At 42.0% G+C, this 72,089-nt stretch overlaps 1 long non-coding RNA gene across 1 annotated transcript; it reads right to left on the bottom strand.

Annotated features, from left to right (window-relative positions):
- Positions 1 to 11,920: 11,920 nt before the first annotated feature.
- On the bottom strand, positions 11,921 to 64,072 carry LOC102463279 (ALK and LTK ligand 1). The gene is made up of 5 exons (XR_012901462.1): positions 63,359 to 64,072; positions 26,813 to 26,866; positions 18,342 to 18,422; positions 16,314 to 16,390; positions 11,921 to 12,559 (listed from the first exon to the last, which is right to left on the bottom strand). It is a non-coding gene; the product is annotated as an ALK and LTK ligand 1 (long non-coding RNA).
- Between the last annotated feature and the right edge of the window lie 8,017 nt (positions 64,073 to 72,089).

Below are 72,089 nucleotides of genomic sequence, written 5' to 3'. Positions count from 1 at the left end.
CTTTAAAATAAGCATTAAGTAATCTATTCTTTAGGGGCAGGGGGAGTATGCTACCCTGTCTGTTTTTGTCCTTTGTTTAATCTCCCCTCTCATCTGCTATGTCTGCAGTCAACAAGCAGGAAAGTCTGTACCACACCAGCAGCTATTAAGCACTGGAGTCATCACTTAAGGCTATGTCTATACCAGGGAGTTATCTCAAAATAAGTTATTTCAAAATAATAACTCCTGAAATAACTATTTCAGAACAAGTTCTTCTTCTTCACAAACAGGAGTTATTATTTCGAAATAACAAGCCCTTTTGGGTGTGTCTATACTGCACCGTAACTCAAAATAAGATATGCAATTTGAGCTACAAAAATTGAGTATATTATTTTGATTCTATTTCAAAATAGCTTATTTTGTCATTTGGCATTGTCTACACCCGTGGTCCACAACACGGTGCCCGCGGGCGCCATGTGCGCCCACCAAGTGCTCGGGGCTGGCCTGGCCCCGGGCACATGGCGCATGCACGGTGCCGAAGCCGGCCCCGGACACATGGCGCACGGTGAGCACCAGCCCCGGGAGTGCCGCGGATTGGCCGCCCGCGCTCTGAGCGCGCAGCGCTTGCAGAGGGGAGCGCCGGCCCCGGGCGCATGGCGCTTGGAGGGGGCTCTGGCCCTGGGCGCATGGCGCACGGCGCTTGAGGGGGGTGCCGGCCCCGGGCACGTGGCCCTTGGAGGGGGTACCGGCCCTGGGCGCGTGGCTATGGGGGGGCCCCGCCCCCGGGCATGTGGCTATGGGGGGGCTGCCCCCAGGCGCGCAAGTGTCCCAGCCCTCTGGCGCCCAACGGGCGAACGGCCATGCCCCCAGCAACCTCAAATGGTTGGGGACCACTGGTCTACACCATACCAAATTTTGAAATAAAGCGTTATTCTGAAACATCCCTTACTTCTCATAGAATGAGGTTTACAGGGATGTCAGAATAGTGAGCCGGAAATAAAATGCTTGCTGTGTAGACACAGGATAGCTATTTTGGGATACTTCAGTATCCTGAAATAGTGTTGCAGTGTAGACATACTCTTATTTTGAAATAACGGACTTGGTAGTATGGATACTCACCTTGTTTTTTTGAAATACCTCCCCAGTGTAGACATGTCCTTACTGAGTTGCATATATATTTCATGGGAGATGGCATTTTATGTCACTTAAGTGGATTGTCCTGTTTACCTTCTGTAGAAGTAGTTGTTGGCCTTGATGTAGGGGCAAATACCGATGGCATTAATCCATTTCAGATATAGTGGGTAAAAGCAGGCAAAAGTGGCAGTGCATTGGTGGGTTCATAGAGCTAGCAGCTCCAGTTAAAACGATGGTTGTATATTTGAATAGAAATAATCTAAAAACAATGTGGCAGCAGTGCAAGGTGCCAGGTGGGAGCTGGTCTGTGAAGAGAGCCAGTTTAACAACCAGCTTCCCTTGTGGAACAGCTGCCTGTCACACTGTGCTACTGCCTCTGATAAAGATGCAGCAGCATGGGGTGACAGCAGCCCCTGTCTGGGGTGGGTCTGAGGTCCCAGACCTGGTGTGAACCAGAACTGAGCTAGGCTGCCTGCCCACCTGGCTCCTAATACACTTTAAATGCAGAGCTGCAGCAGGGGTAGGTCCCGGACCCATTTCAAGCCAGGACTGAGATGGACTGCTGGCCAGCCTGCTAAAAAATTTACTGGCAAGTAGGGTGGGTTGGGGGGAGGGAGGAATGCATGTAAGCTATAGCATTAACCTATAAGCATTTGCTTATCGGTTAATTGGTTAATTGACTATAATATTACATCCCTAGACCAGTCTATTGTCTTGTAAGGAGCAAGGGAGTTTTGATTATATACATCAGTGTAATATTCATAGATTGTATTCTGATCTTAATTCATGAACAAGCTCTTGAAAGGCAGAGACCTGCTTTTTGTTCTTAGACCTAATGTATAGTGTGGATTTTGTCATAAGCATGATGTAAAATACTGACCTGTGTAAAAAAGGCTTCTGCATCCTTAAAGTGGAAAGGACCTATGTGTACAAAGCCTCTGGATTCCTCTGTGGAAACAGGGATCAACAATGGGATTCCAGGTGTAGATGGAGGAAAGGATGTGAGACAATGAGAGGATGTTGCAACTAATTATAGTAAAAATTTCCAGTAAACTTTGGGGTCTGCAGCTTCAGTAAACTTCAACAAACATTTGTGTATGCCAGAGAGATTTTTTGAGTCTGGCTCACGTTTGTGGTAAAATATTGAAGTGCTTCCCAGCCACGGAAGAGGACCAGGTGGAAGAATGCTTTGCTGAAAGCACCCACTAATCCACAAAAGAAGTCAGGGGCCTTCTGAAAAGCATGTGATTCTTCTCTTTCTGCCAGAAGAACTGAAGTGTTTTTTGAAATTTTCTTTGTATTTCCTGCCACTGTGGACCAGAAACACATTTTTGACGCTAAATAAATAAATGATGATGATATTCATGCTTTTTCCCTCTGCTGGGCAACATTAAGTTCAAAAGTGGAGGTGGGAGAGAGGGAGAAGAAAACAGCCTTGAATCTCAGAGAAAAAGCAGTCTCTTTTTCTTTTGGCCAAAGAAGAATTGTCAAAAATTCAAGATAAAGCAGTCAGTTGCTGGACCAAGAAGATTTCTTACAGCTTATGTGTTCACTAGCCTTCAATTTCTGGGGTGGAAATTACACTCTAAATATTTCACCCCTTATTAATAGATCTGCACTTTTCTTGGGTCCTTTCCTGGATCTGTTAACCAGGACATCAGGTTCCATCTGAGCCATTGGTCCCGCCCTTATTTTTTTAAATAGTTTTGTTAATGGTTTCCAGTCTCTTTTTGGCACTCCCTGCAGAGTTCTAGAATGGACTCCAGCTGAACCTGATGTCTGGCTAGTCTTCAGATTTTCAGTTCCCTTGTTCCCATCTTCTGGAAAAATGTGATTGTCTTCAGGTTTTCCCCATCCTTCACCTTTTTGAAATACATTTTTTCCCCTCTGGCATCTGCTTTTTGTCTTCCTTTATTAATGTAAAAGTAAAGAATTAAAAGTATTCTAGGAATAGCCAATGTTCTGCTTTAAAAACAACTAGCCTGAACTTCATCTTTTTTTTCTCTAAATACATATATATTTTTAAAATGCTAAAAAATATATATCTAATTTCAGTTTTCCCTTCCTGCAAAATGCATTTTCCTTTATTTGCCTGAACGGTCTGTGGTCTCTCTTGGCAAGCACCAATTCGGTACTCATTCAGAAAGCGTAGCAGTCCTGCATAAGCAACTGTCACGTCTCTTGCAAACAAAACAGTAACTTCATTGTGCCTTTGGCTGTATGTTTGTAGTGTGATCAACATAATGGTACCTTGTCCTTCTCACAATTCATAATTAAAATAAGGAGTTATAATAAAATATCAGTATGTCACAACCCTCAAGACTTACCGTAACTGTCAGGTTAACTATAGGTACCAGTCAACCATCCAGCCAATTCAATATTATTTTGAAATACATATAGATCAAAACCCGCTTCAGAAAGGTGCATGTCACTGAGATGAAACAGTCTGGGAATAGAACGTGATGTTTTCCTACAGGTAGGACCTCCCTAGTCCGGCATCGCTGGGACCTGACCTGACCCAAAGGAGAGAATTTTCCAGATCTGGGGAGGTCTCTTGCCACCAGCCCTCTTCTGGCAGGCTGTCCCAGTAGGCAACTCTGCCTCCGCTCCCTGCCTCCACCTGGCTTAGCTACTTGCCCAGCTACGGCTGGCTCCCTGGGCAACACAGGCTCCAGCTCCTGCTGCAGGGCTGCGGTCCTGCACAGTCAGGACCACCTGCTGGGCTGGGGCTCTGGTTCCACGCAGCCCCAGCCCTGTGCAACCTAGGGAAGTCGCGGGACTCCGACCCTACCCCCATGCTCCTGGGGGTTGCTGCAGGAAGTCTGCTGTTGTGGGGCTCTGGCCTTAGCCTTATGCTCCTGGGGCTGCTGGAGGCTTCTGTGGGGCTCTGGCCCTGGTCCCAGCTGCCCCTAGCTGTGATGCTGACCCTGATTTCCCCACCCAGCTGGCCCTCCTGCTCTTAGGCTCCCAAACTCTCTGGTTCATGAGCATCCATGGTCCAGAAAAGTGCCAGATTTTGGAGGTACAACCTGTACTAAGTGATCATAAGAAAATCTTCAATTCATTGCTTTACTGAATCCAGATCCTCTCCACTACTGCAGATTTGATTTCCCCAACACCAGTGTGACAAGCGTGCAGATGAGGGTGACCAGATAGCAAGTTAAAAATCAGAACAGACTGTATCTACACTACAAAGAAAAGTCGGGAAAAGATATGTAAATTGTGGTTTGCAATTTGCGTATCTTTTTCTGCTTTTCTTCCAAAAGAGGCTTTTCCGACATTTGGTCCATCTACATGGGGGCAAATGTAAGGAAAAAAACCCTCTTTCAGAATATCCTTCCTTCCTCATAGAATGAGGTTTACAGGGATGCCAAAAAACCGCGTCTGCTTTTCCAAAAAAAAAATTCGGAAAAGCAGATGCGTTCCTTGGACATGGCAGAGCTTTTCAGCCCGGAAAAGCTCTGTAGTCTAGAGGTACCCCTAGATAATAAAATATCAGGACTGTGCCTATAAACTGAGAACAGCTGGTCACTGTAGTACAGAATACTTTGAACTGGTGTCTAGAACTCAGGTCAGGCAAACTATGTCACCTGGGTAATCAGTCAGAATAATAACTTTAAGGTTGGAAGGGACAACTGTATAATCTAGACCAGGGCTACTCAACTTTGTAAGCCCTGGGTGCCGAGGGCTACAACTTAAGTGTGGTTGCATATACATGCAAATATATGCAAATAGCTCCTTTCACACTGATAGGCATGAATACAAAGCACTATCCACATTGCCCCAGTGCTCCCGGGACCTTCTCTCTGGGGGCTAGAAATGCCAACACCCTGTACCACTCTGTTCCAGCCAGGCCATACACTTGTGTCTTTCAATGCTCACCCCATCTGGGAGATGCCTCGCCATTGTGGGGTGTGTTTCCAGTGGAGGCCATGTTCAAAGGATCCCACCTAGGGGCCACGTGGTGGGTCCTGCGTAAACCCAAAACACACCGTGAACTGCAAACAAATGGGCTGCAGGCGAAATGCGGCCCATGGGCCATGTGTTGAGTAGCCCAGATCTATACAGATCTCCTGTGTAACAGAGAATTTTACCCAGTACTTCTGTATTAAGCCCATGAGTTTGTTTTTAGTTAAAACGGATGAGCTTATGTCCTAAAGAAGTATTTAGTTTAGAGAGAACTTGATCTGTGTATAAGCTAATGAGAAAGCAAATTAGTCCTCATGGAATGAGGTTTACCAAATTCGAAATAAGTGCTCCACTATTTAAAATTAATTTCGAAATATCAATTTGGCTGTGTAGATACCCTATGAGTGTTCAGAAATCAGGATTGAGTTGTGGAAATACTTACTCATACAAAAAGGTGAATTGATCACTTATGTGAAGTGAGTCCTATGCGAATAATGGATCACAAAATGAGACTCATAGATTGTCATAATAAGATACAACATTACAGTGGCTATATACTTACACTATGTGCATTACAATAATGTTGTTTTCCCCCATACGATGCAATGATTACACACAAGAGGTTGTCATAAGAACATTGTGGCATTTTTTTTTTCAGAATTCCCTTGCCTTTTTAGATTATTTCAGCCTTACTATTACTTTGCCATGTTTTTGAGGCCTTTGTAATTCATATATCATGGGGAATTCATTAACACTTCTGTGAAGTGAATATATATATTACTGTAACCTCTAGCTTATATTTCCTGCCATACTTGAACTACCAGCTGATTTTTTCTCCTTTCCTTCTGCATTCTAAAGAAACAAGAAAGCTGAAGAGACAAAAAAAAATCTTTATTGGTACCATCTGCCAACATGCTTATTCCCGGGCTTCAGCTCCTTAGCATGACATTTGCAGATCTCCTACTGCTCTTATAGAATGCTGACCTCTAGGGGCAAGGGCAGTGGAGGAAGAAGATTAGCTATGCCCACTAATGGATATTGAGACTATCCCCTGCAGGGTACAAATTCCGTCTTCTGAACATTCCACTGAGATCTTTCCCTGCCATACTTGGGGAAAGAGCTCCATGTGGCTATGAATCTGCACAGCATTAGCTTTTCTATATGATCTCCATGTGTTCCTACCTACTATGCCATATCATGGCTCACATTGTGTAGCCTCTGCCTCCAGCTACATATTACATTTATGTAGTCTTCCTATGCCCTCTTTCTGCCCCTGGCCTCTAGTGCTTTAAACTGTGATATTTTTTTCCTTACCGCGCACCATACTTCTCTGTTATTATTGACAGCTGCTTTGATCTTCCCTTAATACTTCATCACGAAGGTTGATTTCTTCATCTACATACAAGCACTCAACCAAAAGTTTTCCAATGCTTTTTTCAGCAATTCACTTGGCAAATAAATACCCAATCTCTGTTTTAGCCCTTGCTAACATTTGCTTGCTCTGCTTCGTAACAGTTAGCTCTGCCATTACTCTAAAAGCAAAACGCTCTAACAAATGTTGGCTCCTGAATACACTCAGAGCAGGCATCAGAGTGGGTGGTATCAAGCCATAGAAGAAGCCTTAATACAAAAGAATGACGCAAAAAAGGGAGTTAATGCCTGAATATCCCACTGTTGAAAGTCCAGGTAGTACCATGTTGATGGAACCATGTGAATCCCAGAATAATTGTAGCAATTAAGGGTCAAATTTTAAAAGGAATTTTGTCTAAATAATATTTATAAAGTGTATGCTGGCAGGCAGCTAATTGTACATGCAAGCACTACTGAGATGCTACTAGTCATGAAAGTGTAGTCCAGGAACAAATATTGCCATTACTGAGACTGAAAAATGCTGCCTAAATACTAAATACTTCTGGGTCGCCCTTCATAGAGTAGAATATGAGTTCAGATTTCTGCACTGATATGTTTAGGTTTGTATCAGACACTTGGGCTAAAGGAATAGGGTAAGAAAGTAGCCACATGGGGAAGACAAACAGTAGGGCTGTGTCTAGACTGGCAAGTTTTTTTCCGCAAAAGCAGCTTTATATCCCACCACAGATATAAAGGCTCTCTATACCAACATCCCACACATAGATGGAATAAAAGCTGTCAGGAACAGTATCCCTGATGATGCCATGGCACAACTGGTGGCCGAGCTCTGTGACTTTATCCTCACTCATAACTATTGCAGATTTGGGGACAATTTATACCTTCAAACCAGCGGCACCGCTATTGGAATCTGCATCAACCCACAATATGCCAACATTTTTATGGCTGACCTGGAACAACGCTTCCTCAGTTCTCATCCACTAGCGCCCCTCTTTACTTACACTACCTTGATGACATCTTCATCATCTGGACTCATGGGAAGGAGGAGCTGGAAGAATTCCACTGTGATTTCAACAGTTTCCACCCCAGCATCAACCTCAGCCTGGAGCAGTCTACACAAGAGATCTGTTTCCTGGACACTATAGTGCGAATAAGTGACGTTCACATAAATACCATCCTATACCGAAAACCTACCGACAGCTATGCTTACCTACATGCCTCCAGCTTCCATCCCAGACACACCATATGATCCATTGTCTACAGCCAAGCACTAAGGTATAACCTCAGGCCCTCAGACAGCCCCTCAGACAGGGTACGTCTAAACTACATGGCTCCGTTGACGGAGCCATGTAGATTTGTTTGTTTGGCAAAGTCAAATGAAGCCGCGATTTAAATGATCGCGGCTTCATTTACATTTACATGGCTGACGCGCTGAGCCGACAAACAGCTGATTAGCTGTTTGTCCACTCAGCGCGCTAGTCTGGACGCTCCCCTGCCAACATCAAAGCCCTTTGTCGGCAGCCCTGGTAAACCTCATCCCACGAGGAATAACGGGGTTTCCGACAAAGGGCTTTGATGTCGGCAGGGGAGCATCCAGACTAGCGTGCTGAGTGGACAAACAGCTGATCAGCTGTTTGTCGGCTCAGCGCGGCAGCCATGTAAATGTAAATGAAGCCGCGATCATTTAAATCGCGGCTTCATTTGCCTTTGCCTATGTGTCTAATCTACATGCCTCTGCCGACAGAGGCATGTAGTCTAGACACAGCCACAGAGACAAACACCTACAAGATCTTCACCAAGCATTCTTAAAACTATAATACCCACCCAAGGAAGTGAGGAAACAGACTGACGGAGCCAGACGTGTACCCAGAAGCCTCCTGCTACAAGACAGAAAAATAAAAGAACAAAGAAAATAACAAAGACCTCTGGCCATCACCTACAGTCCCCAGCTAAAACCTCTCCATCACATCATCAGTGATCTACAACCCATCTTGGACAATGATCTCTCACTTTCACAGATCTTGGGAGGCAGGAGAGTCCTTGCCTACAGACAGCCGCCAATCTGAAACAAATTCTCACCAGCAACTATACACCACACCACAGTAATTCTAACTCAGGGACCAATCGCTGCAACAAACCTCGGTGCCAACTCTGCCCACATATCTACACCAGCGACACCATCACAGGACCTAACCACATCAGCCACATCATCACAGGCTCATTCACTTGTACATCTACCAATGTAATATATGCCATCTTGTTCCAGCAATACCCCTCTGCCATATACATTGGCCAAATTGGACAGTCCTTATGTAAAAGAATAAATGGACACAAATCAGATATCAGGAATGGTATCATACAAAAACCTGTAGGAGAACACTTCAATATTCCTGGACACACAGAAGCAGATTTAAAAGTAGCCATCCTGCAACAAAAAAAACTTTCAAAAACAGACTCCACAAAGAAACTGAAGAGCTACAATTCATTTGCTTATATGCCAACAAATCTGTTAGTCTTTAAGCTGCCATAGGAGTTCTCATTGTGTATGCAGATTCAGACTAACACAGCTACATCTCTGATATTAAAATTGATTAGCCAAGAATTATACTAAATAGCCCAGCTCAGGCTTATTCAGCCTGAAAATAAAAACTAATACATGAGATTTTCTTTCAAATTTTGTGAAAATACTTGTCTGGAGTGACCTCAGATAGTACGCATTGACCTGGGCTTTTGCAAGTGACACTTCCTATTCACTGCTCTGATACAAAAACTCATTTCTGGGAGACAGTCTTTTTTCTTCTGCTCTCATTGCTTTCAGGTATATGGAGCCATTGTAAAGAAGAAAGAGGCAGCCTATGGCATGGAGGAAAACAGAACAGAATGGATAGACAGAAGTTCTGCAGGAACTGGCTGGAGTGGGGAAAGTATTTCCAAGAAGCCTCTGATACTCCCCTATTCTCTGACCTCAGAACTCTGGGAACACCCAATTTTCCTCTCTCGCCTCTCCTAGGAAAACTAGGAGATCACCATCCAATTTCAGTTTGGGGCAGTCTTTCTGCCTCTAGTGAAAGTGTGTGCAAAGAAGCAAGCTCATATGTGACACTGATATGTCTCAGGAGAAAGTGCCTAGAATTTAATGGTTCAATTTTTCTTTAATATAAATATTGCCTCCATTATATATGAAGTCAGGGTCAGAGCTCTTCTTTGCTTTGAGAAAAGTGGGATATCATGAGAGAAAGTTTGGGAAGCAATAATAATATGAATGTATAAAGAAAAAGCAAATGTTACCTTAATTGCTAGAGCAGCTCAATCATTAAAGAAAAATGCAGTAGAGAGTTTTTAAAAATATTTTGAACTTAGAATCATAGAATAATAGGACGGGAAGGGACCTCAAGAGGTCATGGAGTCCAGCCCCCTGCCCTCAAGGCAGGACCAAGCTACACCTACACCATCCCTGACAGATGTCTATCTAACCTGTTCTTAAATATCTCCAGAGAGGGAGATTCCACCACCTCCCTTGGCAATTTATTCCAATATTTGACCACCCTGACTGTTAGGAATTTTTTCCTAATGTCCAATCTAAACCTCCCCTGCTGCACTTTAAGCCCATTACTCCTTGTCCTGTCCTCAGAAACCAAGAGGAACAAATTTTCTCCTTCCTCCTTGTGACACCCTTTTAGATATTTGAAAACCGCTATCATGTCCCCACTTAATCTTCTTTTTTCCAAACTAAACAAGCCCAGTTCATGAAGCCTGGCTTCATAGGTCATGTTCTCTAGACCTTTAATCATTCTTGTCGCTCTTCTCTGTACCCTTTCCAATTTCTCCACATCTTTCTTGAAATGTGGCGCCCAGAACTGGACACAGTACTCCAGCTGAGGCCTAACTATTGCAGAGTAGAGCGGCAGAATGACTTCACGGGTTTTGCTTACAACACACCTGTTGATACAACCTAGAATCATATTTGCTGTTTTTGCAACAGCATCACACTGTTGATTCATATTCAACTTGTGGTCCACTATGACCCCTAGATCCCTTTCTGCCATGCTCCTTCCTAGACAGTCGCTTCCCATCTTGTATGTATGGAACTGATTGTTCCTTCCTAAGTGGAGCACTTTGCATTTCTCTTTATTAAACCTCATCCTGTTTACCTCTGACCATTTCTCTAACTTGCTAAGGTCATTTTGAATTATGTCCCTATCCTCCAAAGAAGTCGCAACCCCACCCAGTTTGGTGTCATCTGCAAACTTAATAAGCGTACTCTCTATCCCAATATCTACATCATTGATGAAGATATTGAACAGTACGGGTCCCAAAACAGACCCTTGAGGAACTCCACTTGTTATCCCGTTCCAGCAGGATTTAGAACCGTTAACAACAACTCTCTGACTACGGTTATCCAGCCAATTATGCACCCACCTTATCGTGGCCCTATCTAAATTATATTTGCCTAGTTTATCAATAAGAATATCATGCGAGACCGTATCAAATGCCTTACTAAAGTCTAGGTATATGACATCCACCGCTTCTCCCTTATCCACAAGGCTCGTTATCTTATCAAAGAAAGCTATCAGATTAGTTTGGCATGACTTGTTCTTCACAAACCCATGCTGGCTATTCCCTATCACTTTATTACCTTCCAAGTGTTTGCATAGGATTTCCTTAATTACCTGCTCCATTATCTTCCCTGGGACAGACGTTAAACTGACCGGTCTAAACTTGTCTTACTCTTATATTTGAACTTGTCTTACTCTTCAAAATCTTATGTCTAAGAGGCTTCAGAACAGCAGCAGAAGCATATATATGCCATACAGTACACAGTGTGAAATATAAATCTTGCTTTTCCAGTGCAGGATGGGATATTGAATTGGCCTAGTGCATAGTCCTTACTGCAGCTTGGTGGCCTGCTAGCTGGGTTTGTTCCTTCCAAGCATGCCCCTCGCAGTACAATCATTTTCATCTTTGGCATTACTTTTGTGAAAGTATTTCTACTATCATGGGCAGTGTCAGTCTTTAGCCTTATGCCTTGTTCATTGTGCATCATAGATGCATTCTGTACTCATATTTATGTCCTTAATCCATGGCAGACTAAACACATGGGCAAAATTTAGCTTTTAGGAAACAAATGTTGTAAAAATTATATCCAGTGTTCCCTGTAGGCTGTGCACTTGTGTGGCCACTTGGGAGAGATTCATATGCTGCCCAGCTGATTAGCAGAGTGCCCACTGTTAGGGTTTTTGTTTCTACTGGTGGTGCAAACATGCACATACTTCAGTGCACATCAAATATTTATTCTGAACATGGATGGAAAAAACATGCTCATAGATGGAAAAGATTAGAGGGAACATTGGTCGTATCCTAAGTATAATCAAGGGTTAGATATCTTAACAGGATGCTAGTTCATATTCTCCAGCATTACATTAGTGTTCTGTTACTACAGAGATAAAGTATTTCAGATGTAAGTCCCAACTCCATTAAATGAGTCAATAACAATAAATTAGAACAGGTTATTTTTATATTCTTTATTCCACCAAAACTGCATTGCAGTCTTCCAGTCGTTTATAGTATTTACATTATTTGCAACTCTTTCCATAAGTGCCAGTACAAATGTAACTGATGATAATCCAGAATAGCTATACAAATGTTCCTGAAAGCAAGGTGCATTTCTGGGCATTATTTTCTTATGCGCAATAATATATATATATATTAACAAAGCTTCATAATATACAGTATCTTCCATTGAAAGTAGAACTTCCCACTTACAGCTTATTCAGATTTCAGTTACATAGACTTGCATTTCAAGTTAGTGCAAATAATGAAAGTAAGAGCCTGAGCAAAATGGTGTAAATACATTGGAACAAGATAATCAACAGCAAAAACTAATCAACCTCTCTGCATATGATAATATTTAATTTGTATATTATTATTCTTTATATACAACAAATTTAAATAATTGGCTTATTTGAGCTATTGGCAACAAATTTACAAATTAAAATAAAATAATGTTTCCTTCACACAAATATGGAATGTCCAACATATGAAAATAAAATGCATCTAGTAACAAAACAATGCTGCAAATCAAAAAGATAAAAGATATCTTCTCTATTATCTTGAGGAAGATTTCAAGGCACTTTCTTGGCAAATCAGAGTTCTCTCAAAGTAGAAAGGTCTGCAAGAAGAACAAACATGCCATTATGCACCTATCTTCAGAACTGCACAACACTGATGTGATTGGCTTAATATAAATTGGTTTACAAATTACAATTTTGTGTGAATTGAAGTAACCTCTAGATTTGAAGAAACCTTTAGATTAACTCTGTGATGCTGGTGGGTCTTCCCCTCCTGCTGTGAGCACTAATGAGTTTTGAAACTGCAAATCCTGACTAATGGCGATACACGGTTTAAATGCATGCTATAACTTTCAGGAAAGTTTCTCATGCATACAGTACAAATGCATTTCTATACAGTAGGTGCCATTAAAATCTTTATTATTGCCACTTCCAAGTACAGTATTCCCTATTCTGCAACAGACCACAGTGACTTAAATTAGACAAAACTCTAAAGATTGTAATGGCAGCCACATGAGCATTCTTCATATAAACTATATCCCTAAATGCCTTCCTGTATTGTCATTTTGTGACCAAGCAAGCAGCTCACCTAAGCAATATACACACATTGTATCACATCAATAGACTTCTCCATGGTCCTGAAATGAAAGCAGAGGAAACCTTTGTACAACCCTTCCAGGAATGGTTGGGGTAATACACATTTAGAAGGAAAGGTTGGGATTTTCAAAAGAGAGCTTGAACCATAATGTATAAATACCATTCCACCCCTTTTTTTCTGGGGCGTATAAACTGGGGGGAAGAAGGGGAGAATAAGTTTATGCTCCTCTGTATTGCAGCTGCTGGTTTTCTTAAAATGATCATGATGGTCACTTACATCATAAAATTGGCCTATTTTTAATATTAGGAAGGGGGAAGTACTTAAATATTTGAGGCTAGGTTAGGGCCCTCTGGGTTCTGCATGAAGAGAACCCAAAGGGCTCTATCGGGTATAATAATAAGGAGGAAGCCCTACATAGGAGACAAGAATGATCCTGTCATCTGCTGCAGGAAGCATTGCCTGTGATCTTATGAGAGTCAGCAGGAGGGAGGAAAAATCACACCAATTAAATCCTCAACTAACGGGATAAGGAAGCATCAGTCCTGCCCACTGAGGCTTGGTGAGGGAGCAAGCAAAACACTCTACACTGCATGTTGGGTAGCAGAGGAAGTTAGGACAAACTTATCCTTTATCCTCCAAGAAAAAAGCCTCAGCTGCTATAAGATACTGAGATTGGAAAAGGGGAAGCATAGAGCACCCCTGCAGCAGAATAGAACCTGGAAGAAGAGAGGAAGGCATGGAAGACTCAGACCTCTGATTTTATCTTCCTGTTATACTTTTTTTCCCCTCTAACCTTTACTTAATGAGCCCAACTGCTCATTAAAGAGGACATAAGGAGTAGGAAACTGTTCACGTTGCCTCTCCTTCCAACTTCCAAATCAGCTCTTTGGATTCACTTTCTGTCCATTTGGCAAGTCAATTAGGATAGCTGGGTCATAAATCAGGAGCTACTTTGGATCTCCTTACTCTGTTTTCAAGAGTAAAGCAGAAGGTCATAAACTTCTGGAGAACAAGCCTGCACTGAGACTATAGCAAACGTCTTCATCTCTTCTACTTGGAAGAGCATAAGAAGAGAAGAATGAGAACACAGAACAATCAGTTGGATAGTCCTTCAGAGAGCTGGGGTGAGGGGAGTGGTAATAAAAAGATGTAGAGGAGGAAAGAAGAGCTAGAGAAGAGGAAGAAGAGACAGAGAGTGAGAGAGAGATTGAGAAAGAAGGGGTCAATAGACCAGTCAGATATAATGTAAGAGTCAGAAAAGAACAGAAAACAACAACAAAAATAGAATCAAGTAAGGTGGAAGATAAATATTAGAGAGACATACAGTAAGAAAATGAAAATAAAGATACAAAGAAAACAGATTTTAGAAAATATACTTTTTTCTAGTCAAAGCGAGGAGACAATGACTAGAAACACTGGTGTGCTGTCGCAATGGTGCAAAGCATCCTGAGTTAGCAATGATCTGGTTTAAACAAGGACAATAAAAAATACAGGGACAGAAGTAAGAGCTTCTCGTGTCTTCCAACACTAAGATATTGCCATATTTTTCTAAGCTTTTCTCCCTTGAACCCTTATATCTTCCCATCTTCACTTAGGAATGAGCAAAGGTAGCTCTTCTTTCCTTGTTTCCTTTCCATTTGCTTTCTAAATCTTAAGGCTATCACTGCATATTTAAAGGGAGATAGTTTTTTAAATCATTCTACCTTGTGGTAACTGCTTTGCAAGCATTGTTTGGGTATAATAAGAAGTGAACACCAGTAGACGATATTTAAACAAACATATATATCAGAGTTTGATATTTATTGAATATAATGAGTAGTTTTTAACAATCAGCATGAAAATGTGAACATTTTTAACATTCTTCTGAGAATCTAGGTACTCGAGTGACATTATTTCAAAAATCTGTGTTGTTTTCTTCCAATTTGTAACACTGTATTCCATAATTAGCCATAAAGATGGGAATGGATTGGTTCTCAGAAAGATTGCTGTCTAAGAGTTAATAAAACCTTAGGCTGTACCATGTTTTCAGTGTTCCCCCAACATCACCATGTCCATGAATTCAAACCCTCTTTCATGCTGACTCCTGGGGCAAGCTTTGGAGTTTTAAACAGCCCAGGATCTGGTGCAAAGGTGAAGAACATATTTCACTATGCCTCTAAGGGAGGGGTGGGCAAATACCGTCCCATGAGCTGGATCCAATCTGCCAGGATTAGCCCCTGTCATGCCACTACTGCTATATTTACCTGTGCCTCTGCAGGTATGGGCAATTGCAGCTCCTGTTGGCTTCACATTGCCATTCCTGGATGATGGGAACTGGAGTTGCTGGTAAATATAGCAACGATAGTCATCCAGGCAGGGGCAGGAGGTATAATAGGTTTGGGAAGGCAATGTCTTCCCTGCCATCAGCCTGGCTCCACCCATACTCTGCTCCCACAATGCCTATTGTAGACATACCTGGCCATGAGCACTCACCCTTCCCATGCTCTAGTGAAGGTGGGAAGCTATGGCCGCATGCCTTCCACTCTCCCCATGCTCTGGGGTGGCTAGCAGGCTGGGGCCATGCACTGCCTACCCTTCCCATGGTCCAGGACCAGAGCAGCTGGGGCTGTGTGCCATCCCACATGGTGCTATAGGGGCGTGGCTCCTGTGGGGGGTGAGGCTTGGGCAGAAGGGGCAGGGCTGGGGGCAGGGCAGAGGTTTTGCTTCCCCCAGCCTGACCTTCACCCACTACCCATGCCACCAGAGACTAACCCTGGCAAACATATGTCATTTAATAGCCCAGCCCTGTTCTAAGGGATTCTGCCCCCACCTGGGATCCATACAGATGCCAGGGGTGCCAGATGTGGATTTAGGAATCTGACTTCCTCTTTTGTTTTCCATGGAGGGGCAACTGCCATATGAAAGGAAGAATCTGGAGGAAATACTGTGAGTGAGTTTCAGATTCCCCACCCTCCTCAACTTTTTCAGGTTCTCTCTCAGATATTTCCATGTAAGTGGATCATCTCAGCTATAATTATTTTGTGCCAAAAACATCATACGGAACCATGAGGTAATGTAAGAATATTACATCGAAGCATGTATAAGAGATGCAGGACAGGTCTGTATGTTAATTTGCAATAGAGAACATTAATACCAAAGCAGTGGGTTATAAACACTACCACATTTGTTTGTTGTATAGATAACAAGTGAAAGGTATAGAGAAAAAAATTACTATGTCATAGAAAAATAAGGAGCAGGTGAAGAAAAAGGATACTTACACAGCAAACTTTTTATGGTTGTGTACACAAAGGGCTCATTGCCAACCTTGTTAGTAATCTTGCACACCTTTTGTAATCTATAAAGTAAAACCATTCAAAATAATAATGAATCATCAAATTACCATGTTTTTTGAGTGAATAACATTAATATTCTGAGTGGGAACTAGGCTTATGTGAACTGTACAATGACATTTTTTGTTGGAAATACAAGAAATTATTTATGCTGGTTGAAAAATGATAACATTGGCTTATTACAACTTTGTGGTTCATCACACATCTATGATACACCATTGTGTTAAACAATAGGGGACATTGTATGAGAACCAAAAAAGCAATCTATATAACATGAAGGAATCACATGGCTCTGTGGATCCAAATAATTGTATTTAACAAACATATAACACCCAAGGCCATATATAAATTCCTGTTCACAGAAAATATGAGGTCACAAACTAATTAAAAGGATATCACTCAAGTTCTATACACGACAGGAAAGAGGAAGTAGTTATATTACAATTAACACAATTATTTATTCTTTATGAGATCAGACCTGGATTTCTATATTCCTAATTCTACTCAGCATAAGGGTTGGAGACCTTGTATTACTCAATAAAGTTAAGAGTTGGCTGCTCTGATAGTGAGGTTCTGTGAAGTACTAATGGTTGATGATTTCCTAAGTCTGCAAGTATGAGGTTTTGCATGACTAATAGATTTACATGTTGTATATAAACAGTGCTATTCGTTGCCGGTCAGTTTCTCTTTTCCTTTGAGTTGTACTAGTGTAGGGGTGCGTAAATACGAGTCCACAAGCTGGATCTCGTCTGCCAATATTAGGCCCCCTCTACTATATTTACCTGCATCTCCACAGGTACAGGTGATTGCAGATCCTATTGTCCAAGGATCACCATTTCTGGCCAATGGGAGCTGCAGGACATAGTGTCTTGGTCTGCGCTGCTTCCCATAGCTCCCATCGGCCAGGAATGGTGATCCACATTCAATGGGAGCTGCAATCACCTGTACCTGTGGAGGCACAGATAAAAATAGTGGCAGCAGTCTTCCACGGGCTAGCCCTGGTGAACCACCACCATTTTATTGCCCCCACCCCCAAAATGGAACATCTAAAAAGGAAATTGTTCTAGTACACCTAATACAGGTGTACTAGAACAATTTCCTTTTTAGAGGTTCCATTTTTTTCTTTTAGTACATTATTTATATTTTTTTTCTTAAACAAAGCTCTGACATATTTAGATCTGGCCTTGAGTTCTTATTCAGGTAAAATGCCTGTTGACTCCCATTGGGAATTTTAGCTCAGTAAGGACAGTAGGACTGGGCATGTAGTGTAAGCAATGATTCTCTTCTTACTGGAATTATTTGGAAAAACCTAATGAAAATTGGTAGTTCATTGGCTTTCATTCTTTAAGGTGTGGATATAATTACAGCAAACTCTTCTCAAAATGTGGCACTTTATTGCTACAATGTATCCATCTCCAGAAGCCTGGTCTCCTCTCACTAGTAGCCCTATTCCTATTTAGGAGCAACTCTATTGAAGTTAATGGAATTACATTAGCACGAAAAAGATGAAGGTAATGAACTAATCAGACCCTGTATTTTTCCCATGGTATGACACTGGAATAACAACCAATTGCATAAGTAAAGTTTATGATTATTCCTAGAACGGCAGACATTTAGTGTTGATCTACACTGAAAAGCTACATCAGTCTAGTTATGTTAGTTTGGGATTTGGAAAAAGACACATCTCAACTGATGCAGATATGACAACATAACCCCCAGTGTAAACAACTATGTTCATGGAAGAGGCCTTCCATTAATACAGCTAACTTCATTTGGGCAGGTGGGTCCCGCAACAACAAAACAAATCTGTCCATTGGTGTCGGCTACATCCACATCACAGAAATATGCTGGCATAGTCTTCATAGTACAGACATACCCTCAGGAGTCAAAACAAGCATGTTCATAAATAGGCTAACACTGCTGTTAATGCTAAAAATTGTATAATCTGTTACTTACAAGCTGGTGTTGAACAATCCCTTGTGTTGTGATAGAGTCGATGGAAATGCTTGCTACACTCAGCTGAGAAGGAGACTGGCCCTGTTAGATAACAAACAGCAGTTAACAACCAAAGGAAATGCTTGAACATTTCAAAACCTGCATGATAGCTAGTTCACATTTATTTAAATCCTCCTGCTTCAACTTTCTTGCAGAAAAAACACACAATCTTCAGAAACAGATCTGTTTGCCTAAGACCGGGGTGGCCAATAAAATGATGGTGGTTTTCAAGGGTTAGCCTTTGGTGGGCCACCACCACTATATTTACCTGCGCCTCCACAGGTGCTGGCAATTGCAGTTGCTGTTGGCTGCGGATTGCTGTTCCCAGCCAATAGTAGCTGCAGAAAGCAGCACAAACCAGGACACCACTTCCTGCAGTTCCCAATGTCTGAAAATGGCAATCCACAGCCAATAGGAGTTGCAATCACCTGTACCTGTGAAGGCAAAGGTAAATATAGCAGTGGCAGTGGCACACAGGATCTGGCCCAAAGGCCCGGTATTTGCCTGCTCCTGCCTAAAACATTACTATTGAAAAAAACCAAGTCTGAGGCAACACAATTGCTACTGTTTTACAGCCTTAAAATAATTATGGTTAATCTGTTAATACAATTTAAACAATTACATTGTAATCTGATTATGATGCCATAAACTATCCGAAAGAGATTTACATATAAATTGTTGTGAAGGTGATGGGAAATTTTAAATTCCAAAGTCAATATATTTTTATCACTAAACTTTCTCCAATTTGCTTTTTTCTGTTTAACACGTTTCCTTTTTAATCACTGTTATGAAGTGCTATCATACATTCTTTCACTGAATATGATCATGGTTAGTGTGTCAGGAACACAGTTCTTTGAAAGTAAAACAGTTTTTTGTCTTGATGTCCCAGAAACAAGTCCAAAGCTAACAGTCAAATTTTGTACCACTACCACAAAGCCCACTTAGCTCAACATACAGTACATGGACTCAGAAGGAATAAATATGACATAATTCATTGGCTGCTGTAACTTATCTCTAAAGAAGCAGTATTTTAAACAAATAAAGTTTCTAAGCCCAGCAAAGCTAAAATAATTAGACTACAGCTTCAGATGGTTCTAGCTGGTATGTAAGACTTTGATTTTATTAAGGATTTGTTTTATTAAACTTTTTTAATAAGATGGGGCCCAATCCTGCGAAATGCCTCTGGCAAAGATCTATGCATCCTCAGCTACTCATTATGTTTCAGAGTTAGGCATAAAGAAAGGTAATTGCTTTGCCTTTGCTATTTTGGATTCATGACATGTTCCTAGCTGTGCTTCCTACTCTGCGCATATGATCAGTGTCTTCTATTTGCATGGCAGAAATATGCAGAAACTGAGGAGGACTTAAGTACCTAAAAAGATGTCACAAGGAGAAGGGAGAGAAAATATTCTCCTTAACTTCTGATGATAGGACAAGAAAGAATGGGCTTAAATTGCAGCAAAGGAGGTTTAGATTGGACCTTAAGAAAAAACTGTCAGGGTGGTTAAGCACAGGAATAAATTGTGTAGGAAGGTTGTGGAATTGCCATCATTGAAGATATTTAAGTACAGGTTAGACAAACATCTGTCAGGGATGATCTAGATGGTGCTTGGTCTTGCTGTGAAGACAGGTGATTGGACTTAATGATTTCTTGAGGTCCCTTCCAGTTCTAGTATTCTATGATTCTATTACTTCAGAATGTGTAAGAGTTAGAGGAAGAGAGTCAAAACAGCCCAAAAGGAGAGAGAAGCTAATAGGTCAGGAAGCCAGATGAAGATGATAGGAGTACCTGGAAAAATTATTATTTTTCTCCACATGTGAGATGAAATAAAAGGGAAAAAAATCTTTAACACTGATTGTTATATTAAAGGGAACACCTGGGGTTTTAAATGGAACCCTTATTTTGTTTAACAGGGAGAAGATAAGTGATTTATTTAGGCTCACAGCAGGAGAGAGGAGGTAGAAGAGATGCACTTTCTTACCCACTCCCTGAGACATACATTGACCTCCAGGCAGATGCTTTCAGAGAAATAGACAGTGAAACCTACATCTGTTCAACTTCTGCTGTATGGGACTCCAGTGTAGATCAAATTAGCTGATATACAGATGTGAACAATAAAATAGACACTATGAACCCCGACATCACCCAGAATGAACTTTTGCTATAATCTAACCTTTTTTAAAAAAAGATCTCAATTTTCCAGTTTTGCTACACACCAAATAAAAATGCAAGGCATGAGGCCATTGAGTGCAAAATGAACATAATCTGCTGAGAGCAGACAATGGATGTGCTGGGAAGCCAGCTAGAGAGCCAAGAAAATAAAACAAGTACACTTCATTACACAATGACTTCCAGAAGCTTTTGAACACAGTCAATAAGAATAATCTATCCTATAAAAAAAAAATGGGTATATGAGATACAACGAATAGTACTTAAGTTTGTAGGGTAAGGTACTGTATTAGTTTATGATGGGTATTTCACAGACCGGCTGGTTAGAATACATCAGGTGGAAAAAATTAAATATCTATACAGATTTTAAAAAACTCTACTTATAAGGCATCATGGTACCTGAATGCTACTTCCTACACCCCAATATCAGACCTACAGCCCTGGTGAAACACTAGGGCTATGTCTACACTACCCTCTCTTGCACAAGAAAATATGCAAATGAGGCAAAGCGGTGAATATTGCCTTGCCTCATTTGCATACTTAATAAGCCACCATTTTTTGCACAAGGGGCTTTAGTGCAAAAAGGAGTCATCTACACCGTTTTTTTGTGTTCAAAACCCTCTCTTGCGCAAGAGCCGTTCTGCCATTCTTTTTCAGGAAGAACGGCTCTTGAGCAAGAGGGAGGTTTTGCACAAAAGGGAGCCGGGTAGATGGTTCCTTTTTGAGCAAAAGCCCCTTGTGCAAAATGGTGGCTCATTAAGTATGCAAATGAAGTGCAGTGATATTCACCGCTTTGCCTCATTTGCATATTTTCTTGTGCAAGAGAGGGCAGTGTAGGCATAGCTTAGAAGCTGTTCATACTCAAGCATCCCGTTGCTGTGAAGGCATTACTGTAGCTGGCAATGCTGACCATTATGAAGGTGTGAAGCTGGAGGTGAATGTCATTTTTTTTATGTGAGCAAGTAACTAGTATCATCCAAGAATATATAATTTCAAGTGAGCATACACATCTGTAAGAGATGAAAGAAAGAGCACAAATGTTTTTCAATTAAAGAAGTTCTGTATTCCTACAGATAAGTTATATATATAGCTTTTCTTTGCCATCCATAAATGTGTTAATTTTATTTCCATTGTACAGTACAGTGTGCCAGTTTAGTTTGTCAGATTGAATAGCTTTATGACTCACAATATTATTCATTCTTATCAATCAGCATTTCTACTGAGCATAATCTCTTGACATATTTGATGTGTAAAATAATTGTTCTTAATTTGGAAGCATATGGATTTTGAAAAAAAATGTTCATTTCTCCCCGTCCTCCTCACCGTCCCCCTCCATCCTGACGCTTTCATAAATTCAGTATGACCTAAAACTAGCAATGAATACTTTCTTGTTACTTTCATCTCGTTACTCCTAAGTAAGGAAAAAATTAGTGATGGTGAGATTGACTAAAGTTATGGAATGGTATTTCAAGAAGGATCCCAATCCCTAGAGACCTTTAATATATACATGGAGGGTATTACAAAATATTGGAAAATGTGCCACGGGGAATTATCCTGGATTCACAAGAGGATAGTTTATGTGACCTACAAACTGATTCTGCTTTCTCTATTCATGCAAGGAAGTCTTACTGATTTCAGTGGGCCCACTCATATGAAAAAGGAGTCTTATGAGTGTTTTTAGTTGTTGTTTTAAAATAAATTAAAAAGGTGTGTTAGGAACTGCTACACAGAAAAGCATAGTTGAAAACTTGTTGGTAGTGTGTTTGGTTGTTTGTTCTGTTTAATTTGTACTTGACAGTGGTAAGGTTTGCAATCACTCTGAGTTCCTTCGAGAGTGAATTCTAAAATTATGAACCAGGCACTAGAATAGAATGGGCAAAAACTGGCCCACAGACTGGATTAGGTCCACCAGGATTAGCTTCTGATGGGAAGCCACTGCATCTCTAAAGGTATGGTAGATTGCAGCTCCTGTTAACTGCAGATCACTGTTTCCAGTCTGTGCCACTTCCCGCAGCTCCCATTGGCTCGGAACAGCGATCCATGGCCAATGGGAGCTGCAATAGTTGGTACATGGAGAGGTGCAGATAAATGTCATTGGCAGCTCACCAGGGGCTAAGCCTGGTGAACTGCCACCATTTTATTGCCTACCCCCACAATAGAAAATCCTTCTTTCTTCACACACATGCTTCAGTCAAAGTAGACAATGTTAGCACTCCTGAGAAGAATCAAAAGTGAAGGAAACTTTACAGGATGACACAATTCATGTGTTATCTAACCCCCATCATTTAGAGCCTTAAAAATGGACCAAGACCTTATATTTTGCCTATTCTATAAGGAACTAGTGAAGTACAGGATTATGTGCTAGCTACAATCTGTATTTCTGAGATGTGCTACTACATTCCACACCTCTTACAATTTTATCAAACCTCATGTTTTCCAGTTCAGGTAGACTATCTTGCAGTAAACCAGTTAGGAAGTAACAATGGAGTGAATAATCAAGGCTATGTCATTATTGGTTTCTAAGACCTCAGGTGGTAGAGCATTCTGTGCAGATACAACTTTGCAAAATGCCATCAAGTACTCCAGCATGACTCTTAAACTAAGCTTAGCTTGAAGATTTGTGACCTTTTGTCCTTGGGTAAAGGAAATAGCACCAATCTAGCAAGCTTTGTGAAACATTGCCTTTTGCCTCCAAGTATCTCTTTAGTTTTGAATATATTTTTACTGGATTTTTCAGTTTTGATTTTTAAAGAAATCTCACCGTAATCAGAAAAAAGTCAGGGGTGAATTTACAAAAGTATATGAAAAAAAACTTTAAAAACTACTAATAGTCCTGCAGCACTTTAGGGCAGCGGTTCCCAACTACCAGTTTGCAGACTAGCAGTGGGCCCTGAACCCTTATCTGCTGGGCTGTGGCACGCTGCCAGGCCATGCCCGAGTTGCTAATGAGCCCCGCCTGCTGGGGTTCCCCATGCAGCAGCAGTGAGTGGCCCGGTGGGCTCCCGGGTGTGCTGGGGCTGGAGCCGCAGTGAGACTGTCCCTACTGGGGCAGCCTCTCCATGGCCCTGGATCCAGTTCCAAATGTCCATTTCACAGCCTGGTGGTGGGGCATCTGCAGTGTTCAGCCACGGCCAAGCGCCACATGGAGCCCAGCTGCTGCGGTGCTCAGCAAGGGCCCAGCTGCCACAGCAGCCAGACTCCACACAGCACTTGGCTCCAGCTGAGTGCCGTGGCAGCCGGGCTCTATGCAGTGATTGGCCCTGGCTGAGCACTGCATCTACGCTCAGCAGAAGCCCAGCTGCCATGGCACTCAGCTAGGGCCCAGCACACTGCAGGCTCCGCGTAGCCCTCCCGCCACACAGGGAAGTGCACTGTGCTCAGCTGGCAGCTGGAATGCAGTGGCAGGGCAGTCACAGGGGCTCTAGGGACAGAGCTATGCTGGGGGGATCTTAGAGCCACCCACCCTCAGAGGAAGGTGACAATGAGGGGCACTCTGACATCCATCCAGGATGTGGAGATGGCGGGGGGGGGGCTCTGGAGGTTGTGCTATTAGTGAGGGGGCTGCGATGCAGGGCTGCCACTGGGCTAGGAGGGCAGGGCTTCTATTGGGGACTGGCACAGGAGACCTGGCAGGATTGGGTGTAGTGGAGCTCTGAAAACAGGGGCTGGCACTGAAGTGTTTGGAGCAGGGAGCTGGCACTTGGGAACTCTGAAGGCGAGTGGCTGGCACTGAGGAGGGCTGGATGCATGGGACTCTGTGGTCAGTGGCTGGTGCTGGAGGAGTAGTGGGGGGGTGAGCCGCTCTAGGGATTAGGGCTGGCACTGGGGGCTGGAGCTTTTTATACCACAGACTGGCAAACCCATTCACAAACATTTGACAGACCGGCAACATTTTATTTGCATATCTGAATATTTGTTTACATAAAGAATATACAAAGAAAATGTTACTGAACCACCAAAAGTTTGTGAATGGGTTTGCCGGTCCCCTGAAAAAAAGAAGGTTGGGAATTACTGCCTTAGGGTACATCTACATAGTGGTGCTATTTCAGGGTAACATCCTTTATCCCGAAATAGCATTCTGTACATCTTAATAGCATGTCCGTTATTTCAAAATAATGGGCTTTTTATTCCAGCTTCCTGTAAAACTAATTACACAAGGATTAACGAAGATGCCGGAATAGTGATTTATTTCAAAATTAGCACTGTGTAGACAGCACCAAATTTCAAAATAAACTACTTTGAAATATGCTATGCAATATGTGTAGCTCAAATTGAGTAGCTTATTTCAAGGTATGTGCTATTGCGTAGATGTACCCTTACAGATGGATGAAATATGTAGATGCTATCATGAGTTTTTATGGGCACAACCCACTTCTTCAGATGAAAGAGTTAAAAGGAAAGATTGAATGGCTAAGGAAGATTCTGCTGAATTTTCTTCTAGTCCATTGGTAGAAGAATTTCACAATCAGATGTTTTAACAGATGTAAATGGATTTCCACTGAAAAATGATAGACTTTGGCACAGAGAAACAGGATAAAATAAAACTAAATTGTTTTATTAAACTAATCACTGGTTAAGGAGGCTTGGAATGACTCAAAAATACTGGAGTTAAAGAGAAGAAGCGAGCAAAAGAGAAGGGGCTTTGTGCTTCTTAGAGTTAGAGCTTTATTTATAAACTAGAAGATTTACCTGGTGTTGTTCGAGTCCTTAACTCAATTAATTTTGTGTTTTTCTTCATTTAAATTATTGCTCTGGGGTGGGGCTAGGGATGAGGACAGCACAGCCCTCTCTCACCACAGCAGCAAGAGGTAAGAAGCTCCTCTCCATGGCTGCTGCAGCTTGTTACGTTATTGGGTTTTATAATGAGTAGACTGAACAATTCTGTACCCATGGGGGGGAGGGTGTTTGTCCCAAATTCTGTACAAAGTGGGCCATGTGAGGTGTCAAATGAACGCTTATGTCCCATTGATTCTATATATGCTATTCATGTACTTGTGTGATGTTTGTATGTGGATTTATGAATATGGACTCTGTTTTGGTACTGTGAATATTCTCTGTCTGAGACAGAGAAATGGCCTGGACTGCCTGTTGTAAGGAAGGAATGTCCAATTAATGACTCTGCTAACTAGCATGGCATCAGGAACAATCACCCTCAAAGAGCCCAATACAAACCTGAAGAATGCATCTGGAAACCTGCAACCAGCCGTAATGGAGGGCATAATGGAGGTGGGCATGTGGAACAGAGACAGATCACTCCAGCTTGGGAGGTACCAGGAATGGATATAAAACGCCATGAGGCAGTCTCCGTCTTGTCTTCAATCTTGCTACTGATCCCAGATGCAGCCTTACTAGGGACAGAGAGCTGGGAAGGATTGCTGACCCATCCCGAGATAGGATGTACACCAGAAACTTCTAAACTAGCCATTTGTTACATCTCTGCTAAGAGCCAGCATCAAGAACTTGGTGACTGATGTATGTAATGTATTCTTCTTAATCTTATTCTCAACTTTTTCTTTCTTTTATTAATAAACCTTTAGATTCTAAAGGATTGGCTCAGCGTGATCTAAAGCGTAAATTGACCAGGGACTGTGGCTGGTTCTTTCAGACTGGGAGGATCTGTTTGGAGTAGGTGAGATCGGGTTTTATAACCTTTCACCTGTGTGTAAGGTCCTGGGCTGATTGTGGCACAGGGAGAGCTGGGGTGTCCAAAGGCTTTTGCTCATGAAGCTTCCTGCTGGCTGGATTGGCAGCTGAAAAGCTCTATGTGACTGGTTTGTGACCTATTTTGGGAAAGGTCTCCAGTTGAGGGCTGTAAGTAGCCCTGGTTTTGAGCAATTCGCCCTGAGCCCTCAGGGGTGCCAGACCCAGCCTGGTCCATCATACAGCTCTAGTTGGCACAGGTGAGGGAGAGGTGAATGTCACCCAGCTGGGGCAGATCCAGGTTGGTTTGCCCTCTTCAGTCCCCATTTAGAGTTAGAAATGCAGCAAACTCTGCACTTTTCCCTTGCTGCCTGACAAAAGATCAGCCAGTAGTGTTCCTTATGATTTTTATTTGGCCACTTTTTCGAAAAGACCCTGTAGTCTAGACATAGCCATGGAGAACAAATTTCCTTAATCTCTTTTGAAATTTCCAGCCAAAATTTAATTTCACAAACATTATATTCAGAACAAAACATTAATTATATTAACTATACAACTAATTTTTCATGCCTGTTTAGGATATACTCATATAACATGAATTAAAGCAAACAGTTGTCCTTACCTGTAAAATGTTTTATGAACTTGTCTTTTAAATTGGAATCTCTTGGAAATATTTCTGAAGAAAAAAATATACAAATATTACTTTTATTACAATAAACTGAGAATAATATGCAAGTAAATATGCCATGCATGCATTCAAGAACCTCCCACATTAGTAAGCATTCCCAGTTTAATAGATATGGTAGTCTATATTCAATATTTTTTCCACATAATTTATAAGTTGATAGTTTAATGCCAGAAGGAACCATTACAATCTTCTAGAACAATATGCATAACAGTCCATAGAATTTCAACCAGTAATTCCTGCATTTATAAAATCGATAACTTTTGGTTGAGCCAGACCATATATTTTAGAAACACAACAATCTAAATATAGGAATGGCGAGCTAAACCATAAGTATTCAAGTACCCCAGTTATTGAGGACGCATAAAAAAGCTAGATAAATGCAAGACAAATAGAATATGTTATATACCTAAAACTTGTAGCTTCAGAGGAAGGGGAAAACACTCTATAATTCACCTAGGCCATGAATAAATTCCCATTAAATTAAAAGGAACTTTCCCACTGATGTCAGTGGAAATTAGAAGGGTGATTTTGTGGATAAAGTACCAGATGGGAGTTTCAGGAGAGCTAGGCTGTTTCCTCAGTTGTACCCCACAGAGGGTATGTCTACACCACAGCGTTAATTCGAGTTAACTTGATTCAAAATAGTTAATTTGAATAAAGCTAACTCAAAATAACGCATCTATACTCAAAAACTATTTCGAAATACCATTTTGCTATTTTGAAATAGCGCGTCGACACTGAGTGGACCCTGAACTGAAGTTAAGGCTGGCTAGAACCAGTGCTGGCAGAGCATCAGGTTACGAGTTAGCCTCAGGCAGCAGCCCCACACACTATCTAAGCTCCATGCTTAAAGGGACCCTATCCCCACCCCAGACAGACATTTCTCAGGGTTCCCCGCTTGCTTGTCTACCTTGATGAGGGACAGCAAAGCAATCCTGTCTTGGAGTACCCTGAGTGCCCGCACTCGGGACACCACAGCACTCGGCCACATGGAGCCAGAGCTGCCCCTGGTCATGCCAGTGCATCTCATGGGGTTGTTGCCATCAGCCCAGCTGCACTTGCTGCAGGCTGCCATCCGCAGGGATCCATCGGGGGGCTTTCAGGATCCAGGAGGCCCTACGGGAAAGCGTCCACCCCGAGGAGCCCAAGGAGCCACCACGGTCCTCCCCACTGAGGGCTTGTGCCGCATTCCTCCCTCACATCCTTCCACTTACCCCTCGTTAGCCCCCCTTCCTGATGAAAAACAAAAGACACATATGTTCAAAAAAAGAAACTGTGTTTATTGAACAAAACTGGTGGTGGGGAGAATGAATCTCTGGGAAGACCGAGAAAAGGAGGTGAGAGAGGGGAAGAGAAAGGGTGGGAGAGGGGAGGGGGAAACCTGGGAGGAGGGAGCTGGAAGGGGGAAGCAAGGGTAAGAAGGGGGAGGGGAAACTCAGGGCCCAGGGTTGGGGGCGTCTCGCGGAACCAACTTGATTTTCATGAAAACCTGCTTCTAGGTTTGCATCTGGACTTTGGTGGCCAGGCTGGCAGGCATCCACCTGTAGATGGCTGCATTCCTCCGTCTAGTGTGGACATCATGGACATTGGGGGCATCCCCCCCAACCTGAATAAGGTCTATGATCTCCACCCTGGACCGGGAAGGCGCCTGCCTTCTCCAGCCCCTGTCTAGCTCCCGGGAGTGGGCAGACTGCTCCTGGGGAGCGGTGGAGGGCTAGCTGCCAGTGGCTTGCTGGCTAATGAGCTGGGGACACTGGGTCAGGGGCTCTGGTGGCCACTTCTGGCTCTGGGCTGGCAGGCTTGGAGCTGGCACAGGCACTGTGGCCACGGTCTACCCCTTTAATGGCTCCGGGGCTGGGGGAGAGGAGAGTAAGTTTTCCTGGTTGTGCCCAGAGTGGCCACCAGGGCTCCCTGGGAAGGGCTGGAGGCCCTCTATTTCGAATTAAGTGTCTACACAGCATTTAATTCAAAATAGCTATTTTGAATTTGTCGTTACTCCTTGTAGAATGAGGTTTACCAAATTCGAATTAAGCGCTCCACTATTTCGAATTAATTTCAAAACAGCGGTTTGCATGTATAGATGCTATTAAAGTTAATTTAAAATAACAGCTGTTATTATGAATTAACTTTGCAGTATAGACATACCCTCTAAAGTGTAGACATGCCCAGATTATTTCAAATTAACTTTGCAGATTGACATTCCCTCTGTGTCCCACCTCTTTGTCTTGTCTAGATGCACTGTGAGCTCCGCAAATCAGGAATTGTTTTCTATTCTTTTTTAACTGTCCTTAGCATAATGGAGCCCTGGGCCTTGGTTGGGCTTTTCCAGGCTACTTTAATATAAATAATAAATATCAATAACTGGACTAAGATTCACACATTAGAGTCAAATTCCCAGCTCTACTACAGACTTCCTGTGTGATGTGGACAACTTATTATCTAGTGCCTCAGTTTCTCCATCTATAAAAATGAACAAAAATACTTTTCTTTTGTGAGAACAATTTTTTTAATGTGTTTGGTACCCAGAGGCTTACTATAGCAATGAGCCATATTAGCAACCAAATGAAGTTATTTTCCTCATACTTAAAAAAAGCCAAAGGAAAAAAAAATCAGCCTTCTATATTCAAGGAAAATTATATAAAGTGGCTAAATCCTCAGAAATATATAATGAACAGAGGCTTAGAATGGAAATGCTTTTGCCACTTCAACTATATTCAGCGTGTAGCTGATTTTTTTTAATTGGAGTTAAATTAATCGTATAATAACTTTCAGTATTTTAAAATATGTATATTGGACACAAGATTTTTTAAGATTTCCTTATGTATTATACTGAACTCCATTATTCTCTTCCTACAACAAAACAAGAGACTTCATGTTCACATTCTGCATTCCAAGTTCTGGATTATAGACCATTATATTGTGCAAGCCTCTAGTGATCATTGCATACAGTGTTTACTTTTGCAAATATTGTGCAAGTGGACTTAAATAAATTATTATTCAATCAGAAAGCAAGGGATATTTCACTCTATTATATGACCAAAAATTTTCATATACAGCTGTTTAGTTTCATCCTATTTCCTTTTTTCACAGGCAAAATGCCTGTGAAGGTGGTTTTGATTTTGTGGTTCTATTGAAGCCAAATTAATTCCATTACTAAGGAATAGTTTGGAATTATTGTGTTTTAGTGTATTAGTTGTATTTTTTATATTAGGCTAGTTTAGAGGCCCTCAGACTGCATAACTGAGAGCAGTAATGAAAATTTGTCAGAAGCTCAATGGATATGCCAATCTTGCCTATAAAGGAACATACTTTTTATGGCTTTTACACAAATTTCCAGAGTAATCACTTCTATTTTTGAATCCCTCTGTTGAAATACTTAGCATTTTCTTTGTTTACTCCTCTCTGAATGATAATCTTATGAAAATATAACTTTAAGAGTATCTACCCTAAAAAGAACCAAATATTTACAAGTCAGGTCTCTGGACTTATTTCCACATATATGGACTTTAATTTTTCACAACTATGAAATCTGAGGAACATTTTTCTTTAAAAGATTATTTCAATTCATAGTACTGTTTATTATATTACATTTGTTGATGTTATTATTTAACTAAAAAAGGCAATGTAAAAAAAGAATTTGCAGAAATCTTATGCTTAATTTGGATTGTGCTTGTTTGTGGTTTAGGAATAAAACTTGTAAATGGGCAAGAAAATATCCTGATTTGAAACATACTAGGACATGCTCAATAGAAAAATTCTGTAGCTCTCTCTGTCACAACAGAAATTCTGCCTTCATTTGGATGGGGCTTTTCTTCACCAAAAGCATCCCATAATGTTTAGAGAGCTCACAGATTAAGATAATATTAGAATCCCAAAATGAAACAAAATTAGTGTGAGACTGTGCAGATTTTGCTACACCAAGTTTAAAAAAAGTATGTAAATAGAAAGTGTTTCAATGCTAAAACTAATAACAATATATTTCCAATGTTAGCTAATTAATCATATCATTGACAGTGACAATTTAGAGGAATATTTCCTCAGCCACAATTTTGGAAATCCTGCAGAGTCTCTGGCTACGTCTAGACTGCAAGCCTCTTTCAAAAGAGGCTTTTTTGAAAGATACTTTCGAAAAATCTTCTTTAGAAAAAGAGCAACTAGACTACAATCAGTACTTTCAAAAAAGCAAGCTGCTTTTTCGAACGAGAGTACCCAGGCAGTCTGGATGCTCTCTTTCGAAAAAGCACAGTTTGCATTACATAGCGCTTTTTTTCGAAAGAGGACTTTCAAAAAAAGGCGTTATTCCTCGTGAAATGAGGATTACTGCCATTGAAAGAAAAGCTGCATTCTTTTGATTTAATTTTGAAAGAATGCGGCTGTAGTCTAGATGCAGGTGCATTTTAAAAAAATTAAAAAGGCTACTTTTTTCGAAAAAACCCTGCAGTCTAGATACAGCCTCTGGTGGTGACCAAAGGGAAATACGTTGTACAATTCTTGCTGGACTCTATGCAGACCTGTATGCCAAAACCCAGTTCTAATATCATATTCTGACCTGTAAAGTTCTGGCTGGTATCATATATTATGGAAACAGTCATCTCAGTTCCTGACTCAGTGGCTGTGGAGGTATGAAGGTATAGTTTGCCTAACAAATTAATGTACAATTTATTCAGGCAGTATTGATATGCTGTATCTCTAGGACAGACCTTTATGTAAGCATTTGCATTTCTTGCAGGCTGTTGGTAGGACTGTATTTTGAGTTTGTTACTGTGAAATTATAGTTATATGCCAGGTGAATTGTACAGATTGAACCAGAGCCAGCCCAAGCTACGGGGCTGCCTAACCAGGCGGGAGCAGGGCCGCGCATGTGCCGGGAGCCTGGGGCACCCGAATGGTTCGTGCTGGCTCTGGGCTGAACCTCCCTTGTCTGACACTCTCGGGACCTGACTGGTGCTGAACCATGTGAGTTCTATATTGCCTAGCAGCATTATCAACACTTCCACTGCTAAAGCAGGCTCTTAGAAGACAGTGGGGATAAATTAGAGCTAAATTGGAGCACAGAACAATGAAAACCAGGACTGGTGGATGTAAACAAATGTTATATGACTACAGGAAACATGGCCACATCCATGATAAGTGGACATCGAGCTAACTAAAATCATGCGAGACCATGGATGTTGCCAGACAGAGTGCCAGACTAGAGAGGTTCTACCTTTACTTTCATTGTACAGTATTCACGATACTTAAAGATAGTGCATGGGTCTGGGCAATCATGTTGCCCAGAATCCTACTTGTAAATAGGCTAAAATCCTCTTTCTGGAGCAAAGATAACTCCAGGCGTGGAGCTCTCTGAACCAATCCAAAACAGCAAATGCTAAATGAGGAAATATTTTTCTCAATTGTCTAGTTCAATACTTGTAAATCAGTCTATCTATATTGCCTCCCAGATTTATTTCAGATTGTGTTCTTTTTTGGGGGTTCTCTTTTTTTCCTCCAGATACTTACAATCTAAAATCTTGTTGAAATTAATAAATTCATAATTAACTTGGTTGGTTTCCTACCCTCCCCCCACACCTGGTACCAACATCACTGATTTCATCAACCTCTGTGAAATATCCATTTTTGTTTCAGAGGAAGCACTGTATATATCTTGTGTTAAGAAACATGTCTGACTCTCATTAACTGAAGATACTTACTGTAAGGGTTTCGTATGTGTATTATGTTTTATGAGTGATTAATGGGAAATAATTAAATGCTCAGCAGGGATAATTTTACACCCAAAGAAGTTCTCCTTCCCATTAGTAGTACAAGTCTCTCTGAAATTCAAAAGTGACAATGCACTGGGTTGTAGTGTGATGAAGATTAAAGGAAGATAACTAATGTTTTTCCACTTTCTAAAGATGGTCTATTATTCATGACACCACAAGTGAAAATGCATTGGCTGTTTTCATAATGACTCAAAATAAAGCAATAATAAAACAAAACAAAAACAGCCCACTAGAATATCATGAACTTATATACCACTGCCCTCTACTGAATGGAATATGCTAGACATGCTCATGTGCATCATTCCTCTCTCCTGTCTGAGCTGAGCTGCTAATTAAATTCACCAAGTAAAGGCCCCTCCTATAACTCTCCAAACAAAAGTCTGTTTGGGGGGGATGCAAGTGCAGTGCCTAATTCACAATGAAGGATTTAACTAATTTATTTGCCTTTTCTACTTATGAAATATCTTTGAAAACAACATAAGCCCATTAGAAGTATTTGCTGATAATAGGGGAAGTTTCTGTAAGGTAATGATTATCTCCCCTAATGTCATTACCTCACAGAAACTTACCTTTCCCCCTCACCCACACACTGTTCTAAAATTTAATTTGCCAATTTCACATGCGTTCATTTTTTTTTTAATTGTATCACTTTGGTATATATGGTTGTACCGACTTTCTTCCACATATTGATCTGAGGAAGTGGGTCTGGCCCATGAAAGCTCATCACCTAATAAACCATCTTGTTAGTCTTTAAAGTGCTACATAGTTCTGTCTTTTGTTTCAGCTACACTTAACGTGGTTCCCCATATTCTACTATACTAGTTCCCCCATAGCGCAGATCAAAGTTCTAAAGAGTTTTCATTTCTGGAGTTTACTTTTTCTTCTTCTATTGGAAGTAGGTGTGGGAAAGTTGGGTTTGCCCTCCTGTCCAAGAGGCAGGGATTTCAGTCCCTTTAATTTGCTTTCATTAGGAGGCCCCTATCCCTCATTGGTATTATCAAATCAGTTCCCTTTAAGAGCATGTTTAAGGTCTACTGCCTTCCAATGGAGCTGGTTCTCCCTATTTCTGTGCCTCCCCAAGCTCAGACTTCTGATGATTGGCTCCCCTCTCGCATGCAAGCAAGGAACACACTAGGCCTGCTGACATTCATAGAGAAATTAGTCCCTTGGCAATGGCTTTCACACTAAGTAAAGTAGAAGATAACAGACAAGGAAAATACAAACTTACTTTACCTGCACATCTCTTTTCCATTGTCTATTTCTGCTACCTGTGAGCATAATTTATAACTCTGCCTCCTGACTTAGGGTACGTCTAGACTACAGGGTTTTGTCGACAGAAGTTTTGTCGACAGATACTGTCGACAAAGCTTCTGTCGACAAAGAGCGTCTAGACTACATTCAGTTCTGTCGACAAAGCAAGCTGCTTTGTCGACAAAATCCTGTAGTTTAGACACAACCCTACAGGCAATAACACCTTCTGTCGACAGAACTCTGTCGACAGAAGGCGTTATGCCTTGTAAAATGAGGTTTACCAGCGTCGACAAAACTGCTGAGTTCTGTCGACGTTATGTCGACAGAACTCAGCAGTAGTGTAGACGCAGGTATAGTTTTGTCAACAAAAGTCCACTTTTGTCAACAAAACTCTGTAGTCTAAACACACCCTTAGTGCCCCTGCAGCAAAGCTGTAATCATGTCTTTGTGACACTGTAGCCACTGGCGCTGTCCAAATTTCAGCATTTATAATTTCCCACAGGAATCAACCAAAACAATAACATAGGATGTTTGTATGATAACATTTTCTTCAACTAAAAATGCTATTGATTATTAGCAATAGTCACATGTCAAATCACAAAAAAAACCATAAAATAAAAATGGAATATCAAGATAAATGCAAATATAATCCCCGCTAGATTAAAGCTCTTTTTAAATTTGCATAATTTACAAATATGTACATGGGTGTGTGTCTCATATGGAATTTTACCTGCTGCTCAGCTAAAGAAAAAAAATCAGGAAGTCCTAAAAGATTAACATTACAAACAGAGGTTTAATTAAAGGACAATGTATTAATATTGAGTGAGTGCACTTAGTCGCAAAATAATATGCCCAATTCCTCCTTGAGATAAATCTGCTGAAATCAATGGAGTTTCACTGCAGATGAATTTGACCCTCTATGTCACACTAGCAGCTACTGGGAGTGGAGGCAGCATGAGAAACCTCTCTCCCACTCCTCCTGGGCTCTCAGCATTCAGACACACACACATGGCCCTGCAGTTGGCTTTACTGAGTGCCATGTGACGATGGGCCAGGCAGGGAATCAGCTGAGTTCCCCCATGCCGGATCCAGCCTGTGGACTATATTTTTTCCCAGCCCTAGGCCAGAGTATGATCATGGAACTGCAGTGGGCTCTTTTGATACAACCCCTCAGCTCTGCATAGCAAGATAAAAAGTGCATCTGAGAATCTAAATGATCTGTGTATCCCCAACAAATAAGCACTAATAAGTGTGTGACCAAAGGAATCTAAGGCTCTATTTTTAATCACCCATTCTGAAAAAAATCAGCACCTTCTTAGTCTGCTCAAGATACCAATCATCACATTGAAAGACTATGTCATTACACTTGTAACCCCATAAACAAAGCCCCAAGAGATTACTCTGCATTGAGAGGAGTCTGAAGGTAGATTCAATGTCATATTTGCCAAACACCACCACAATCCCTCACATTTGATGAAAATCAACAGTTCAGTAAAACTGGCATACTACACGATAACCCAAATGGATCCAAATAATTACTTCCTGACCATTCCCTGAGGTAGGTCTTGTGGTTAATTGCTGTTCTCCATACATCAGTGTGGGAGCCAAGCTTAACAGAAAAGGGGTGTTTTAAAGCAAACAAAAACAGCCCGCAGTCTGTTCTATGGCTGCCTTTTTTTTAATTTTAGTTTTGACAAAGGACATGTGAACTTGAGTATCCCTGCTGTGAAATTCTGGTGTAAAACATAGAATGAAATTTGGAAATTTGTAGAGGATCCTACTTATAAGTATGCTGCAGAAGCATGTAATCTGTGCTAAGCACCAGTCACTTTTTAAAAGTACAGTAATCAGTCTTTTTTTGTTTGTTTGTTTTCTTAATTCAAGAGCTATCTAATTAGGCACAACTGAAAGAAACCATGCTCCAATCCAATATTTGAGGGGAGATGACACCAAGAACAGTCAGCTCAGACAAACAGAATTGTGGCACAAAGAGAGGAACTCACTCAGCCTTTAAAGACCTTCTGAAGGCCAGAGAGTCTGGTGCTGGGTCCCTTACTAGGCCACCAACTTTATATAAACACTTTGACCGTGTACTTGGGCAACTCCCATCCTCCTTTATGGTTCTCATGTTCATCATTACAGAGGAGGGGTCATGGCCTACGTTAGACTGATTTAGTTTATGTATGTATTTCTATATTGTTCACCGCTGCAAAAACAAAATACCTAACCTACCAATTATGTTCTCTGGGATACGCATTGCTTCCCCCGGTAGAGGCCTAGCAAATGAAGCCCATAACTACATGGGTTACGATTTCTCACTTGCCAAGGCATTTTTGTTTGTTTTCCTGAGAATAAGTTAACTTAGCAGACAAACAAAAACCATTAAATAATAATATTTACAATCCTAAGGCAATGCTTTCTAATCAGCTGCTTTCTAATAATTTATTAATACTTGATTTAAAGGGTCTGAATGTTCGCTTCTTCAGCCTCAGACAATCATAATGAAATAATGACATAATAATTGCCTTTGAGCACAGAAAACAGGTATAGCAATACTTAGTAATTTTTCTATGAAATCATATTTGTGCGAGTCAACAATCCCATCCTCTAGAAACACCAAGGTTTCACTTAACAAAAGTCCATTAAGAAACACAACTTCTCTTTCTTTTCCACTGTAAGCTTCTGATTCCATCAGCCAGTTTTACAAGAGAGTAAAAGAAACCAGATTCATTATACACACCCATGCGCGCGCACACACACACACTTTTTTTTCCACTTTAAGCTAGATTGGCCTTTTAGTGACTATAGTTTTTATCACGAGTCTGCTTAATAGCAAACAGTAAATCTGAATGTAAGCATCATGTGGATGTCAGTTGAAAGCTCCCTCTTCCTAGTGTCATATCTGGAAATGCAGATGTATGATTGAAGAGCCCTCATACCAAGTATATGCCTTTTTTTCCACATTTAAGGATTGCATTAGAATAATTATATACACAGAGCACAAAATTAAGTTGAGAGAATTGTGTTATATTAATCTATTAGATGCTATGTGAATCGGAGCACAATCTGAGAGCATCATATATATAGTAGCCCAGTGTCTGAGAGTCTGTAATGCTGAAATGCTGGCTATTCCCTCTGGGCGGCCCGTACTGCATGGGGAGTGTGGGGCCAAAACTGCCGCTTGCTCCCCCGCGGTGACCCAGCTGAGCAGCGCAGAAGTCAGCCGAGCGCCACGGCGGGAGGCGAAGGGGGGCGGTGCGGTGACGTGCGGCATGGCAGCGGTTCCAGGCCCCTCCCCCTGACCGTGAACATCGCCGCCCCACTCCCCTTCGCCTCCTGCCATGGCACTCGGCTGACTTCTGTGCTGCTTAGCCAGGCTGCTACATGGGAGCAAGTGGCACAAGCAATTGTTTGGGCTCCGTGCTCCCCATGCAGCACGGGGAGTGCAGAGCCCAAATGGCTGTTTGGGCTCCACAGTTGAGAGTCAGAGAAAGAGAAAGAGAGAGACTGGAGGCTCAGGAGAGAAGACCGACGTGGAGGAGAGACCTGAAAATCCCGTCTTATGATGGGCTAATTGGCTACTTAGCGAGATATTGCAGTAAAAAGAGAGTCTAGGATATCACCCAAGCAGTTTGAGAAAAAGTAGCAGGCACATCTGACTGTGGAACAAGGATTATGTATTACATTTTGAACAAACCCTGATTTACTATAAACATTAACTGCTTATAAAGCTTCAAAAGGACAAGTTATGTAAAGTAATGAGACAAATTAGGCTCCAGTTTACTGGCAATGTGGGTGGTATGCTTTAGTGTACTTGACATTTCCTATGCTTATTTTAGAAATGTTTTTATTTCTTCTTTGAATTAGAACAGTAATGGTGCAGACTGAGTAATTACTAATCCAAACTGAATATCTAAATAAAGAACATAGCAGTCTATAAGGAATCCCTATATTTAAAGCTTAGGCACAGGTTCTCAATTATATCTTTAGACTTCTCTGTTAGCCTAAAAGTGCTTCAGAATGAATACAAATTACATTTGCACCCATATTAAGGACACTTTCCACTGCCAAAATGCTGTAAAGAAGCCTTTCTATAAATAAAAATTAGACTCAAAGTATTTGCTTGATCCTGTGTGTTAAGTCCAAAAGAATTAGTAACAGCCATCCATGTGTTTGTATTCAATCAATAAAAATGGCCCAGATCCTGCTTCTTGCTCACTGGGACAAAGCAGCCCTTAAAAGTCAGCAGGGTCAGCCACTGATAGGTCAGCCACCTCATTGGATCATATACCACTCGTACTGCTACTGGAGTAGGGGTATGGCTGAGCAAAGGCAGCAGGGCCAGGGACTCCTTAAACCCTGTTGATCCTGTCAGCTCAATCACCTCTTTAGAGTCTTTGATAGCCAGAAAGACATAAGAAACATTCCAGCATGCAGCTAACCTAGTACCAGCTGTAATATGGAGTCCTTGGCCTGAGCTAACAATCAGGACCATCAATCTCAACTCAAGCTGCAAGGCAGCAGGCACACAAAAGATGATTATAATAAAATACTGCTAATAAATGATTTTATTAAGTGTGTTTTAAAGCTTCAATTTTAAAGTTAAAGAAATAGAGAACTATGGCTTTATGACATAAGGCATTTGTGTAGAGGGATGAATTTCTAGTCAAACACCACATAGTTGGAATGCCAACATTATAGGGAGGAAAATGGCATGCCAGAGTGAGCATTAGGCATAGATGTAGCAATTCTGTACAGCATGCTGTCCTCCTGACATGATAAATACAAGACTGGCTTTCCAGACAAATCCATGTGGAACCTGATGCTAGTCTCATCAGCATTAAACTCCTCCTCCAAACTTTGGGGGTCTAGGAAGACAGAACCAATGACTGAATGGCTTCTGTGAGAGTGTTGCTATTAATGTGAAGTAGGGAAACAGGCAAGCAACCCAAAAAGGTGTATACCTCCATAATCTGCAAAGCGGAAACCCAATGTTTCCATGGACTCTGGCATTTGGGGGGTTGCACCGTGAGTCTGCAGATCTTTCACCAGACAGCAACATGGTTTTCACATGTATTTCCCTGGCCTTGTAAGTTTTACACTAAAAGACAGTACTTTTAAAAATAGTAAGTATTGAAAACCGTAGTTCTGTTCTCTACTATATTATTCACCTTCTCTGAGATCCTGGCAAGTCACATTGGGCATCTCTACACTAGAATCATTCAAAATAACTCATTTGGAAATAATAGCTGCTAAAATAATAATTTTGAAATAGCGCATCCACACTGTGGGGAAACCCCAAACTTGGTCTGAGGCAGGATCAATTAATGTGGATGCGTTACCTCAACTTAGAGTTTGAGGAACCACTGGGGAGCAATTAGTTTGAATTACTCTAGGGAGTAGTTATTTCGAAATAGCGGCGCTGGAGCATCCACACTAACACTATTTCAAAATAGTTATTTCGAAATAAGCATTATTCCTTGTGGAAAGACGGAGTTATTTTGAAATAACCAGCCTGTGATTTTGAAAGAACAGGCTTGGGAGTGTGGACACATTGTTATTTCGAAATGTAGACCAGGGCTTTCTGTCTTTGCCTTGCATAACAATGTGCAAAATGGGAATAATCTGCTCTAATTTGAAGGGATGCTGTGAGAATAAATACATTAAACCCTGGTCTAATCTAGGGCTTTATTTCAAATAACCGCCCCCCACCCCCTCTCTTAGGTCAAATTTATAAGCAGCATGTCCTCACTACCAAGCCCATTATTTTGAAATCTGTACTCCTGCTTCTCTCAAGGAATAATGCTAATTTCAAAATAGTTACTTCAAAATAGCAGTAATTTGGATGCTCTCGTGCCACTATTTCGAAATAACTACTCCTCAGCAGTGTTCCCTCTAAACTGTGTGGCAGCACAGCTTCACTGGTGATTAATCAGCCCTGCCCAGCCAGTCAGCTCCAGGCACAGAGCCCTGAGCCTCTGACTGGGTGGGGTTGATTAATCACCCATGAAACTGTGCTGCCATGAATCATAGAGAACATTGCTCCCCGGAGTAATTGGAACTAATTACTCCCGTGTGCTTCCTGGGGCTCTAAGTTGAGGTAGCACATCCACACTAATGGAGCCTGCCTCAAACAATTTTGAAGCTTCCTTGTAGTGTGGCCATGCTCTTTCGATTGTGTTAAATCGGGAGTTAGTAAATCAATTTTAGTTGTTTCAAAATAGTTCTCTAGTGTAGGCATGCCCAAAGATTAGGAGTTAATCATATGCTAAAATAATTGGATTATCTTTCCTAGATTCACATCTGGCTCCCAAGGGGAAAATGTGCAAACCTCACAACTTAAATGGACCAAAGTTTGGGAGGCAAAGAGTGCTGAACTTACACAGTACCCAACCAATCTATTACAAATAATCTCCACATACTAATCCCTATTATGTTCATGTTTGGTCTTTTTATACTATTCCTATCACGTCTGTGTGTGTGTCCATGCACATAGTTGTGGAGAAAGGGAGCTGGGCCAGCAATGGTATCATTACCCACAAAAACACAATAGGATTTTTCTAGCAAGATAATATGACCTTAATAGTATTATCTTATGCTCAGTACTGTTTGTGATATCATCCTCTGCCCTGACTGGGGATGAGGAGATGTTTTAGGAAGAAGTGAGGAGCCAGTGGGAACAAGGTTAACGTGAAGTTAGTGAGCAGCACAAAGTCCCTGAGTCTCAATGTAGATGTGCCAGCCTTCCAAAGATTCTCTTGAAATCCATGAGCTTTCCCTGCCAATCTCAGGATGTTCTCACATGAGTATGGCTATACTATAAAGCTCACCTCTCCATGGAGTGATATGAAAATAACTGCAAGATTTAATTTACAGTGTATTGCATCTCCGCTGTGGATTTTCCAAAATTTGGCTTTGAATATTCAAGATCTATTGCTTAATATGAAAGGCTTGACAAGGCTAACCATTGTGTACATTTGAAAGTGGTACTTTAAAGTATCAAAGTGCATTACCGAATGAGGGACTTACACTTTGTTTCTAAATATGTAGAAAGGAGGTTTCATAGCAATTTTCTGTACCAAACATTGAGCTGACTTTTTCTGATCTCCTAATTTACATTGTTCAGTGCAGAAATAGCCACAGCTATCTGAAAGCTAAACACCTTAGATCCCATGAGCACTAGAGCACTGAATTTAATAATAATAGTGAATAGAGTTGTTGCTATAATGAAATATATTACACCATGTCCAGAGAATACTAAGGGATCATTTATGATGGGGACAAGATTGTACAATGCCTGATGACAGTTCTCTGCAATTTACTAGAATCAGGATAGTAAGATATATTGGATTTGTAATGATTTAATTTGCTTGATTGTAGGACAAGCAGCTGGAGGCTCAAGTAGATAATTACATTTCTAAGCCACCAAGTAATCCTTCTATGGTGTTTGTAGAATAGTCACTTAATGACAGGAAACTATTTGGAAACCAACATAAGCTGATACCCACATTAGTTTTCTAGTCGTTCAAAGTTCAGTGAAAAGGTAGCATGCGCTTATTGTCTGAAAGTGCTGACTAACATCTTCTGAAACAGGCAAGGAATTAAAAATTACATTGGTTATACTGGAAGAAGTGGGTCGGAAAAAAAATCACAGGCCATTTTTCTGAAATCTTTCACCAGCATTACATGCAAGGAAGAATATTCTATGGTTCCATAGTTAATAGTCTGGTTATGTAGTTGAAGCCATATCAAATATTTTTAACAAGATGTAAATGGATATGAACAAACCATACACTGTACAATACAAGAAAAAAATTATTAAAACATTTTTGACAAACTAGATGTTGGTTGTTGTAAATAATATTTTCATTATTGTATTGCATAGCACCTTGCAAATGAGATCAATATCATTATGTCTGTTTTACAGATGGGAAAACTGAGGCATAGAACAGCAGTGTGACTTGATCAAGGTCACCCAGCAGGACAGTGTCAGAACCACTAATAGAAACCAGGTCTTCTCAGTAGCAGTCCAGTACTCTATCTACTGTGACATACTGCCCTTACATTAGTTATGAAATGCCTTTACCAGACAAAGAATGAGTAACTGCTTTATCAAAGCTATTCTAACACCACAGCTAACTCTTTGGATATTTTAATCCCACAGGATTTAATAGGTTTGCCAATCTACTGTACTTATCTAGTGCTGCCGCATTTATCCATTGCTGCTGCCACATGCACCGTTAAGTATGCACTACTTACTAACACTTTATTTCTTTAAAGGTATCTTGCATTGAAATACCTAACCTTGATCCATAAAGACTGAAAAGGTGAAGAGAGCAGATTTAAGGATTTAAAAGGTCTTTGTGTCACATTTCAGTAGCTCTTTATTATCTATTATTATATTGAAAAAGCGCTGTGCTTTATAAGACAAATCTATCATTGTGCTTATGTCACAGTATCCCTAATCTAGCAAGTCTTGAAGCTGACAATAGATGCAATAAGTGGTGGTGCAGTTTATTTTTTTTGATCGCTGTCCCCAAACACTTCGGTTTCAGAGTGTGTCATAATGAATACTTGCTAAAATGTAACTTTACTACTATATCTGAAAACACCAAGTAAAGAACTAACACTGCAGTTGTTACAGTCAGTTTCAATTTTGGAACAAAACCACTTTTGTGGGAAAATGACTCTTTCTAAAATGAAATTTCTCACAAAAAACTTGATATAGTTTAAATGTTTGATTTGAGACAAATCATTTTCACCCAATTATTTTAAGTTTTGAAAAAATAACTGAATCTAACCATTTTATGAACAGCTTCAAAAGCAAAAATGTAAAACCTAAAAAGCACATATTTAAAAAGTGAAAAGGACTGATTTCTAACACTTTATAACGAAACACTTTAGATTTTCCTTTTTTTCCATAACTGATTGTCATTTTCAATCTGCTTTCGTGATTGTATTAAACATACTTTTCTTCTTTAGATGAGACAATTCACCCCTTGTAAGAACAGGTGCAAGTTTATTGACATCACCAGGGTCAAACCCACTCACACAGTACTGAATTTTACCCAGTAGCCATAATAACATAATAGAAATAGAATTAATATTAAACATTTCAGCAGTCAGTCAAATGGCTATAGTCTTCATGTCTCTGTTTCAGTTCTTATTAGTTTTGTGCATGCTGTACAAATGGTAACATGATAGCAAAACATCAACATTTTCACTAGAACAATCATATTTCAACAAATTGACATGAAACATGTCTTAAACATGAATAAATAGCCTATAAAAGGTATTTGAAGCAATAACCAGTATTAACTAACTTCTGTCACACATACAACCATGATCAAGATCTCTCTGGAATTAGGCTGCCATTCTGATTCCTAATCCACTGGATCCATGTGCTTTAAGCTTCTCTTTAGCTGAGCAGGTTCCAGCAGTATCCATTGCCTCTCTGTGACATTTCCAACAAAAGCTATTTTCTCTGTTACCCCTCCTGAAGATGGAACATTTCTGTTGCTCGTGACCACCAGGAACAGCACTGACTGGTCAGATTTCTCCATAGCTTAAGCATACCTTTTCCCACAGCTCCAAGCATATGGGTGCTCTGAATTTACAGTTTAGCTCTTCACTAAACCACAGAGAGACTTGCAGGTAGATTTTGAAAGGATTTTAAAGACAATTACTTTTGACTTAGATAGCGCAAGAGAAACACACATATCTAGAAAAGCAACAAATACAAATATGCATTTCCCTGCCTCAGTTTCCTCACCACTGTGGACCATTCTCTGGCATTAGTACAGAGTCCAACCACTTTATACTAATGCCAGAGAATGGTCCAGAGTCCACTTGGGTGTCCACGAGTACTCTCTTTCTTCGTCAGCTACCTTCTTTCTTTCTCAGGAGGTCACAAAGTCAATAGGATCACCCCACCTGCTACAAAAGCATAAAATAGAAATGTATGGCCAGAAAGGGCTTCAAGAAGTCACCTACATCATTCCCACAGGCTGAGGAAGGTCCAGGCAATGTGAGTAAGCTTCATGAGTGGTCCTCTATCTCAGGAGGTTGTAAGATGATCATGACCAAGACAATCTCCCAGGATAGGGTAGTTTTGCTTACTGTGCTTGCGTACCTAGAATTTGCAGTGTATATTGTTTGCACTGTAGCAGCACTTTGATTGCATGAAGAGGGAGCACATGGCACTCACAGTCCATATTGTGTGCAATCACACCTCTCCTCATGTGCCCTTGCTTTACATGCATGTCACTTCAGTAACACCTGTAGGGAAAAAAAACTATGCAGTTGGAAACTAGCAGAAACAGGCAACCCTGGGCAAGAGCAACAGTAAACAAAATATCTTGTAGGCCATGCACATGTGGCCCTTAACTGCTGGTTGCACCACTGATCTATATCAACCCTGACAGCTGTTGTCTCTTCCTGTCTATTCCTTTTTCTTGCACAAAACTTCCTGTGTGTTTCTGTGAGTCTCATCTGACTCACCCAGCTTCTGTAGTTTTTAAAGGCCCGCAACAAAATCCTGGTTTCTTTGTTCTGCAACTGGGGATCTTCCACTCTCTGAACCCTCTTCCTCTTCAGCCCTCCCCACTGTACCAAGCTCACCATTAAGCTATTAGAATGGAACATTGTACCTTGTCTGACAAACTCCAGTCTTATGTATGGCTGACTCACCACACACTGAGGCATTCCATGAGTCAGCAATTTCATAACATCAGTCTGAATTTATAAGATGTGCTCAGATACATTTCTGAAATTATGACCAGCCCTAATGTAATAATGATGACTAATAAAAGTATGTATTCTGAAAGAAATCAGACTGTCAATTTATTAGCTATTGTAATGGTCACTTTAGAAAATAAAACTCACACCCAGGAAGTTCTGTGTCATATATCAGAGAGATTTTGTAAATGGGCTAGACACAAAGCCCACGGAATCAATGGAAATACTTCTATTGTCTTTCAATGGGCTTTGGCTTCTCCCCAGAGTGTTCACCAAGGTATTTCTTCCCCTTTCTCCTTCCCTCCCCTCCCCCGATACATGTTATCGATTGGACCTCCCTGGTACCGCACCCTAAGGACCTGACTGGTCCCAGACAAGGGAGTTTGACAAAGCAAGGGACGTAAGAGCTCTCCTGGGGGCACTGGCTGCCCGGTCAGTTCCTCTCATTAGCCCACTCCCACTCCCAGAAGCTACTGGGCTGGCCAGATTCCACGCCTGGCCCAGACTGTTGCAAACCTCTAGTGGCTGTTGGCTGGGTTCTGCTGCTGGCCCCTGCCAGCCGCCAGCCGCCAGCCCCTCTGCCACCATCCTTCTAGCCAACTGGGGCTTTCTGGGGCTTTCTGGTCCAGCAACATCCCTTGGTCCCTCTGGATCAGGGATGTTGCCAGATCAGAGTCCCGGATCAGAGAGGTTCAACCTGTAGTCATGTCTAGTGATTTAGTAAAGTATATAGTGAGGCGTCACTTATTTTCCTCCAGAGTAATTGGAAACATTATTTCCATGCATATGAAATTTATACTAGTGCTTAAAAACTTGTTATCATAAAAGCCACAAGTATTTATTTGGAAATATGTTTACATAGAAACTTATTATTCCACTATGTACATAAGTGCCTGTACCTATGTCCACACATACCATATTCTTTTCTAACAAACCATAGTCATATCCTGCCTCATCACCAAAAGCAAGCTGACTCAAAGCACAAATATCAAAATATTGCTCAGGAAATTATACTTTTCAGTACAATCTCAAAGATTTCCACAGAAGAAAACATATCACAAATGTTTACACAAGTGTAATTGTTTTAAATAGGGGTATATTAAGAAAATATTTAAAACATTTTAAACAGCACTGCCTAGGGAAAGCACAAAATGTAGTTATTTATTATTATTATATTAGTAATTTTGTTTGCAGAAAGTGCTAGATAATTAGTGATAGATATAAAAGATTCAGATTCATCACAGGCATATTTTTACCCTTTCTGGTTCCTTCTATTCTCACTTGGAAAGAAAAGCTCTAAAAATAAAAGATCAGCCTCTGGTGTCTGCTTCAGCTGTCAACAAAGCTTCCAAAAACTGCTAACTGTGATGTGGACACTTTTCTGCTAGAAACTGGTATATAGCAAACTGAATCAGTGCCCATCTTACCTCTTTAGTCATTCCTTCGAGGTGTGTCTACACTGCACCGTAGCTTAAAATAAGATATTTGAGTTACACAAATGCGTATCTTATTTTGATCTTATTTCAAAATAGCTTATTTCGTAATTTGGTGCTGTGTAGACAGTGACAAATTTTGAAATAACCCGCTATTCCAAAACGTCCCTTACTCCTCGTGGAATAAGGTTTACAGGGACATCAAAATAGTGAGCCCAAAATCTTCTCTGAAGACCTGGGATAGCTATTTTGGGATACTCTGGTATCCCAAAATAGCTATTCCACATTTTCACAGCAAAATATCTTTCAAAATAGGTGTGCTATTCCAATGTCCCTATAAACCTTGTTCCATGATGATTAAGGGAGTCTGGAATAGCAGTTTATTTCAAAATTTGGCGCTGAGTAGATAGCACTGAATTATGAAATAAGCTATTTTGAAATAGTTATGTAATTTGCATAGCTCAAATTACATAGCTTTTATTTCGAGCTAAGGGTGTAGTGTAGATGCACCCTCACTGTATTACAAGGTGGCCCCTCCTTTCTTCCTCCATACTTTCCACTCTCATCTGGTGTCCCTCAGGGCCCCTTCACTAGCTCCCTCCTTTTCTCCCTTTTTTGTGGTATATATGGGCGATCTCACCAACTCTCACTGATTCAGTTATTACCCCAGAGTTGATGATTCCCAATTTCACCTCAGCACTTCTGACCTTTCCAATATATCCAGCCTTTCTTCTTTAACTGTGGAAATATCTCTCAAATATTTGATTTAAACTCAAAATGAAAAGAAATTCAAGAATTCCTTATGTTTCCTCCCTCAAAAAAAACCCTCTCTCCTTTTTTTCTGACCCGGTATGGCCATACTTATGTTTTAGCATGCCCATATAACTTACATCCAAGAGTTTTATAAGATCTGGCCAAGAATCTCTGTGGATTTTCAATACTGATTTTCAGTAAGTTCTGTAGTAAAAAGGTAGTTCCAGGGTACTGTAAGAAACTAAGGGTGTCCCAATATTTTATACAGGTAAATATGAGGACCCAGGTAACTACAAGCTTGACATTAATTCCAGGAAAAGTCATGTAATGGCCGATAAGGTACTCAATAATGAACTAAAGGAGAGTAACACAATAAAGGCAAGGAGTCCTGTGGCACCTTATAGACTAACTGAAGTGTTGGAGCATAAGCTTTCGTGGGCAAAGATCCACTTTGTCTTTGCCCATGAAAGCTTATGCTCCAACACTTCAGTTAGTCTATAAGGTGCCACAGGACTCCTCGCCGCTTTTGCCGATTCAGACTAACACGGCTATCCCTCTGATCTTAACACAATAATGCCAATCAACATAAATTTCTGGAAAATAGATCTTGTCAAACTAACTTCATAGCAATTTTTGATGAGACTACAAGTTTGGTTGATAAAGGTTATAGTACTGATACAATATACTTAGACTTGTGTAAAGGCAATTGATTAGTACCACATGACCTCTTGATTAATAAACTAGAATGATACAAATTTATTATGGCATATATTAAATAAATGTAATTATGAAGAGGCATTCATTGTCAAAGGACTGTGTTTTTAGAGGGCCGCCAGAAGGATTGGTTCCTGGCCTTCTTTAACATCTTTATTAATGATGTGGAAGAATCCCCCCGCCCTCCATAAATTACTGATAAAAAATGTGGTGTGTGGTTACTAATGAAGAGGACAGATCACTGATTCACAGCAACCTGGATGTCTTGAGTAAGTTGATGGCAAAAAAAGTATATGTTTCAGCTCAGTCAAATGTAAAGTTATATTTTTTCATACAAATAATGCTGGTCATAATTACAGAAAAGAGTACTCTATCCTGGAAAGTAGTGACTTTGAAAAAATAACTAGAAGATCCAGGATCGATAATCAGTTGAAAATCAGCTAAAGTTTTATTCTGGAACCAAAAGCTCATATGATCCTTGGCTATAAGCAGAGGAATCTCAGGTAGGAGTAGAAAGATTGTATCTCCTCTGCATTTGGCACTGGTGCAGCCCCTCCTGGAAATCTGTGTCCATTCTACTGTCCACAATTCAAGGAAGATGGTGATAAATTTGAAAGGGTTCAGAGAAGAACCACAAGGATGATGAAAGGTTTGGAAAACCTTCCTTTGAATAATAGATTCAAAGAGCTCAATCTATTCATTTTTATCAAAGAAGGAGTCTATAAGAACGAACATAGGGAACAAATATTTCATAATGTGCGCTTCAGTGTAGCAGAGAAGGGTGTAATATGACCCGGTGGCAGGAAGCTGAAGATATACAAATTCGGAACTAAAGGTGCAAATTTTTAACAGTGAAAGTAATTAACCATTGGAACAATCATGCCTGGATTAACCAATGTGTACTTAGTGCACTTGCGCAGGATTTGGGTGGGTAATGCTGTGATCTCGCACACAGGGACTCAGCGCCACTCAGGTTTACCTGACTGTCCCTCTGTCATGATGAGGGGCCATCCAGACCTAATTTCAATGAAAGTGGTGGGTTTGCAATTCCACAGTGCATACAGGCCAAAAAAACCCTTTAATCCAACACTGGGAACAATGCATCAAAGTTTGTGTTGGAGGGAAAATTTTAAATGAAAATTGGTTATTTTTCTAAATTATATGACGACAGCTGCTAAACTTGAAGTGAGACTTAACAGAGGCAAGTCCTGTGTCTTGCGTTAAGCAGAAGATAAGACTAGATGATCACAGTAGCCCCTTTTCACGGTGAAAAGTGATGGGTGTGCCTACACTGCATACTTTGTTTGGTGGCATGCAATGTAATACTTTTTCTGTCCCCCTAGCATGCAGTGTAAATAGTAAGGCAAGGCTTAGACAAGTAAAGACATGCCTGAAGAGAGTGAGATGTGTATCCCCACTACTGGAACCTTCCTCTGGAAGAAGATTCAGGCAGGGGGAAAGGCTGTGGGGGAGGGGAAGGGGAGTGCCACAGTAACAGACTCCAGCACAGTGGGGGAAAGCACTACCACCAGCTGTAGCCCTTCCCCGCCTCATTCCAGCAGCTTCCACATCAGAACAAAGGTCCATCTAGCCCAGTATCCTGTTTTCTGACAGTGGCCAATGCCAGGTGCCTCAGAGGGAATGAACAGAACAGGTAATCATTAAGTGATCCATCCTCTATCCCCCATTCCCAGCCTGACAAAATTTCCCTGTAGTAGGGAAGGACATGAGCAATGGGAAAAGGCTCTGCATGCTGAAGGCAATGGAGAAAGGCCCTGCTTTTCCCTGGTATCTCTCTCCCACCAGATCCTTTTTTTCCCCCCACCTGAGCCTTCTGTTCACATACCAGAATATCAATGCTGTGGAGATGGATCTCCCAGGGGTCGATTAAGGAATCTAGTGAGGACCCGCTAAATCGAACACTGATTGCTTCCCCATCAACCCTGGTACTCCACTGGGTCACAAGGTGTAAAGGAAGTCATGGGAGAGTTTCCCCTGATGATCCCAGGAGCAGTGGGGATGTTACAGTAAGTCAAGTTAAGATACATCAGCTCCAGCTACACTATTCACATAGCTGGAATTGTTTATCTTAATTTGACTTTGCCTCCAGTGTAGATTTGGCCTCAGTGGATGGCTGCATCCGCAGGAAGCTGCTGAAAACTTTTCCTACTGCCTTGCCTCTTCCAGAACCTTCTGCAGAGTCCATACTGCTCTCTGTAGCTACATGTACTCTACTTATCCCTTAACTGATGCTTACATAACAATAAACATATCCTATAATCTTACCCTGTGATAACCGTTGTTCATGTATACTATCACCTTTGGTTCACTGTTATGTCCCTGCAGGGACAAGAAGTAATTACAGAATAGTACAGAATAAAATAAATAGCTCATTGATCTGGGCCATTCAACAGTTGGGTCACAGAGTCACTACGAAGCTTGGTTGAGTCATATTGCTGGCAACGAAGTAAAAATTCACATCCTATTATTGATCCCATAAACCAATCAATCCTTCCCACAGATTATTTTGAAACTAATTTATTTTACTGTTATTTGTTTCCTTCCATGTTGGGTAAAATTTTGACCACATTAAAGTCCATAGGAATTTTACCATTAATTACAATAGGCCAAAATGCAACCCAATATTTATGGGATTCATTGTCATGCTAAATATAATTATATAAACAAACAGGATTCCAGAAAGCATCAGAATATTTTCCTTTTTTTAGTAATGGATACATTACTGTGGGTGTTTTTAATCTTTCCTAATGCAAGGCATCCATAGAGGGTTCCTGACTGTAAATTGCTAACAGACACAGAGGCCTCGCTGCAACCCGGACGTAAGTGTTTATCTCTGCCAAAGGGATAGAGCTTAGCACGCGCTCCTCTGGTTGGCAACTCCCACTGTCTAACATGCATCTTCCTGCCTAGCACACTGATTTCTGTGAATCAGTCAGGCACCTTTCTCTCTATGTTCATTGTACAGGGAGCCTAAGGTCCTAATTCAATTTGGTAACTCGTAATGTGTTCCTCTCAATTTCCAGGCACCTAGAAGATAGGTGCTGTGATTCTCAGAGACACAATGCCTTATCCTTGGATCTGGACTTCCAACACTCCATTCATCTGGTGAAGTGGGCTGTGCCCACGAAAGCTCATGATACCATCTACATTTTTTGTTAGTCTTTAAAGTGCTACCAGACTATTTATTGTTTTTTAAATTTATCCTTTTGCACCCCCACCCCCAAAGTGCTGATCAGAGCCGGCACTATAGGCATAATAAGACTAAGCAATTGCTTAGGGACCTGAGCACCCCAAGGTGCTAGCATGTCTTGTACGTGAGGGCTGCCCAAAATATTCTAGCTTAGACCCCCTTAATGGACACTGGTCCTGAATGCTATCAGGTCAGGCCCACACTAACAGTAATGAGATTTTTTTTAAGTGATTCACTTCTCAAAGCTTGCAAATTTGAAGCTCTAAACTGTATATAAATTGCTTTATAATTATATATATATTTAGAGAGAGAGAGAGAGAGAGAGAGAGAGAGAGAGAGAGAAATGCTGATTCTAAATTTGCATAAGGTAATAATGCTGCAATGAACAATTTTAAATAGATTTTTCCAAATTTAAAACATAACCAGAAGACAACATGGTGGATTAGCTTTCAGTTAAAAGTAACATTTCATGGTGGATCCTTAGAGCATGTTCTATGAACCCATGATTCCAATTCACTGTGAATTTAATACTGATCACATGTTTATGGTTAACCAATCCTGCTGATACGGTATTTTTGTCTCCCTTTACTTAAGTCTTACATTGAATTAGACTGTAGGTTCTTCAGGGCCTGGTTAATGAAACAGATTCTTGACTGTATTGAAATTCTGCATAGGTGCAATGAAGAAAACAGCTGGTACTGTGCCATTTACAGCTCTTTGAGCCTCACCCCCACACACAGCCCTCAAGCTTCAGCTGCAGGGCAACAGCTCTAACTTTCACCATTTGGGTCCTTATGTCTGAGAGGGATCAGGTTTAATACAGTACTGTTCTAGCACACTGCAACCCTGGGGAGCCAACACCCATGCCAGGCCCTGGGCAAGGTGTGGCGTGGCAGACTCCACGCTCTCAGAAGGGACAGGGACAGGACCAAGGGCAGAAGGGGTGGGGGGCCCCCAGAGCTGCCTGGAGCACACCACACCCTGTCCCTGCCTCCACAAGCAGCCCGAAGAGCCAACTGAGGCATGTTGCCTGGGGTTCCAGTGGCAGGGGCCCAGAGCTCTGGACATCGCTGTTGACACAGCAGTGTCACAGCAGTGTCAACTGAGGAATGTTGCCTGGGGTTCCAGTAGCAGTGTCAAAGGCGGCTGGAACCCCAGGGCCCCTTTGAAACACCAGGTCCCAGGGCAGTTGACCCATTTGCCCTCCCATCAGCAGGCCTGCAGCCACTCTCTTCATCCTCTTTTAGAGTGGGAGTGGGTAAGGTGCTGTTACAGGAGGTGGCTGATCTGCATCTGCCAGCTTTCCACAATTGGGGACTTCCCCTATGCAGAATGGATTCTTCACTGGGCCTCTTTGGCCATTAAGTCAATTTGTGGACTTAGCAGACCTGGGAAACCAGTCCAGTATTGATTTATATTGTTTAATGTACCTAACACAGGCCCTTAATCCTGATTGGGCCCACTCGATGTTGCTGGAATAACAAGTCCATGAGAAAGCACAGAATCGAGTGAATCCCATACTGGCAGCTATCCCAGTACACAGTGATCCACAAGAATTTTAATGTGAGCTGTGCATTACTAGGAACAAAACAAGATTTCAAGAAAACTGGGCCAGAGTTAACCAACCACTAAACTTACAGGGGAGTAGCTAATGAACTAATGGGTTGTGATACATTATCACCCCCATAATGCCTTCATGATCATTAAAAGGCACAAGACCAATATCTGTCAGCATATGCCCTTAAAATGGGACAAACCATCATTAATCAACAGAAGAAGAGCTGCTAGAATGGTATATATAGCCAGTAATAAAAGGGAAAGGGACACGAACTCAACAAAAACATTTCCTCGTGCAAAATGTGAGCAGCCATCTAGATTCTAGATTGGGAAGAAGTTTACAAAGACATCTATTGAGGTCTGGATACACAATTTCTAATAACTTAAATCCTTTACACAGCACTGAATAGCTCACCCTAGATCCAGCATGGGCAATAATTTTAGAAGGGGAGCAATGTCACGAATTTTTTAAGTGGCCCCAGGCTACCCTGGAAGGGATGGGGCTTCAGGCAGAAGCGGCAGGGCCAGGACACTTCCCATGTTCCCCTTCCCACAGACCTTGATTGGCCTGGGAGTGATTGAGCACATGAAGACTTTGTCGTTCCCCCCCCCCCGAGCACTTAGAGAGAACCACCAGCTGTTCTCAACAACTGGTGGCTCACTCTAGGCACCGTGTCAGGCTGGGAGGACACTTTGCATGATCCCCCTGCCCCCAGGCCAATCAGGGACTGGGGGCAGGGGAGCATGCCCTGCAAGGGGTGCATGGTGCCTAGAGTGAACAGCTGGAGGTGCCCCATCAAAAGAAGGAGACTTTGCGTACTCCCCCATCCCCAGGTCTTGATTGGTCTGGGGGTAGGGGAGCAGCAGGATGGTCACGGGCCCAATCAAAGGGCTTGGTGGGCTAGATCTGGCCCACAGAGGCTCTCTTGCCCACCCCTGGATTAAATGATAAAATTTAGGTCTGTAAATCTTTATCCTTAAGGTATATGTCTAGATGGCAGGCTTCTTTTGGAGGAAACATTTTCAGAAGAGATGAAACTTCTTCTGAAAAAACTTCTTCCAAAACAAAACATCCACACATAAAGGTGCATTGAAAAAGTGATCTTCTTTTTCAAAAAAGATAGTCTCCACACTGAATGGACTCTCTCTTGCATTTAAGCTGTGACTATGGGCAGAATGGCCACTAGGGCACCTGTGCTTTTTCCTCTGTCCTCTTCTTTCAAAAAAACTCCCTCTTCCCCGTCCACACACACGCCTTTTTCCAAAAGAGCTCTTTTGGAAATAGATTTCTTCCTAATAGAAAGAGGATTACCAATGGCAGAAAAAACCATCTGTTCTTTCGATTTACTTTTGGAAGAATGCGATTGCAGTGCGGACATAACTCAGGTTTTGTCACAAAAACAGCCATTTTTCCAAAAAACTCTGTAGCGAAGACATATCCTAAGTGACCTGACTCTACCTAGCAGTTTTCATTGAAATGAAAATCCTGTCAATTACTTAGATCTGTAGGTATGGATTTAGGAGCCTAATTGTACACCCTATTTTTAAAAAAATCTTGGCCTAAAACCGTGGTCCCTAAACTTTAAGTCACAACCCTCTTGCCTCTACTATAACCTGTCGGTGCCCGCTCCAGCTGTTGTGTTTGGGAACTATGGCCAGGAGCAGTGCCAGGAATGGAGGTTGTGACTGGAGCCAGGGCCAGGAGCTGAAGCTGAGGCAGAGCCAAAGTGGAGCTGGGGGCCAAGCAGAGCTGGGTGGCATTCCATCCTTGCTCCCCCCAGGAGTTGGCCTGGGCCCTGTTGCACCCCCCTGAACATTCCTCTGTGCCTCCTGGGAAGAGAAACACAGATTAGTGACCACTGGCCTTAAAGGACCCTGTATCCCAGTGTGGCTCAGGGAGGGGCTCCTCCCCTTCAAAGTCAGTGGGTGGCCACTCCACCCCACTACACCACCACAGTCTATAATAAAATAATTTCTACACAACTGCCCATGTTCCGGGCAAGTCAACAATACACCCCAAAGGCCATCCCTAGACCTGATCCTAATTCAGGGAGGTGTAACAGGCAAATACACAGTTAGTTCAATGCCCAGACCCTGGATCAGGGAAAGTAGCAGGAATATATCCTATCTGACTTCCATTTGTAAAAAGATATGCAAGTGTCACTAGAACTCAAATGATTTTTATCTGATGGAATTCACTACAGGCAGTCCCCGAGTTACGCGGATCCGACATATGTCGGATCCGCAGTTACGAACGGGGCCGTTCCTCTCCCTGGTCTCCAGCAGACCAGGGAGAGGAAGCAAAGCGGCGGAACACGTGCCCACGCGCTCCGAGGCTTGGCTCTGCTTTGCCCCCCCCCCCCGTCCCCCTGGTCTGCAGACCAGGGGGATGGGAGGGCAAAGCAGAGCCAAGCCGCGGAGCGCCCGGCCAGCTGACAGCCCAGACGCGTCTGGGCTGTCAGCTGATCGCGCGCTCCACGGCTTGGTTCTGCTTGGCTCCGCTTTGCTCCCCCCCCCACCCGTCCCCCTGGTCTGCAGACCAGAGGGAGGGGGGGGGAAGCAGAGCCAAGCCGCGGAGCGCGCGGTCAGCTGACAGCTGTCATCTGGCGCTTGGCTCTGCTTTGTCCCCCCCCCATCCCCCTGGTCTGCAGACCAGGAGGAGGGGGGGGGCAAAGCAGAGCCAAGCCATGGAGCACGCGGGCAGCGGGCAGCCCAGACGCGTCCCGCGTGTTCTGCCGCTTTGCTCCCCGTCCCGCTGCCCGCGTGTTCTGCCGCTTTGCTCCCCGTCCCCCTGGTCTGCAGACCAGGGGGACGGGGAACAAAGCAGAGCAAAGCCACGGAGCCCGAGGGCAGCAGGACAGCCACGGCGCGTCTGGGCTGTCCCGCTGTCCCCGTGCTCCATGGCTTTGCTCCGGACACCTGTGGTACAGCAGCTGGGGCGCTGCCAGTTGATCCTGTAGCGCCGCTCTGGGCGCTACTGGACCAACCGGGCAGCACCCCAGCTGTTCTGCCCCAGGCGTCCTGATTCAGCCACTGCTGGTCAGTTTCAGCAGCGGCTGAATCAGGACGCCTGGGGCAGAGCAGCTTGGGTGCTGCTGGGTTGGTCCAGTAGTGCTGAGGAGCGGTGGCGCTACTGGACCAACCTAGCAGCACCCCAGCTGCTCTGCCTCAGGCGTCCCCAAGTCAGCCGCTGCTGAAACTGACCAGTGGCTGACTACAGGAAGCCCCTGCCCCGGGCTTCCTGGAATCAGCCGCTGATCAGTTTCAGCAGCAGCTGACTTTGGGATGCCTGGGGTTCTTAAGTTGAATCTGTATGCAAGTCAGAACTGGCGTCCAGATTCAGCCGCTGTTGAAACTGATCAGTTTCAGCAGCGGCTGAATCTGGATGCCAGTTCCGACTTACATACAGATTCAACTTAAGAACAAACCTACAGTCCCTATCTTGTACGTAACCCGGGGACTGCCTGTATTTTAAAACTATCTATCTAGATCTACATAGATAGATACTTTTAACTCCTCACCTAGAAGCTGAGCTATTGGATTGTTGACCTTATCCCTTGGTGCATGATTGTGAGGGCTACTGGCATATTATAGCTTATAATAGCTGTATACATGTGAATCCATATCCATTTACAGCAATGTCAGATCATGCCTAGCTGGCACACAAGTAGTGATTTCAAAATGTAAGTGTGATACTGTGCACAATAGTCCTGAAAACAGAGCCATCAAGCAAGAAACTATAGCAGAAAGATTCTAATCCACAGAGGGATTAATAAATTAAACGACAATCACGACCCTTTAACATTTGCCCTGTGCTTGGGGCAAAGGGAATGCACATTCCTATTGTGTGTTGAGATTGTCTGATCTGAGTGTTTCTTAGCATGACTCATCTTTATCTTGGCTCTTAATTTAAACAATGACATAGGCTTTTGACACAGTTTCACATTTAATCCTATAGGGAAATTTGGCATTGATTAAATTACTTTAAGGTGGATGCACTTATTTGAAATACCATACTCAAAGAGTAGTTATCAATAGCTCTCTGTGAAACTGGTAGCGAAGTTCAGCCAGAGTCTGTCCTGATTACAGCATTATTCGATATTTTTATCAATGACTTGGGTAACAGAGTAGAGAATATGCTGATAACATTTGCAGATGATGCCAACCTGGGAAGAGTTGCAGGCACTTTGAAGGACTCCCTGGTCCGGCACTGACCGCGAATGTTCCTGGACCACAGAGCCCAGGAACAGGGTGGTCTGGCAGCGAGGCAGAAGTGCTGTAGGGGGCACCAGCAACCAGGAGCCCCAGTGTAAGGAAGGGGCGGGGGGAAAGGGCAGCACAGCTGGGAGTTCTGCCCTAGCAGCACACATGGAGCTCCAACCCCAGCAGCAGCCAGGGACCTCTGGCTCCAGCCACAGAGCTCTGGACGTGGTGCTCAGGCCTGGCAGCAACAGGGCCAGCTGCATCTAGAGAGCCCCAGGGGGCTGGAGCAGCACTAACCCAGTGGCAGCCCCCACCAGGTGAGAAGAGACCTTGCTTAGTCCAGCAAATCTCCTCATTCGGGACCAGTCAGGATCTGAGGGTGCCGGACCAGCGAGGTCCAACCTATACAAGGAAGGATAATGTCATTTTGGGATGTATTAATAGGAGTGTTGTGTGTAACACACACGAGGCAATTTTCCCGCTCCGCTTGGCTCTGGAGAGGCCTCAGCTAGAGTATTGTGTCTAATGCTGAGTATCGCGCTTTGGGAAAAATGGAGACAAATTGAACAGAATCCAGAGAACAGCAAGAAAAATTATAAAAGGGTTAGAAATTTTGACATGACAAAAAGTTAAAAAATACTAGGCAAGTTTGAAGGGGACCTGATAACAGTCACCTAATATATTTTGGATTGTTATAAAGCAGACAGTAATCAATTATTCTCCATGTTCACTAAAGGTAGGACAAGATATAATGAGCTTTGTCTGCATCCAGGGGGATTTAGATTAGATATTAGGAAAAGCCTTCTAACTATTATGGTAGTTAAACTCTAGGCTTACAAGGGAGGTTGTAGAATCCCCAACCATTGAAGATTTTAAGAACGGATTGGACAATCACCTATTGTGGATGGTATATATTTACTTGGTCCTACCTCAGCACAGGAGGCTGGACATTATGACTTCTCAAGATCTCTCCTAGCCCTACATTTCTATGATTCAATGTAGTAATATAGAAGTAACACTTATCTGGTAGGAAAGGGTAGTTCTAAACTGGTAGAAAAGGTTATGTCTGAAATGGCTCCTAAACTAAAGAGGAGACAAAGTTCATAATGGGAAGAGAGAAACAGGATGTCCAATAAAGGAATAAAACAAAATAAAATAAGACAGCCTGTTCATTAGGACAAATACTGAACACTGAGGCTACATCTAGACTGCATTGCTTTTCCAGGATACCAGAGGTATTCCGGAAAAGGAACGTCATGTCCAAGAAACACATCCACTTTTCCAAAAAAAATTTGAAAAAGCAGACGCTCTCTTTTGTCATCCCCGTAAACCTTGATCTATGGGGAATAAGAGATATGTTAAAAGAGCACTTTTTTCTGAAATTTGGTGCCATGTAGACATGCTAAATTTTGGAAAAGCCTCTTTTGAAAGTAAATCAGAAAAAGATACGCAATTTACATACCACAAATTGTGTTTCTTTTTCCAACTTAACATTGCAGTATAGACCTAGCCTGGCTCAGAAAAAATGACTGATGGGATCTTGTCTGCAAGAGCTCATATGGGAAATGTTTAATTTTTATTTCTGTGGGCCAATAGTGGCACAATCTAATAAAAATGTCATCCTTTCTCTCCATCTTGTAGTCCTGTAGCATTAATAGAAACCTATTTAGAGTTCAGTACTAAACATACTACCAAGCATAGATAGTGTATATCACTCTTATCCCCATTAAACTCAATCGGACTACTGAGGGTTGTAAGTGTTACGCTTCATATTGTGAGTTTGCCAGAACAAACCCTACACCACTGCCTGTACAGTTTCAAACAGAAATTAGCCTTAAGAATCAATATGTTATTCAGATTGTCATAAAACTGAGAGCAAATTAAGTCTGAATTATGGCTTCAGACAAAGCAAAGCTGTAGCTTAAAGGCTTTATCTTAATAGAACTGATACTGATTGAATTTGAAAGTGATTGACATGATGGTCTGAGTGTCAATAATTATGAAGATTTCAGTTCTACTCTCAAACATTGATAACTTTTCAAACCTTTTTTCTCTCAAAAAGTTCATTATTCTAGAGCAGAATGTTATTCTTTGGAGCAGAAGCATTCAGGAGCTGCTGCATTTGCAGCAATGGGGCAAAACGGGTCCCAGACAGGGCTACTCTTCCTGCCCCACCCCAGAAGAGCTTTTGGAACCAAAACTGTTCAGGGGAAATCTCCACAAACTCTGAGGGCACTAGAATCCAGATGGATCTATCCTCCTATGGCTGGCCTTGGGAGAAAACTGCATAGAGAAGCCAACCAGAGAGTCCAACTGGTAGGGGCAGAAGCAGACCCGAAAGGGACCTCTGGATATTCAAAAAACTTTGTACAATTTTAACTGGACTTTCTTTGCCTTGTGCTGATTGGCTATTTCCTCCAACCCTTCCTCTTCTTCATAATCTCTTCTTAGATTCATTCCACATCTTCCCTCTTGTCTTCTCCTCAGCCTGCTCTGTCCTCTCAGCCCCTTTCCTTTAACTTTTCTTTTCATGTAGCTGATCCCTTCCTAAGTAAACCCACTCAGCCAAAAAATAAGATAAAAACATGTGGAACCAACATAATGTTTTCTGCTGTCATATTGTTCATCCAAGCCATCTGCTTAAATTTTCTACCCTTTCCACTACCTGTGTCTGTCATATCTATTTTATTTGTAAGCTTTTCAGGGGGTTAATCTGTGTTTGTACAGTGCCTAATGCAATGGGGCTCCATTCTTGGTTGGCTCTTAGGCACTATCATAATAAACATGATATTATTAGATTCCCCTCAAGACAGAATAAAACACAAAGAACTGGTTGAGTTACAAAGCACATGGTATAACCCTGTGCTAAATATAATCTTTCTTCCAGAGTCCATACATAAAATACACATTAGTCATTACAAAGTAGTAATGAACTGGAAACTAACTAAAACTTGATAATCATACAAATACTATCTACACATTCTTCTGAACGATCTCCTGGTAAGATTTCAACAAGAAAACAATCAGAAGAGCTAAACATACTATTGTTTACTCCATAAAAATTAAATTGGCTACTAGATTTTTATATACACAATTATAATTTTGCTTACCTATCAATTTATTTACTTCAAAAGAGCAAAATTACTAATTTCCAATACAGATTCAATTACTAGAAGCAGTTCACAGGATTTGCTCACCAACCTTCTAATAAAAATGATTGACTCAAAAACTGTAGATTTGGAACTACAGTACTAGATTAACCAAATAAATCAAGTAAAAATATTTGACTTAACTTAATAAAGTAGAATTACTTATAAAGTGGCTCCATCTGTTACCCTAGCTGATCTTTAGGGGTGGGTCTGTCTGGTGGACAGTGTTATTCTGGAGAATGGAAAGTTTTGATTAACTGTTATTTCCTTCTCACTCAATATCCAGAAATCTTTACTGTCACTATAACGTTTTCCTATTTATTGTAATAAATAGATAAATAATAAATAATAATAACAATAAGAGAATAAGCACTGCCAAGACTCTCTCATGTGCATCATAACCTGACATATTTTAAATTTCCTGTAATTTTTATAATAATTAGCAAAGTTTCCAGTTGAGTTCTATTCTCCAATACATCTTTTAAACTCTCAAGTTATCTGTTGAATTTACAGAGGTGTAACTGAGAATGGAACCTGGCTTTGTGAACTAAAATCCTAAACAAGAGCAATTGATGTATTTAAAAACAATGGCCTCCACTGACAAAGGCAAAATTTGAATCACCTCACTATTGTTTCCTCTACAAAAGGAAAAAATAGTGAATACACGTGGTCTTGTAATTTTTAGGACTACTCTAGCATGTAGGGTACAACAAAGCTGTTTCTGTTTTACAGAATATATTTGGATAAAAGGCAATTAAGAAAATAACATGAATTTTATGAAATATGTTTACCCCCAACATTCAATTAGAAGATAGTGCGAGGATCACTTTATCTTTACAATACATACAGATGTGATTTTCTGATAAAAAAGCAGAACTGAAAACTCATATCCTTAAAATAATGATCAGTAGGAAGCCACAATTACATACAGGGAATAGAAAGAAAAATTCATAGTTCAAATGGAGGGACCCATAAGAACTTTTCAAAACAAAATACAACAAGGTCTCAGACTTATAGAAGTTCAAGTATGGATGTTGCAGTAGCAATGTAACTCCACTAGAGATAATGCACGATTCAAAAGGAACAACTAGAATTTGTATAGTCACATTCTGGAATACATTTTAGCAGAAGATTGTCTGCTGGTTGCTAGAAATTACCGTGTCTGAATATCCCTGTTGGAATTAGATGCTCACTTTCATTAAAAAAGCTGATGGTAGTAACTTGGAAGGATCTGAGTGATGGAAGATCCTGTGACTTGGGTTCTGAGTGGAAAGTGATGATGAAGTTGACATCTTTACAGCAGGTGAAAAGAATGGTTTTCGTGAACAATATGAGATGATTAGTATAATCATAGATCTCTTTCTCCAAATGTATTGAATAGTTCCTAGGACAAAATGGGAAAGGAAGGGCACACACAACAGGTGTTTCTCCTACTCTAAGTACTGTGTCTGTGTCCCAATCTGAGGATTTCTAAGACTAAGTTGGGAAGTGACATTGTTCTGCTATTCTATCATCCAGTTACGAAAATAAATTACTTATGGTGGAACTTGATCAAACATCCTGCGTCCTGCCTTGAAAAAGGAACTAAGGAAAAGCTAGACACAGTTAAAGTTTCTCACATGTATTCCAAGCCAGGACAGTGATAGATCATGCATCATGGGCTCTCTCTTTTCAGCAAACTGGTCGTTTAAACCGTAGCAGAAAATATTAGCAGGTTCATGAAGGATACTGTCCTTCCAGGCACCGCATTCACTCATTGAATTTTTCTGACTTTTTGAAAGGTGGACATCAAGGACTGGGTGTGTAGAAGAGGCATAAGAACAATATTGAAGGTCCAAACTGTATATCTTTTCCCCGTTGTTCAGCATTATTAAGAAGAAATGGCAGTGATGGAAAATGCCCACAGGTTATAGACAGGATATATTGTGCTTTGATCTCCTTTTTGTAATTCCTATAATGCTACCTTTCATGCAAAAATGCTACTTATTATAGAATATACATAGCTTAACAGTACATAGACAAAAGACATCTGTTAAAATCTTGTAATAACTAATCACTAACTAATCAATGGTACTACTTTCTTTTCGTGTGCTTGTATATTTATACCCGCTTCTGAAATTTCCACTACATGCATCTGATGAAGTGGGTCTTTGCCCACGAAAGCTTATGCTCCAATAAATCTGTTAGTCTATAAAGTGCCACAGGACTTCATTGTTTAATAAGACCTTAATACCTGCTTTATCACAATTTACTTTTGTGCTCAAACCCATTATTCATTTCTCTGCCACAACTCATTGCTTAATGGTACCAAGGTTTCTAACCTGCTCTGAGTTTTTTCCACACAAAATGCAAACAAGCTGCATTTCCTCCCTGCAGACTCCTGAAAGTGGCTAACATTTAATGAATTATACAATCACAGAATATTATAATTATAGACTCATGGAAGGGACTTTGAGAGGTCAATGTATGGACCAATGGTGATGTCAGTTTTAATAAAACTGAAGACATCTTGAATTAATAAATCCAGAGTTAACTGTAACATGAGTTATTTTCTCTGTACTTAATTCTTGGAAGAACAGAACTGCCAGCTCTGAATCTGAGGAGGAATTCGTTTTGCTGATAATTGTTTCTGTGCAGACGCAAAGCCAGTCAATGTAGATGTGAAACGTGAAGGGCTTGATTTAAAACACAGACTCAATCGTTTGTTTTTCCAAAAATATGAAGCTCAACTTTTGCAGCCAGAGTGGAAATCACATGTCACCAATCAACTCGATTCCCCTTCACGCACCTCCAGAGGAGGACCGCCTGATTTGTACGTTTGGTGGACACTTTATCCTTCCCTCTTTCCCCGCCGCCCGCCCAAGCTGAAGCAGGATAATAAAGCGCTAGAAGATTGGTTTGCTGGTTGTTTACAATGTACAGGTCAGCGGGGAGTGCCCTTCGGGGTGCAGCGCGCAGAGAAGCCCTTCGTAAAGCTTCTCTATGCGCTGAGCCTTCACCGGGAGGGACACACACAAACCAGCCCCCGGGGCTGAGCAGCCAGCCCAGGACGGCGAAGCAATAAAGAAAAGCAGCTGCCCCGGAGCAGCCCCCCGGAGCCTCTTCTATAAGCTGCTCCAGTGCCTGCGGTTCTCAGCCACCGGCAGCCGCGGCTCTTCTCGCCCCAGCCGCTGCCTGGTCCCCTCATCCGCCCTGCGGCTGTGACAGGGAGAGGGGCAGCAGGTCGCCGGCGAAAGCCAGGCGCTTAGCCTCGGGAGACCTGCGGGCGCGTTCAGGAGCAGGCGAGGACCTGAAAGTGAATGGGGGGGGGGGGGGGGGCTCTGAGGTGGAAACTCTCAGGCTGAGGTGAAGAAAGTGAAGCAGGGCAGCAGCCGCCAATCCAGGGGCGGCGGCGGGTCGCGCGCCTCGCTGGGGGCTGGCCGGGGGGGAGCGGAGAAGGAGCTTGCTGCGGCACCGGCCGGCGGGGAGAGCGGCACGGGTCCGAGCAGCCAGGGGGAGAGGTAGCTCGGCGCCCGCGGGCTTTGCAGCCAGCTCCCTCACTGGGGGGGGGGGGGGGGGGAGGAGCCCAGCTCCCCAGGGCGCGCAGCGCAGCGCGAGTGGCCGCCCGCGCCCCGCGGCGTAGGAGCTCGAGTCCCCTGCTCCTGGGGGACGGGGGAAAGGCTGAGCGGCGAGTGACCCGGCGCGGAGGAGGGAAGGGAAGCGGCTCTTACCTAAGTGCCTGGAGCTGGTGAAGCCCCGGGGCCCCTGCCCCGCTGCCCGCTCCCTGGACGCGGAGGAGGAGGAGCCGCCCAGGCGGGGGTCGTGGTCCCCAGATGCGGAGTAGAGGGCGCTGCCGCTGTAGCGCCGGGAGATCACTCGGTCCCCGCGGGGCGGCGGGGGGTGGGGCTGGTGGCTCGGGCTGTCCCCGAGAGTTTGCAAGAGGAGCTCGAGCAGCGTCCGCCTGGCCCCTCCCGGCGCCTCCAGGTCCATACCGCCGCCGCCCTCGACCCCCGGCGTGGCAGCGGCTGAGGCGAGCAGCAGGAAGACGATGGCAGGCAGAGCGTGGCATTTCTTGGCCCCTCGCATCTCTCCGGCGCCTGGGAGGAGAGAGAGCAGAGCACGGTTAGCTCCTGGCCATGCCCGCGCCCAGCCCTCTCCTCATGCTGCGGCCGGCTCCTGCCCCATCAGGTGGGGGGCGCGAGCGAAGCCAATGGGGGCTGCTTGAGCCGGCGGCTGGAGCGCAGCGGAGGCGCCTGTTGCAGGGCGCGCAGCGGAGCTGGGAGGGCGCGGGGCTCCGCACAGCCTTCTCCTCTCCGGCGCCTACATCCGAGTGCTCGCTGCCGGCCGGGGCTGGGGACCTGGCCAGTGCCAACCCCGCCGCGCTGGGGTGGGGAGCGGCGGGGGAGAAGGAGGGCTTTGCAGAGTGCCTGGCCCCGCCACACTTCCCCGCCCACCGCGGCGAGCGTTGCAGTTTCATCTCAGACCCCAGATCCCTTTAGGACACATTTATAGACACGGATTAGGACAAGGGTATTAACCGAGCAGCACATATTACAATCCAGGGCTTTATTGGGGGATTTGCCTGGCTTTCTTCTCCCAGTGTGATCACTCCTGCGGCTTTAGCCATCCGGCGGAATCACAGCTAGTTTCAACTTTCAGCTGAACACAAATAACCGAGACTTTTTTAAAAAATGGGGAAGGAGGGAGAAGACATCTTCCCAGGACTTTTAAACGCTCGAACGATAAATCCCCGCACCGCTCTGGCATCGCACTGGATTCTCATACCCAGGTAGCTGGCTGATATGCATTAGATTTGCCTGTGTCTCCATGTACCACCACCACCACCACCACCCCACCCCACCCCACCCCACACACACACATTCTCTCCACTTCGAATGGCATTTCCCCCAGTCCTTGTTAAGAGCTTGCCTTTCATCTCTGTGATTTTACTGGGCACATTCATTGATCAAACCCCTATCAGTAGGGGTGAGGGAGCGATTTCGCTCAGTAACTGGTAAGAGAAGTTGGAAGCTTTATAAAGCCCAAGTTCGGATACAAATACAATTTTTTTAAGTCCAACCCTTTCATATGCTTTACTATACCAGCGTGAGAACTCAAAACCCACCGCCCTACACCCACGCAAGCACATGGCACTAGTGTAGATAGTACAGCCAACATATATATTAGGAAAAGGGAGTCCGGGGTATTTCATTATTGTGTTGGATCGGAGACAAAAATGAAAGGCGGTTTAAGAGGCAAACTCCTAGCAGAGAACTAATACATCTAAGTAAGCTATTCTAAATATAGCAAACAATTAGGATTAGGAGAGAAGGGGAATAATTCGGTAATTTACACACCGATTTATTTGGGTAGAGCTTGCGAACTCCCCTTTGTCCAGAGTGAAAAAGATCTCGTAACAAGCGAGCTTCACGCAGAATGGTTCGAGGTTTCCAGCCCTTCCCCGGCAGCTATTGCATATGACTAGCTCTGGGAATGAATTCAGAATGGTTTTAGCCTTTCATTCATTGATGCGGCTCCCGGCTCCTGATTACTCTAATAAGTGGGGACAATAATGATTAAAGAAATCGCTAAGCCTCAGCCCCTACATTTCAAGTCTTGCCTACAGAGACTTGCGACAGCCTGGCAAAATGTCTCTCTCCCTCTCTCTCTAAACAGAGGACAACAGGGAGCGCTTACCTTCAAGTAGAGTCAATTTTTGCTCAACTCGTGTTTCTCTAAGTTGCTAAGAGACTTTTCTTCCTCCCAGAAAATACTTCTCTTCTCTGTCAAAGGAGTGACTGAGGAGCGATCCACTCCAAACCCAAAACAGCAGGATGCGCTGTTAGCAGCCATGCACCTATCTTATATAGTTGACTATCAGCATGTTCATTTGAGTACTATCGACTTTAGGTGGGTGGCAATCAATGAAGACATCTTTGGTAATCATTCTTCGGCTCAGCGAAGGTGTTTCTGACAAACTTCTTCCTCTCCTCCCCCGGTGGCTAGCAATTGAAAACCATCAATCGAGATGGCTCGGCTCTATTTGTGAAATTAGATTTCCCTCTAGACTCGGAAATGCATGCTAATAAACCTACAGTCGAAGAGAGGAGAATACTGTTAGTGGGATTCCCTTATACAGCTAGTAACACATTGGATGAAAGTAAAACTAATTTCTCTCACATTGTTGAATGAAGAGGATAAAATAAGACATCAGAAAAGAACAGTATGTACAAATTACACACACCCCAGTTTGTCTTGGTTTAAAGTAGTTATGTCTTTCAAGGGCAGGGAGGGAGAGAGTTTTAAATGAACTGGTAAAGTGCATTCAAAGTTAATATTTTTATTTAAAAATAGTGTCATAACATGTGACCAAGAAATAAAACAACAAAATAGTTACCAGTCCTTTAGTAAAATCAATAATTCCAAAAAGTATGTAAATTTACCTTTGCAATTCAAAAAGATGGAAAGGAAGCTTTGAAATCATTAGAAATTGGACCACTGCACTGGGAAAACAGTCACATATTTGTAAGCACAGAAGGTACTGCAGTAAACTGAAAAGCAGCACATTTAAAAATAAAACTAGGAATACTTCTTCAAATAGCACAGAATTGGCCCATTGAGTCCTTTGCCAGAAGTCACCTTTGATGCCAAACCTTAACATAACTTTTAAAAATATTTAACTTCTATATGGAATAATCAAAGTTGTAAGAGTAAGGGGTTTTTAAAAGCAAGATATAAATCTTCATGCTTTATAAAAATAAACTTTAACGGGGGTGCTAGCAAGAAACTCCTTTGGTGATATTGGCCCATAATCAGGATGATTTGTTCCATCTTTAGGAGTATTTGGGACCGGCCCTTGTCAGACAGAATGCTTCACTACATGGAGTAACCTGCTATGGCAATCATTATGACTATAAAAAAATTCTTCCCAATCTCAGGTCTCAAAACCATAGTAAGAAGCAGACATTTTGCAAGCTTCTCTAACCAGTTTTTCAAATTTTGAGCTGTAGCATGTTGGGCAGGGGTGGGGAACCTGTGGCACCCAGCTTGCTTGGATCCGGCCCCCAAGACTCGGGGCTCATCTGCAGCATTTGGGAGCCTGCCCTGCCCCTCCCACTACCCTACTGTGGGGATGGAGCACACAAAATCTACTTGCCTGGGGGTCAATGGCCCTGACCCAAAAAAGGTCCCTGCCTGGATCTTGATCTGGACTTCTCAGGATCCCTTGAGCAAAACTACTACTCATGCCATCCAAATTCTGTGGTGGTTTTAAGAAGTGGGTGTCTGCTAGGAGTCAGTATAAAACAAGCAAATTCAGTGGTAGTAACTTCTACCTTGACATGTATAATCAGTAATGTATAGTTTTATACACTGCAAAGCTCTGTATCACACTTTCATTATATTTAATTGCCATTGGATCTTGTGGACCATCCAACTTCTTCCTTTCTCCTTTATTCCTGCAGTCAGTTCTTTCTTTCTTTCCAGTGATCTGCACGTCTTTTGGATTAACAATATACTTGTATCCCCATCTAAAAACCACAAAGACTTTCAATTAAATAAATAAATATGAAAAGAACAACTTAGTGTGCCAGAGGTAAAAGCCCAGTGCGCTGCTCCATCTTTTACATACACTCCAACTTTTTAATTTATTGCTCCTCTGTTTTCAAGAGGGTAAAGAAGAAACCAAGGAAGTAAGAGATTAGTCATATCATACAGCAGGGCTGATCTATCTTCAGTTAGGTACGTCTAGACTACATGCCTCTGTCACCAGAGGCATGTGGATTAGGCTACCCGACATAGTAAAATGAAGCGGCGATTTAAATAATCGCCGCTTCATTTAAATTTACATGGCTGCCGCGCTGAGCCGACAAACAGCTGATCAGCTGTTTGTCAGCTCAGCGCAATAGTCTGGACGCGCGGGTGTCGACATCAAAGGTATTTGTCGACCACCCAGATAAGATTCTCGTTGACTGCTGTGGTAGTTGGATCAAGCTCTAAAATAATGACAAGAACTATTTAGGGCAACATGCGTCCCAACTCTCTACTTAGCTTTTCCTATTTTCCTAAGTAGCTTTTCCTATTTTGTTTTAGAAAAATACCCAAGAGCCTGAGAGACTATATTTTTTACTTCAAGACTTATTTTCTATTATTGTGCAAAGCCTTACATCTGCCTATGTAGTCTGGATATATGAATTCCTCAGAAAGTATTTCAAGGTTTGAGATACAGGCAGCAAGGGGAGAAGACTGGTTTACTTATTCCAGGCAATTTACATAGGTTAAAAATCTATTCTCAGGCTGGGACTACAGCAGGTCTGTCTACCAGTAGCCATGAAAAGCTCCCCATACCACTTTTCTTTGACAGAATACCAGTGTGATTTTTTTATAGCAAAAGTATTTGGAAGACAGCGAAGAGAATAATTGTTAAGCCTATGATTTGATACAGCCCCCTATTTAGGACACTTGTAAAGAAAAAAGACTAAACTAGCCATAATTTGTTGAGATAACTCAGAGATTTGCTTATTGTGTTGATTGGTGACACTTTCTTTTTCTTCTCTGATATCCCTCAGTTACATTTAACATTCAGTATTTAACTGATCTGAAATTAAAATCATGGTGAAAAACCATTTGGACTCAGTGAGACAGTCTTTTTCATTATCACCTTACCCTCAAGTCAACACAACTCAACTGCAAGTGGGTGATGTGCTTACAAGTGTTGCTTTAGTAATGATGTTTTACCATAGGTTCTAGGTACTAAAATACACAAGCTACCTGTTTACTCCAAAATCACCCATATAACTGAAAGCAAATAAAGATTCACTGTCTTCCAAATACTTTTGCTATAAAAAATCAAGTATGGTTCAGGTGGGTGCTGCAGAAGCACCCTGAATAAGAGCCATCATCAGGAAAGGGACTGAGAATGCTGTCCCTTTCCAGACATTCAAGGATCCTACCCTCCAAATGACTGTTCATTGACTTGAGGGAGGGTTGAAGGGACTTTTCCAGGCCAACCAAACAGCTGATCAGCCAGTGGCCGGTGCATGTTTAGCCCCTACAGTTTTTTCCCTGTGGGTGCTCCAGCCCCGGAATTGCATGAAGTCGATTCCTGTGCTCATGACTGCCTCTGCATTTCCCTTCTTCATTAAAATACAGTTCCTAAGCACATCTGAGCAATCCTGGCTGGCAAGAAATCTCTAAAAATTGACTGCTTTGCATGTCAGGCCCCATCCTACTCTAGGGTACGTCTACACAGCAGTGTTATTTTGAGATAACTAGTGTTATTTTGAAACGTGAGCATCTGCACAGCCATTCTGTTATTTTGAAATAATTTCAAAATAACAGATGGCTTATTCTGAAATCTGTATTCCTCATTCTATGAGGAATAACATCTATTCCAAAATAGCTATTTTGAAATAAGGCATGTGTAGATGCTCCACTGCTGCTATTTCAAAATAGTCCGTCACCATGGGCCATTCTAATTTATTCCTTCCCAGTGCCTCTGGGGCTCTAAATCGAGATAGCACGTCTACATTAGGGAAGCCTGCCTGGGACTAATTTAGAAGCTTCCCTGCAGTATAAATGTGCTATCGGAATAGCTTATTTCAAAATAAGCGTTCTGTGTAGACGTACCCTTACTAAAGTCAATGATAAAATTCCCACTGACTAGATGGAAGCAGGACTAGGTCCTTCACTGCAGTCACAGGCTACCTTTAAAATACCAATTCCCTTTCTATACCAGGCATCATGTCCAAATATCCTCCTCAACGGTGCTCTTTTCCTCATAGACAGGGACATTTTCTCATACTGCTGAACATAGTGTACAGAAATATGCACTATTTGGAAGATACACAGTGCACCCATCCTAACACCGAGGAAACAGTAATATCACATCAACTTTAAACCCAGGTAGGAGCTCCGGCACTCTAGGTGATCTCTAAAAGATAGAAAGGGTCGTCACAGATCAGGAAATAATGTGCACATACATTGTGACCCTGCTTTTGTTACTCTTTGAGTTTGACTAACATGCATTCTTCAATTTCAGTGGTTGATTATTGACTATTGATAGTTGTACAGGCCAGCTGCTTTACTCAGAGCTTTAAGAAACAGGGAGTAAAATTGTGACTTCCCTCCTCACCTACTGCAACTCAAAAGAGGTAGATGCCATCAGCCACCAAGTATGCCTCAGAAGTGCAGTAAAAGCCAGTGAAAAATCCATTACTAAAACTCATGGGTCTGGGATAAGTAGATTTTCTCATCCCAGACAAAGGAATGTACCTGTTTCAAGAGGGGAAACAAACAAGAGTAGAGCAAGCTTTTGAGAGGGTTAAGCAAAGAACATTCATTAAGAGCCACAGATTGCCTGCACCATATGGCCTTTTATTAAATCTAACTTGATCAGGTTTAACTAATTTGAGCCTAAGCCTTTCTAAACAGTTGGAGTGTAATTTAACTTTAAAAAAAATCAACCGAGATAGGATTATCATAGTGTCCTATTCAGTCTTCCTGTAATGCACAAAAGTAAAAATTACATCATATAGAATATGGATATATAGATACATTTAGCTGGGCATGGCATTCCCAGTTTGAAGAACATACCTGTGCTAGTTCTGATGAAACCAGCATGCTAAAAATAAATTGTGGCTGCCAGCATGAAAAACAGGAGAGATTAGCTGCCTAGAATACAGTCCTGCCTGGAACCCTATGTAAGTGCTAGGGGAAATTAGCTCCTCCCACCACAGCACACTACAATTAGAATGTAGCCACAATCTCAATCTGTGGAATTTATAGTTCAAGTGTAGACATTTCCTAAGTGTCAAACAGTCAACATTAATCCTTTTTTTTAAAACATAAAATAAAATTTTGATTATTCAATGTCTTAGAATGTTGAAGGATTGTAATCAATTAATGGATTAAATTATGTCTATAAAGGGAAAGAGAAAGAAGAGTACAGAAGTCACTGGTGCCACCAACACAATACTTCCATCACTATTTTTCAATTATTTCCTCAAAATGTACTTAAAGGGACCCTTAAACTCCATGGTTGAGTCTACACAGAACAGTTATTCTGAAATAAATGATGTTATTTTGAAATAACAATGCGAGCATCTACACAGCAATTCCATTATTTTGAAATAAGCTGTCCGTTATTTCAAAATTATTTCAAAATCTGTAAACCTCATTCCACAAGGAATAACGCTTGTTCCAAAATAGCTATTTCAGAATAGCAGTAGTGTGGACGCTCCTCCCCAGGTCCATTCAAAGTAATTACTCCCCAGTGTCTCTTGGGGCTCTAATTCGAGGTATCACGTCCACATTAGGGAAGCCTGCCTTGAACTAACTTTGAGGATTTCCTGTAGTGTAGACATGCTATTTTGAAGTAAGCTATTTTGGAAAAAAATTCTGAAATAGGTTATTTTGAAGTAAGTGTGCTGAGCAGATGTACCCCATCTGAGCAGTTTGGGAACTGTGGAACTGACTGAGGAAACCCAGCAGCAAATTGAACAGTTCAATTTCTGTTCTGGCAAAACAGATTTTTCCCCTCCTTGGAATTTCAAGTCTTTGACTTGTTGATTCAAGACAAAGTATTTTGCAACAACTCAAAAAATAAAAAGTCACGGAAGGAAAATTCTTTTTCCAGTCAGCTCTAACAATCAGATATCATCTCCTGCTCTGAAAGCTTTCAATATAAGCAGGAAACACTGCCAAAAGTGGGAAGGTAAACAGAGGCACACAGAGATTATATGATTTCCCTAAGGCTATTCAGAAAAGTAAGGTTTCCTGAGCCCCACTCCAGCGTCCTATCCCCCTGGTCAGGCAACCTCCCTTCTGTTAAGCAAACAAGCAAATTATAAATCTGTGAAACCTGCTGTCTCTCTAATTACTGTCCCATTAGCTCCATTATTCAGACTCCTTACTTTGATAGACTCTTATTTTACTCTTATATTTCCTCTCTTCAGTAGAGTTGTTTGGGTATTTGTTGAGATTTGGGGGGAGGGGTAAATCAGGAAAATGCCAGTTTTGTAAAACCAGAACTTTTGGTGGAAATGTATATTTTTTACACAACTTTTACTGGGAAGGCTTCTTAGGTCCTGTATTGAATTTCTGGTCAAAACAAGAGAGAAAATTTAACATTTCCTCCCCTCAAAAAAGCCAACATTTAGATCTAGATTCGGGTCCCTTCTCTGAACTAGGCAAAGCAAGGAATTGAATCTCTGTCTCTGATAGCTCAGTAAGGGTACGTCTACATAGCAGCATTATTTCAGAATAACTGACGTTATTTAGAAATAACAAAGTGCGCGTCTACACAGCAAGCCATTATTTCAAAATAATGTCAAGATGGAGGATTTCTTACTCCGACTCCTGTAACCCTCATTTCATGAGGAGTAAGCGAAGTGGAAGGAAGAGTATTCTTCCTTCAATTTCCTGCTGTGTAGACAGCACCCAAAGCTGAATTAAGCTTGACTT

Source organism: Pelodiscus sinensis, chromosome 2, assembly GCF_049634645.1.
Source record: "Pelodiscus sinensis isolate JC-2024 chromosome 2, ASM4963464v1, whole genome shotgun sequence".
Classification (NCBI taxonomy): domain Eukaryota; kingdom Metazoa; phylum Chordata; order Testudines; family Trionychidae; genus Pelodiscus; species Pelodiscus sinensis.
This window is presented reverse-complemented; position numbering and strand designations above follow the sequence as displayed.